Raw genomic sequence first — 72,089 nt, 5'->3', positions numbered from 1 at the left:
AGGATTTGGGTAGAAGTAGCAAAGGGGCTGGTCTGTGTTTGATTTGTTGCCTGGGTTTTGTAATAGGTTGTGTACACTGCTGTAAAGGCATGGAGTACCCTTCTTACAGCGTACACTAAATCCACACAAGCCCAACTGATCCCAGAGAGAGTGAGACCAAATGCATGAATGGAGATGGCACAATGGTTCTATGCCTGTTCCAGGTCCAGACCCATATACATCACTGGGAGAGTAAGAAATTTATGCAAATGAGTTCTCCACCTCCTTCCCTTGCGTGCTGCTCTACGGATCATGGTCCCCCTGCACTGAGCAGAGGCTACAAGAGAAGTTTTGCAGTATGAACTTCCTGTGAATTACCTGCAGGATATAAAAATGAGGTGCATGCTGAATCTTTTGCAATGAGAAACCAAAAAAGGATCTTTTAGTGGAAGTGAGGTTGCTGTGTCTTCAGCTCACTTTCCATCTCCATCTCTTGTTGGTAATGGAGGGTGGTAGTCTATGAACTAATGGCCATCAGCTAAAGTTTCCACCCAAGACTACACAGAGGCACTGGGTGTGCACACTGATTCCCTAATGTCACCATCTTTGTTCTTGCCTAAGAGGAATGAATAGAACTGAGTGAAAATTAGAATTTCCATCCTGTAGGAAATTCCAATATTTCAAGAGGGGTTTTTTTGTGTTTTCCCAGGTTGGGATGAAAAGTTTCAGGTCTGTCCAACAAACTAAAATATTCTCATTTGGGTCTATTTTCCCCAGTGGAAAACTGGAAAAACTTCAGGAAGAATGTGAAGAAAATGTGTTTTCCACCAAAATTATTCCAACAGAAAATTCCAGACCAGCTGTATTACAGAGATCATACAGCTGGGATTTGTGTCTTAGACTGTAGGATAAAATAATCACTGATAGTTTGCAGATGACAGAAATTGGAGTGGTAAATAATGAAGAGGATAGGTCACTGATACAGAGTGATCTGGATGACTTGGTAAATTGAGTACAAGAAAACAATTTGTGTTTTAATATGGCTAAATGTAAATGTATACATCTAGGAACAAAAAATGTATGCCATACATACAGGACAAGGGACTCTATCTGAAGAAGTAATAACTCTGAAAAAGATTTGGGGGTCATGAAAGCCAATCAGCTGAACTGAGGTCCTAGTGTAATTCTGTGGCCAAAAGGGCTAATGTGATCCTTGGATGCATAAACAGGGGAATCTCAAATAGGAGTAGAGACATTATTTTACCTCTATATTGGGCACTGGTGTGACTGTTGCTGGAATACTGTTTCCAGTTCTGGTGTCCTTATTTCAAAAAGAATGATGATAAATTGAAAGGGTTTCAATGAAGAACCACAAGAGTGATTTAAAGGATTGGAAAACCTGCCTTATAAAGATAGACTCAGGGAGCTTGATCTTTTCAGTTTAACATAGAGAAAGTTAAAGGGGTGACTTGATTGGTCTATACGTACCTACATAGGGAACATATTTGATAATGGACTCCTCAATCTAGCAGAAAAAGGTATAACACAACTGACTGGCTAGAAGTTGAAGCTAGACAAATTCAGACTGGAAATAAAGTGTAAATTTTGAACAGTGAGAGTAACTAATCATTGGAACAATTTTCCAAGGGTAATGGTGGATTCCCAGTCACTGGCAATTTTTAAATCAATATTTGATGGGGGGGTCCTTAAAAAAAATCTGGGCTAGGAATTATTTGTGGGGGGTTCTCTGGTCTATGTTATGCAGGAGGTCAGACTAGATTATCTCAATGATCTCTTCTGGCCTTGGAATCTGTGAATAGTACAGGATTTATCAGATGACAAAGTTTCTACCACTGTAGGGCAAACCCTGTAAATCATATTCTGGCTGACTCCTACTGGGGTCACCTAGAGTTTGTATGCAGTGTTGTTGCAGCTGTGTTGGTCCCAGGATATTGGAGAGACAATACATTCTTCCCAATACATACAACTATGCACAAAATACACAAAGGAACCCAGGCAGACCCAATCTGGCCACAGCATTTATTGAACGAATATCAGGATTCCTAGGAACCATCCTCAAACCACTCACTACATAAAGAGCTAGCTTCCTCCAGGACACAACTGACTTCCTCCCCATATTCTGCAACATTAACAACCTCCCTCAGAATACCATCCTTACTATCATGGGGGTCACTTCCCTATATACTAGCATAGTTGCCTGCCTCAAATATTTATAAGACAATGGGCAATCCTCAGATATCCACCCCAAACACATCACCAAACTCATCCATTTCATCTTCATCTAAAGCTATTTTATATTCAGCAACAAACACTTTGGCCAAACCATGGAAACTACCACGGGTACTAGGATGGCTCCCCAATATGCCAACCTTCTCATGGGTCATCTTACAGAAGAATTTCTTGACAAATGCACCACAAAACTAATGATATACCTGAGATATGTCAATGATATTTTCATCCTCTGGACAGACAACTTAAACTCCCTCATAGATTTTTATCACAAGTGCAACACTAACCATCTGTCTATTAAACTCTCTCTGGAACACTCCCACACTGGCATCAACTTCTTGAACACCATGATCAGATTCAATAATGGAAACCTACAGACAACTATATACAAGAAACCCATGGATCACCACACCTACCTTTATAGAGTCACTTACCACCCTAAACACACCAAGAAATCCGTTTATCTATAGCCAGGCACTCAGATACCACAGAATATGTTCCGAGGAGAATATCCAGGATATGCACTTTAACACACCCAAAGCCACCTTCACCAAACAAGGACCACTCCACCAGAGAAGCAGATTGCATCATGGAACAAGCCATCCAAAACCCCCAAGAGAACCTGCTTCAATACAGAAATAAACCCCTCGCTGACGACACACCTCTACTTTTCACCTACCACCCCACACAGGGTAGCATCAAACAAGTACAACTCATACTTGATGGGTACCCCATCCTAAAAGAAACCTTTCCTGAAGGCCCTTTTCTGGCATTCAAACAACCCAACAACCTCTCCAACTTCATCATCAGAAGCAAGCTCCCACAGACCAGGACACGCCAACTCAAAGCAGCACCAAACAGTGCCAGAACAATAGATGCAAACATATCTTCATGACAGACATATATCCACTCAGTACTACGGTAAGCAACACCTCCACAACATAATCAACATGTCTTTCAAGATCCAATGGATCCTACACATGCCTATCATAACATAGTGTACTTTATCCAGTGCAGTAAATGCCACAATAACAACTGTGTGGGTGAAACCAGACAGTCATTACACACTTGAATGAACTCACACAGGAAGATAAAAGACAAAATCACCTCATCATCTGTGGGTGAACACTTTTCACAAAGCGATCACGCTATATCTCACTTATCAGTCCTTATCCTCAAAGGAAACCTGCACAACACTAATAAAAAAAACCGAGCTTGGGAGCTTAAATTCATAACTTTGCTATATACTAAAAATCAGTCTTGTATTTAGGTATGACACTCATCATACCTTTCCCATGCCTGAAGAAAACCTCTATGTAGGCTTGAAAGTTTGTCTCTCTCATCAAGAGAAGCTGATCCAATAAAATATATTCCCTCACATGCCATGTCCCTAAGTTAGGGTTTGGCAATCTCAGTTCAGGAATGATCTAAAGATCCAAGACATTGACCGCATCTATTTACAATAGTCCCGATTCAAAAAAGTCAACATTTACCAATAATTACTACAGTTGTCTGGTGTTCTATGCATAGGGATATACTGAAGTATCTCTGATGCTACTTCCGTATAATGGATGTCCTTAACTATTTACTGAAAGAAAAAGTATTGCAAGTATTAATGATATGGCTCATTATACATAGCGTGGTTACTTGTTTGTTCTGGCATACCTTATTCAATGGTGAAAGTAAACTTTTTAAGGCGGTGATAGTGTTACTGTGGCAAATGCTGGCTTTTCATTGGAAGACATTATGATCTGAATATCAATACAGTGTTGTGTTTGGAAAAATGAATTCAGTCCTATGTATCTTACCTATATTATTATTATTACATTAAAAAGAGAATCTGATACCATCTCTCTTTCACTGTGTAACAGCTCATTCATAGACAGCGTAAACAGGAAAAGATCTGGGCAGATTTTTCATTCAGAGCTTGTTTCTGTATCGTACACAGAGTGTCTTGTTAAAGATTTAAAAGTGACAAAACAACAATAAAGCGAAAAAACAATTGAGTATTCTATATAAGTACTTATACTACCCTCATCACTGTAGGATCAAAATACCTACCAGTAGTGAATTAAGGGATGTTACTAACATCTGTCTTCTCAGGGGGAGAACTGTGTAGTGTAATGTAGTATCTTGGTTTTGGTTGGTTGGTTAATTTCTTGAATGTCCATTCTGCTATATTTGTTAGAGAAGGAAAGGTCGAAAAAAAGTGCACCTTTCACTTGGAGAAGGTAGAGAGGTTTGTGATGGTCAGAAGAAGTTGTTATAAAACATACCAAAAATGCCCCAAATTTAACTGCTGTCTTGAGAATTGTGGAGGGCACCAGAAGAATGGAAAGATAATTTGTTCACTTGCACCTCATCCTCAGGGGCTTCAAGGAAGATAATATTTGAAAAACTGATTTTTACTGCCCCTCCCCTCAAAATTAACTGTATTTAGCCTACACTGGACATCAGAAAATATAAACACACTTAAAACAGGAAATCTAGATTACAAAACTACTACAGGACAGGCCCAACAAAGAAAATAACATAACGCCACTAGCCATCACCTTCAGCCCCCAACTAAAACCTCTCCAACGCATCCTCAAGGATCTACAACCTATCCTGAAGGACGACCCATCACTCTCACAGATCTTGGGAGACAGGCCAGTCCTTGCTTACAAACTGAACCCAACCTGAAGCAAATACTCACCAGCAACCACACAACAAAAACACTAACCCAGGAACCTATCCTTGCAACAAAGCCCATTGCCAACTGTGTCCACATATTTATCACAGCAGCCATACTATCAGAAGCTTGTTCACCTGCACATCTACCAATGTGATATATGCCATCATGTGGCAGCAATGCCCCTCTGCCATGTACATTGGTCAAACTGGACAGTCTCTATGTAAAAGAATAAATGGACACAAATCAAGAATTAGAACATTCAAAAAACAGTCGGAGAACACTTCAATCTCTTTGGTCACTAAATTACAGACCTAAAAGTGGCAATTCTTCAACAACAAAAACTTCAAAAACAGACTCCAACGAGAGATTGCTGAATTGGAATTAATTTGCAAACTGGATACAATTAACTTAGGCTTGAATAGAGACTGGGAGTGGATGGGTCATTACACAAAGTAAAACTATTTCCCCAAGTTTATTCTCCCTCCCCCACGCACCCAACCACTGTTCCTCAGAAGTTCTTGTCAACTACTGGAAACGGCCCACCTTGATTATCACTACAAAAGGTTCCCCCACCCCCTCCCCCGCCCAAAGCTCTCCTGCTGGTAATAGCTCACCTTAAGTGATCACTCTTGTTACAGTGTGTATGGTAACACCCATTGTTTCATGTTCTCTGTGTATATAAAATCTCCCCACTGTATGTATTTTCCACTACATGCATCTGATGAAGTGAGCTGTAGCTCAGAAAAGTTTATGCTCAAATAAATTTGTTAGTCTCTAAGGTGCCACAAATACTCCTTTTCTTTTTGCAGATACAGACTAACATGGCTGCTACTCTGAAAACTAAGCATGCACATCAAATACATTTTTGCACAATATCTCTGATAAATTATTAAGTAAAAGGGATCTGGTTGTTAACAGTGTGCATTATATGGTTTAAATTACACTCCTGTGGCATTACAAGACAGAAGACATGGGTAAATTTTTATCTTCTTATTCCCTGAAGTTCCTTTATTTTTAGGTGTGATGTCTTTATCATTGCAAACTCCCTGAGAGTGTTGGAACTACTATACTGTAAGTCTTCATAATTATCCTTGCCCTGTGAATGCTGAATGGCCAATCACAATGCTCCTCTAGTATAAGCTGGGTTTTTTTGGAGCTGTGTAATGTGGTTAATGTTACTAAGGGAAATGCTGCTAAGGGAACCGGGAGCAGGTGGAAGCACCATCTGTCATCTCTACCTCAACTGGTAATGTACATAAAAGTTTTAAGAACAGCAGCTTAGCCCAGAAGCAATCAAAGTAGCAGAGTAAACTGAACATAAAATCACTGAAATTACTGATACCTAATACTTTTCTCCCTGCTGGTTTCTCCTCCTTTTACATGGCTTCCAAATAAGCATGGAGTTGGAAGGAGGATGCTAGATGGACATGGAAAAAGGAGGCATAAAAAAGCATGTGGATGGATTCTTACTCTATTTCCTCAGCATTTACGGGACAGTTGTGACAAATTTACACATAGCAATGTTGCTAGCTAGCTGCAATTTGCCCAACTAACAGAAATACCAACTTCTTTATTTACCTTCCTTAGTTCCAACTTTATAAACTTTGGGCCAGATTCTCAGCTGGTGTAAATCAGCATTGCTCAATTCAAGTGAATGGAACAATTTACACTACCTGAGAATCTGGCCCTGTGTTTCACTTTTCTTCATCTCATTTCTCTCTTCTTTAAATGTAGATCTTAGCATAATTTTAATGTCAATGTCATACTTCTAGTTAGTGCTATTAGCTGACTGCTTAAAATTTTGGAGCAGTAAGAAAAATTCAAGTACATTTCAAACCTTTTAGAACAACTCATCTCCCTCTTTTTTCAATGATTAAAGTAAAAGAGCATTCTGTATTTTATGCTTGTATCAGTCATCTGTTCCAGACATGGTGATTTATGGAGTTGAGCAAAAAAAGAGGAAAACATTTTTCAAAAAATATTTGTTCAAATTCCAAATGGAATGTATGCTCATGACCTTTTCAAGTTAGTTCTGCCCTAACCTTTGAAATTTTATTTAAACTTTACTAATATGAATACTGATGAAAAGTGAATTAAGCACAAATACTCTCTTACTTGCTAAAAGCAAATATTGAATTGCATATTCAGTAGGTGTGTTATTTGATAGCCATCAAGGTCGAGTGAGTAGGTCCTGGACTAGGAGTCAGGAGACCTGTGATCTAGTCTTGTTTCTGCCACTGACCTTTTCTGCAACGATGGGCAAGTCACTGTACCTCTGAATGCTTCTCTTTCCATTCCCATCCTTTATCATGTCTATATAGATTGCAAGCTCTCTGGAACAGGAACCCATTGTTAACACAAAGGGGCTTCTCTCTGAATTGTGGCCTGCAGATGCTACTATAGTACAAATAAGTATCCCAGTCAAGGAAAAGAAACAATAGCATGATTTATCAACACAGCATGCGTTTTGAAATTCAAATATTCCCCACAGCCCATTTGTAAATGATTCACATAGGGAAATACATATGTTGCATATCTTGCCATGACTGAGTATATCTTGAGTTACGGCTAATGAAACTCGGACTAACTACAAGAGAACCAGATGAAAGTATATTGCAGCTGTGCTATGCATTGTCTGCCAACTGGGTGACATCCATCTACTGCTCACTTTTCACATACCCTGAAGAGGCCTTACATCCTAATCAACTGTCTCTGTCAGATTTCCTGTAGAAATGGTATTAATCTAGAATGCCTACATTAGTCCTCCAAATGGTGAGGCTTAAGAAACAGCAGGGCAAGACATTGCTTGTAGCAGGCCCTTGTCTCGGGAATTTACTATCACTAAATATAATCACTGTGACAGAGTTCCTGCGCTACCTTGGTGGGTCTTGTGCTTATTGGCGGATTTGTTCACCTTGGAGCTTCACGGCAGCCCTCAGCTTGGCCATTTTTCTGAATTCACAGTCCAGGTCGACGACTCCTGTGTCTTACCAGGAGTTGGGAGGTTTGGGGGGAACCCGGGCCCGCCCTCTACTCCGGGTTCCAGCCCAGGGCCCTGTGGAATGCAGCTGTCTAGAGTGCCTCCTGGAACAGCTGTGCGACAGCTACAACTCCCTGGGCTACTTCCCCCTGGCCTCCTCCCAACACCTTCTTTATCCTCACCATAGGACCTTCCTCCTGGTGTCTGATAATGCTTGTACACCTCAGTCCTCCGACAGTCCACGTTCTCACTCTCAGCTCCTTGTGCCTCTTGCTCCCAGCTCCTCACGCACATACCACAAACTGAAGTGAGCTCCTTTTTAAAACCCGGGTGCCCTGATTAGCCTGCCTTAATTGATTCTAGCAGCTTCTTGATCGGCTGCAGGTGTTCTAATCAGCCTGTCTTAATTGTCTCCAGAAGGTTCCTGATTGTTCTGGAACCTTCCCTGTTAGGAAACGGAACGTCTTTTGCTTGCTCCTCAGCTATCTGCTTTCTATTCTTTCCTAAAGCCCCCTGGCCCGGATTTTTCTTACTTTTTGCACCTGCCTTAGTCCCGCCCCGACCGGGCCAGACGCTTTTTTGTTTTTTCTTTTCATTTTTTGTGTTTTTTTTTTCCGTCTACGTCCTTCGCTGGCCATCCCCCCCCACGCCTGCTTTCGGGCGCAGCTCTTTGCCTCAGCTGAGCCCCCGGAGGAGGCGGGGGAAGATTGCTGATTTTGCTGTCCGGAGGGGGGAGTGGAAACCCCCAGACCCAGCCGTTTTGCCAGCAGCTCGGACCTTACAACATTCTTAACATGCCGGAGGCCTTGGAACACAGCCAACACAGCCGGAGACGGAGATTTCAGCAGACAGAAGAAATAATATAAATCATCGTGACAAAGGCCGTAAGATTGAGTAACTTTCTGAATTATACTCTCGTGGGGGGGAGTTTGACTGTGATTACTTGCGTTTGTGGCGGCACAGGGGGCGTGGCGTGGAGACCCCCACCCCCGATCCATCGGTGCCCCTACCCCCCCATCGTTATTACAACTGTCACGGCCCCCCCGCAGTCTGTCTCTGCTGGCAACCTGCCATCTCCCTTCGGATCCAGCTGTTTGCTTTGAACTTTGCCTTCCGGACCGGACCTAACAACCGACCAACCGAGACTCTTTGGACAAACGTGTGTGGGTCTGCACCCCCCCCCCCGGATTGCTTATCCCACAATTTGCCCCTATTACTGGACCCCAATTTTGTTCCCCCCCTCCTCCCAGTCCCCCCCCCTCGGCATTTTTCCCTTCCCGTCCGCAGCCAGCGGAAGGAGGGGCTATTCCGCCTTCTCCCCTCCCCCCTCCTCCTTCCGGTGTCTCCCTGTCTCTCCCTGCTCACAATGGCGGGGAACGAGAGGGGCGAGACTGCTTCAATAAAATTAGTTGTCCCTTCCCCACCACCACCCCTGCCCGACCCCCAAGGTCCCCCCCCTACTACTATTGTTAAGGTACTTGCCACCCCCCCTGCTGGGGCACCGGTAGCAGGAGGCACCAGGGTGATTGCTGCTGCTGCACCCACCCCCCCCCCAGATTCTAGGAACCCCCCCCCGGTTCACCGGAAGGGCCAGGGCGGGTAGAAAGGAAAGGGCCCCGCTAAAACCACTGAGCCCTCCATGGCAGGGGCTGCCCCCACCACTGCGGCCTCGTCATCAACCGTGGCGCCCCTCCCAGCGTTTCCCTCCACCAGCTCTGCGATTGTCCCTCCCCCGGCCCCCAGGACGTATGCCCGGGCGGCAGCGGGCTCCCCGCTGCCTGCCGCCTCGTCATCTCGCCCCCCCTGCCTCCGCCACCATCACCAGCGGCCGAGGCCCTTTCCCCGCCTTGACCAGGAAGCACGGCGTCTGTTGCCTCCTGGTGCCCGCCTCGCCCCACGTGGAGACATACGTGCAGGCGTTGGCGAAGGTGGTAGGACCCACGGCTATTGTGGCGGCCTCCAAGATGTATGGGAAGGTCGTTTTCTTCTTAGCCTCGGAGGATGCTGCCCAGGAGGCGGTGGAGAGGGGCCTGACGGTAGGGGGGGTGTTTGTCCCCCTAGAACCGTTAGAAGACCTGGGCGTTTGCCTCGTCCTTACCTCCGTTCCTCCCTTCTTACCCAATGCTGCCCTGTTACCCGCTCTTTCCACCCTGGGGAAACTTGTTTCTGTCATCAGCCCTCTCCCGTTGGGCTGCAAGGACCCCACCCTCCGTCACATTTTTTCGTTCCGCCGGCAAGTGCAGCTTCTACCACCGGCAGGGGCGCGTGACGGAGAGGCGCTTGAGGGGTCCTTTCTAGTCCCCTACGAGGGAGCCCGCTATCGGGTCTTTTATTCTACCGGAGAGGCCCGGTGCTACCTCTGCCATTCAGCGGGGCGTGTCCGCAGAGACTGCCCTTTGGCTCGGGGGGGAGGGGCACCCGAAACCCCCGAGACCCGGCAGGACATCGGCCCCGTCGCTGCCGACGCCCCTGGCTGCCCAGTACCTGAAACCAACCCTCCTCCTACTCGACCCATCGCTGCTCCCATCCGGGCCCAAGAGATACCTTCCCTACAATGCCCGGGCGAGCAAGGGGTTTCCACCCTTGCTAGTACCAACCCAATAGAGCCCATGGAGGAGGGTGTGGCAAGGATATTATTGGGTATAAGAGAGGGCCCTCCCCAAGGAGAAGCCCCCGCCCCTCATGTTGCCCCACCGCTACCTCCCCGAACCCCTAAACCATCGCCTCTGCCCCCCGACACGACCCCTGCTAACCAGCCCCCAGATGATGCTATGGAGGGCTGGACCCTAGTCCAGGGGAAGCGAGGCAAGCGGAAGGCTCGAGCTCCGCTGCATCCACCCGACGCGGAAGCCCCCCGGAAGACCAGGAAAGGAGACACTGTTATCGAGCCTCCCGCCACGGCCGCGAGCGAGATCCATCCGCCGGTGTCGGGAGGGGAAGACGGACTGGCACTGGAGGGCAGAATCCCCCCTCCACGGGAGACCCTCCCCTCCGAGACTTCTGAGGACACCCCTTCTGCCTGGACGCTATCCGAACCCCCCGCGGACCTCGAGGCGGCCGTTGAGGCGGGCCCTAGAGGAGAGGCCCCCGGGGTGGCAGGAGTTGGCCTCTCCTCCGTGTATGCGGAGATTGAGGCCTTAGATTTGACCCCGGTCACCCAGGGAGGGGATGATTTGCTGCCGGCTGGCCTCGAGCTGGGCAGCCTTACCCCAGCCTCCCTTTCCCCATGCTCCCTCCCCCTATTTGCCTTCCCGGGTGAGCACCCTGCAGAAGGCGGTCCACCACCTGATGCCATGGCCGCAAAGACCACCATGGAGCCAGCACCTAGCATTATTGGGAGCCCCCCACCTTACCCCTTAACCCTTGACTCTGCTGAGGAGGCACTTTCCTTTAGCTGCTCGCCTCCTGCACCCCAGAGCCTTACCCCTGCCCCCACCCCTGCCCCCGCCCAGGGTCCCTCCTCCTGCAATGTTAATGCCGCCCCTGGGGTTATTTCCTTTCCGCCTTTTGCAGACTCCCCCCAGGGAGCAGTCTTTGCACTTTCTAGTCACGACCCATTAGGAGTGGCAATTTTTCCCCTGTCATCCCCCTCCACCCCAAGGCGTGAAATGAATTTAATAACCCCAGCCTGTCAGACGCCCCGTCGGTGGTCCACACCCTGTTTACCTGCCTTAGCGGACCACGAGGCTGTATTAAGTGGCCCATCAGGGAATACCTCGGGAATTGTAACCCCACCCCCCCATGAGCTGCGGCATGCGCTACGGAAGTTCCTAGAGCACTCCCGTGGCGCCCGCGATAGGGCACAGCTGGCTCTTCAGCTATGGGGGGACTTTGATCAACTCCTCCAGGCCACAAGGGCCCTTATAAAGGAGGGCAGGGGGCAAGGAAAGCGCGGTGCTGCGGCCTACGAGCGAGCCCGCAACTTCCGACGCGATCTACTCACCCACGGGATGGGTCATGGGTTGCTGTGCAACCCGCCGGGGGCCCTGAACCCCCCCGCCAATACGAGGCCCCCACCCCCTCAGCCCTCCGCATGACGCCTCTTATTATTGCGACCCTGAATACCAGGGGCTGTAGGATGGCTCTCCACAGGTCCCAGGTGCTCTCTTACCTTCGGGAGGGGAGGTACACTGTAGTTTTCCTGCAGGAGACCCATACGGACCCGGCCGCCGAGGACAGGTGGCGGCTGGAGTGGGGGGACGGGGTATACTTTAGCCACTTTGCGACCTGGCAGGCTGGAGTGGCAACCCTATTCTCCCCCAACCTACGGCCTGAGGTGCTAGGGGTCAATGAGGCCGTGCCAGGCCACGTGCTGCACCTTCGAGTCCGTATGGAGGGGCTCGTGGTTAATCTTGTTAACATTTATGCCCCGCAAATGAGCTCCAGGCGGCCACAATTTTATCAGCAGGTGTCCGACTTTCTCGGCACCCTGGATTCGCACGAGTGCCTGGTCCTGGGAGGGGACTTTAACACCACCCTAGAGGAACGGGACCGCTCAGGGGCCGAACCGAGTCCGGCCGCTGCGAATATTCTCCAAGGGATAGTCGACCATCACTCCCTAGTGGACGTCTGGCGTGACCATCACCCAGATGACACCTCCACGTTCACCTTTGTCCGGGTGGAGGCCCATCGGTCACACCACTCTCGGTTGGACCGTATTTACTTATCCCATTTCCATCTTTCACAGGCCCACTCCTCCGCCATTCGGCCGGCCCCATTCTCCGATCATCATTTAGTCACTGTAACAGTCTCCCTCCGTGCAGAGAGACCGGGGCCGGCCTATTGGCACTTTAATAACAGCCTGTTGGAGGACGAGAGCTTTGTGATGTCCTTCTGGGAGTTTTGGCTGGCCTGGCGAGAGCAGTGGCGTGCCTTTTCCTCGGTGCGGCGATGGTGGGATCTCGGGAAGGTGCGCGCCAAGCTCTTCTGCCGTGACTACACTCGGGGCACCAGCCGACGGCGAAATGCGGCGATAGAGCAGTTGGAATGGGAGGTCTTAGAGATGGAGAGGCGCCTGGCCGCCGATCCCGAGGACCCGTCCCTCTGCGGAGCGTGCCGGGAGAAGCGGGAGGAGCTCCGGGCCCTCGAGGACCACCGGGCCCAAGGTGCCTTCGTTCGATCCCGCATCCGCCTCCTTCGGGAGATGGACCGCGGCTCCCGCTTCTTCTATGCCCTGGAGAAAACAAGGGGGGCCAAGAAACACGTCACCTGCCTTCTTGCGGAAGACGGCACCCCCCTCACGAATCCGGAGGAGATGTGTGGGAGGGCCCGTGACTTCTACACAAGCCTTTTCTCCCCAGACCCGACCGATCCTGACGCTTGCGAGGTGCTCTGGGAAGAACTCCCCACGGTCAGCGTGGGCGACCGAGACCGGCTCGAGCTGCCTCTCACCCTGGCCGAGTTCTCGGAAGCCCTCCGTCGCATGCCCACCAATAAATCTCCGGGCATGGACAGGCTGACCGTGGAGTTTTACCGCGCGTTCTGGGACATTCTCGGCCCAGACCTAGTCACCGTCTGGGCTGAGTCCTTGCAGAGCGGGGTCCTCCCTCTGTCATGCAAGCGAGCGGTGCTCGCTTTGCTGCCGAAGAAGGGGGACCTCCGCGATTTACGAAACTGGCATCCCGTCTCACTCCTTAGCACGGATTACAAAATCGTAGCGAAAGCAATCTCGCTGCGGCTAGGGTCCGTGATGGCGGACGTGGTCCACCCAGACCAGACCTATACTGTCCCGGGTCGCAGCATTTTCGACAACCTCTTTCTAGTCCAAGACCTTTTGGAACTCGGGCGAAGAGATGGTCTATCGTTCGCCCTCCTGTCTCTTGATCAGGAGAAGGCGTTCGATAGAGTAGACCATGGGTACCTCCTGAGCACTCTGCAGGCGTTTGGATTTGGACCTCAGTTTGTGAGTTTTCTTCGGGTGCTGTATGCCTCCGCGGAGTGTTTGGTTAGGCTCAACTGGACCCTGACTGAACCGGTCAGCTTCGGGCGAGGAGTGCGGCAGGGGTGCCCCCTCTCGGGCCAGTTGTATGCTCTGGCGATCGAGCCTTTCCTCTGTCTCCTCCGCAGGAGGATGACAGGGTTGGTGCTGCGGGAGCCGGAGCTGCGGCTGGTCCTGTCGGCGTACGCCGATGACGTACTCCTCGTGGTCCAGGACCCGGGCGACTTGGCGCGAGTGGAGGCATGCCAAGCCATCTATTCGTCAGCCTCCTCCGCACGAGTCAACTGGGTCAAGAGCTCTGGCTTGGCGGTGGGGGACTGGCGGCAGGTGAGCTCCCTCCCACCCGCACTTCAGACCATCCGGTGGAGTGCGGGTCCACTGCTCTATCTCGGCGTTTACCTTTCCACCACGCATCCTTCCCCGCCGGAGAACTGGCAAAATTTAGAGGGCGGGGTGATAGAGTGGATCCGGAGATGGACGAGGCTACTCCGATGTCTCTCCCTCCGAGGGAGAGCACTGGTCCTTAACCAACTAGTCCTGTCCACACTCTGGTACCGGCTCAACACCCTGGCCCCGGCCCCGGGTTTCCTGACCCACCTCCGGAGATTGATTCTAGAGTTCTTCTGGTCAGGAATGCACTGGGCCCCTGTTGGAGTTCTTCATCTACCCCTGAAGGAAGGAGGGCAGGGCCTGAAGTGTCTGTACACTCAGGTCCGCGTTTTCCGCCTCCAGGCCCTGCAGAGGCTCTTTTATAGTGCAAGTAGTTCGGCGTGGAGCATACTGGCGCACGCCTTCCTGCGCCGTTTCCAAGGGCTTCGATATGACCGGCAGCTCTTTTATCTTTCTCCGAGGGGTTTTCCGCGAGACCTCTCCGGGCTGCCGGTCTTCTACCAGGACCTCCTCCGGACCTGGAAATTGTTTCTAACAACCAGGTCCGTGGCGGCCACCGTGGGGGCAGATCTCCTCACGGAGCCCCTGCTACACAACCCCCAGTTCCGTGTGCAGGTGGCGGAGTCCCGCTCGGTGCGCCAGAGGTTGGTCCTGGCGGAAGTTACGAGGGTCGGAGACCTCCTGGACTACGACCGGAGAGACTGGCTGGATCCCCTGATGCTCGCTCGGCGCATGGGGCTCTCCAGCCTCCGTACCCCCCGGCGCGTACTTCAGGAGGTGAAGGCCGCCTTGACCCCCGCTGCTCGGGCTTATGTTAGCCGAGCCTTGTGCGAGGGCGCACCCCGCCCATCCCTTACCCCAGGCCCGCCGGACCTTTCCATCGGGCCCCCACCCCGTAGATCCCAACAAACCCCTCACCCTTTCACTGCAAGCCGGCTGCACGAACTGCAGCCGGTTAGCTTTCAAATTGCTCCACGGAAATACTTATATACACTTACGCTTCACACTCTTCACGCCCACACCCTGGTGTCCCGCCCCGATACAAAGTGGCGGGATCTCCTGCCACCTTTGGAGGGTGAGCAACCTCGGTGGGCCAGCCTGTATTCCACCCTGGTCCCAAGGCCCATCGGGGACATCAGTTGGCGGCTCCTTCACGGAGCTGTGAGCATGGGCGTGTTTTTGACACGGTTTACCCCCATTCCGGACACTTGTCCTTTCTGTAATGTGAGGGAAACCCTGGCGCACGTGTATTTAGAGTGTGCCAGATTGCAGCCCCTTTTCCGGCTCCTCACAAATATTCTATTACGCTTCTGGCTTCATTTTTCCCCCCACCTTTTTATCTATACACTTCCCATCCATGGCCCCACAAAGTCGCGGGATCTTCTGGTCAACCTCCTCCTAGCTTTGGCTAAAACAGCCATTTATAAAACCAGAGAGAGGAGGTTGGCCCATGAAACGTCCTGCGATTGTGGGGCCGTTTTCCGATCCTCAGTACACTCACGTATCCGGGCGGAGTTCCTCTGGGCGGCGTCCACCGACTCCCTTGAAGCCTTCGAGGAGCGGTGGGCGCTGTCTGGGGTTCTCTGCTCGGTGACCCCGTCCGGTTCCCTCCGTCTGACCCTTTGATTGAGGGGAAGAGCGAGAGACGCCAGCCCCAGCCGTTGCCGCTGTGGATACCATCATTCCTGTCATCTAGGAGGGGTCCTATAATACATGGGTGTCTACCCCCCCTCCCTAAACCGCCCACCCCGCAGCCGTGCCCATCTTACCGTGCACTCTCAGGAGAGGGAGGATCGGTGACACTGGGCGCGGCACTGGGTAACTCGAGGGGGTGGAAGACCACGAGTGTCGAGGAAGCCCCCCCGCTCTGGGCCCAGGCTAGCCTGAACACTTCTCCCTCCTGAAAGCTGCTGTGTTATACCTTCTGATTGCGTTGTTTTGTTGCATAGTTGTTTTGTTTTCTTTGGTAATTTTGTAAGCGTTACCAATAAACTTTCTTTCTGTTTCAAAAAAAAACAAACAAAAAACCTTCCCTGTTACCTTACCCAGGAAAAAGGGACCTACTTAGCCTGGGGCTGATATATCTGCCTTCTATTACTCTTCTGTAGTCATCTGGCCCAACCCTGTCACATCACCTAATCCCCTAGCCTGAATACATTTAGAAAGCCGGGTAAGATTTTTTTTCTAGGCTCTATGGTAACACTTCTCTCCATTTCTCTATTATTTCATTCACTGGCCAGTTCTTCCTCCTCTGAGTCGTGGGTTATTAGCTTCTGAAATGTTAGTGCCTTACTATAAGTGACACAGTGTGTGTCCACATACTACACTTGTGTGTGTCATATATGAACACTTGTAATAATGAGCATATAACTTGTGGATAATTGGGCAGTTTCAATAATCATAAAACACTTGCCAAATCATTATTTTAGGATTTCAGAGGAGGTAAGTGGTCATTTGATGCAATCTTACCATCTAAAAGACTTTTGTAGTAGCAACTGCTGAAGATTTGGGGAAAGAAGTGGGAAGGGGTGTTAAGTCAATAGATCTCAGAAGATGTTCAAAATAAGGTTATGTGTTATAGTCCAATACTAACCCCCCTCTGGTTCATTTTTTTCACTACTGGTACAACATGTTTATCAGCAAAAGAGCATTAGAAACTGTGTAGTGCACAGAATTTTGTGCAATCATTTGAAAACTAAGCAAGATTTCTCTACCTGCTGGGTTTAATTTCAGAATCAAGTACTATCATTATGAACATAGACACCTGTTTGTTCTGTCATTTTTGAATCACATCATACCAATTTTTTCAAAAATTACAAACACCTCCTGGAGGAACAATCCCTTCATTTACCCCTTCCTCTGTGTCAATTGATGTGTCTGACATATGACCCATGCAAAGGACATTTCTGGACTTTTTTGTTTTTGTTTGTTTTTTAAGACCCATTGGGTATGCCTGTCCATATCACTCCAGAAAGTTAGGTTATATTACTCAGCAAGGATAAATAGCCAAGAAGAGAGTAAATACTGGAAAAAATATACTTCATAGCAAACCTTTTTATTTATTCATTTGCTTTTCAGTGGAAATCTGGAGGAGCAATAGTCTGCACAGGAAATACTTGGTTACAAATGGTCAGACTTCTCTGGAGCGTTTAATATACTTAGTCTGTCGGAGTATAAAGATACATATGGGGCAAATTCTGGTGAGGCTGTGTGTAGATGTATGCTCTAAAATCCATGAGTAGGAGGGGATGCAATGGGTGAGATTTGTCTGCTCTGGCTACCTTCCACCTCAGTGGGTCTATATCATTATGGGTCCTCCATCACTTGCGCAATAGAGGGTTACTCTGGTAGGACTTGGTAGGCAGCCCATATGGAAAATGTATTCATAGCCATATTTCACTGTTGGAACCCATTCTCCTTTCTTAGCTAAGATTTGTTGTGCTGAAGGTCTGATTGAACTGGGGGAGGAGGATTGAGCATGGCCCAAGACACAGCCCTCTTTTGGGCTGACATTAGTGATACAAAGACAGTTATTAATAATAGAATTGTAGGACTGGAAGGGACCTTGAGAGGTCATCTAGTCCAGTCCCTGCACTCATGGCAGGACTAAGTATTATCCAGACCATCCCTGACAGGTGTTTGTCTAACGTGCTCTTAAAAACCTCTAGTGACAGAGATTCCACAAATTCCTAGGCAATTTATTCCAGTGCTTAACCACCCTGACAGTTAGGAAGTTTTTCCTGATGTCCAACCTAACACGCCCATCCTGCAATTTAAGTCCATTGCTTCTTGTTCTATCCTCAGAGATTAAGAAGAACAACTTTTCTCCCTCCCCCTTTATAACAACCTTTTATGTACTTAAAAACTGTTATGTCCCCTCTCAGTCTTCTCTTCTACAGCCAATTTTTAAGTCTTCCCTCATAGGTCATGTTCTCCAGACCTTTGATCACTTTGGTTGCTTTTCTCTGGATTTTCTCCAATTTGTCCTCCTCTTTCCTGAAATGCAGCACCCAGAACTAGACACAATACTTCAGTTAAAGCCTAATCAGAACGGAAAAACTACTTCTCGTGTCTTGCTTAAAACATTCCTGCTAATGCATCCCAGAATGATGTTTGCCTTTTTTTTTCCCAACGGTGTTACATTGTTGACTCATAGTTAGCCTGTGATCCACTTTGACCCTCCAATCCTTTTCTGCGGTACTTCTTCCTAAGCAGTCATTTTCAATTTTGTATGTGTGCAACTGATTGTTCCTTCCGAAGTGGAGTACTTTGTATTTGTCCTTATTGAATTTCATCTTATATACTTCAGTCTATTTCTCCAGTTTGTCTAGATCATTTTGAATTTTAATCCTATCCTCCAAAGCATTTGCAACCCCTCCCAGCTTGGTATCATCTGCAAATTTTATAAGTGTACTCCCTATGTTTTTTTTCCATTATGTAAATCATTGATGAAGGTATTGAACAGAACCAGACCCAGAACTGATCCCTGCGGGACCCCACTTGATATGCCCTTCAAGTTTAACTGTGAACCACTGATAACTACTCTCTGGGAATGGTTTTCCAACCGGTTATGCATCCACATTACAGTAGCTCCATCTAGGTTGTATTTCCCTAGCTTGTTTATGAGAGAGTCATGCGAGATAGAATCAAAATCCTTACTAAAGTCAAGATATACCACATCTACTTCTTTCCCACCCCCCACCTACAAGGCTTGTTACCCTGTCAAAGAAAGATGCTAGGTTGGTTTGACATGATTTTTTCTTAACAAACACATGCTGACTGTTACTTATCACCTTCTTATTCTCCTAGGTCTTTGCAAATTGATTGCTTAATTATTTTCTCCATTATCTTTCTGGATACTGAAGTTAAGATGGCTGGTCTATAATTTCCCAGGTTGTCCTAATTTTCCTTTTTATAGATTGGCACTATCTTTGCACTTTTCCAGTCCTGTGGAATCTCTCCCATCTTCTGTGACTCTTCAAAGATAATCGCTAATGGCTCAGATATCTCCTCAGTCACCTCCTTGAATATTCTAGGATGCATTTCATCAGGCCCTGGCAACTTGAAGACATCTAACTTGTCTAAGTTAGTGTATATCTGCTTCTTGGAAGGATTTCAATGATTTGTGTCATGCAGCCAGAATTTGGTAATAGAGTTGGATTATGACTTGAATTTGCAGCTGGTGCCAGGGTGAAGAAAGCCTAGTGCTGTAGCAGGAGCCAAAAGGACAATCTTGGCTGACTTGGTGGGAAATCTGCAAACTTTGTGCAGAGTTCACTCACCCCAAATCCCTCCATTTCAGCAGTTGTGCAGTGAATGATGGCTTTTCCCTTATTCCACAGCACCCAGTTTAGAAAAGTAATTAAACTGCCTTTATTCACTTAGTCCAAACCCTGAGTTCTGCAGTCACATTGTGGCTGGCCTCCACTCCTGTGCACCAGTGGGGATGGAGGCTCCTTGTCCCTTCTCTTCCCCACTGTCTTGTGCACCAATGGTGCCAGACACACCATTAAATACCATTTAATGGTGCACACAGTTTAAACTATGAACTTGGGTTACATCTTTTTTTAAAGTCTAGAACTGTTAAGGCCCCCAAACAATTACCAGATGTCCTATATCACCCAATTTACTCATCTAACTGCTAAAAGAAAAGGAGGACTTGTGGCACCTTAGAGACTAACCAATTTATTAGAGCATAAGCTTTCGTGAGCTACAGCTCACTTCCTCAGATGCATATCGTGGAAACTGCAGCAGGCTTTATATATACACAGAGAATATGAAACAATACCTATTCCCACCCCACTGTCCTGCTGGTAATAGCTTATCTAAAGTGATTTCCAGCACAAATCCAGGTTTTCTCACCCTCCACCCCCCCACACAAATTCACTCTCCTGCTGGTGATAGCCCATCCAAAGTGACAACTCTTTACACAATGTGCATGACAATCAAGCTGGGCTATTTCCTGCACAAATCCAGGTTCTCACATCCCCCCCACCCCCATACACACACAAACTCACTCTCCTGCTGGTAATAGCTCATCCAAACTGACCACTCTTCAAGTTAAAATCCAAGTTAAACCAGAACATCTGGGGGGGGGGTAGGAAAAAACAAGAGGAAACAGGCTACCTTGCATAATGACTTAGCCACTCCAAGTCTCTATTTAAGCCTAAATTAATAGTATCCAATTTGCAAATGAATTCCAATTCAGCAGTTTCTCGCTGGAGTCTGGATTTGAAGTTATTTTGTTTTAAGATAGCGACCTTCATGTCTGTGATCGCGTGACCAGAGAGATTGAAGTGTTCTCCGACTGGTTTATGAATGTTATAATTCTTGACATCTGATTTGTGTCCATTTATTCTTTTACGTAGAGACTGTCCAGTTTGACCAATGTACATGGCAGAGGGGCATTGCTGGCACATGATGGCATATATCACATTGGTGGATGTGCAGGTGAACGAGCCTCTGATAGTGTGGCTGATGTTATTAGGCCCTGTGATGGTGTCCCCTGAATAGATATGTGGGCACAGTTGGCAACGGGCTTTGTTGCAAGGATAAGTTCCTGGGTTAGTGGTTCTGTTGTGTGGTGACTCTCCAGACTACGTGCACAGTCTGAGTCTGGTCCAAAGCCCATTGAAGTCCCTGGTAGTGTTTTTGATGATGTCAGTGAAGTTTGGATCTAGCCGTAAATGTCTATGCATAAAACTCTGTTGCAGTTAAATTGGAATGACATATTCATCAGGAGAACAAGAGACTAAGATCATTGAGCAAATTATTTGCTGTGAATTATTTATCCTGCTGTGTTCTTTATCCAGTGATTGACAGAAAATACCTGACCCAGAGTTGCTGTTATAAACTATGAATATGAAAATATAATTAAGTAATTACTTTTGTGTTTAGTTATTATGGGCAGGAATATGGTGTTCTGTTCACAATGGTGGTCTTTTCTGAGCAAAGACTGCTAAAGAAACCTAAAGGGAAGCATCAATGCATTTAAAATTATTTCTTTTTTTGGATTTTGTGTTTGTTTAGTATAATACTAACATATAAATTGTAATCATACACGGAATACCTTATAGCTGCTATTGGGCAGATGACCCCAAATAAAGTTGGAATAGGTTCTTCCATGCCTATGGAAACATTCTACTGTCTTAATATATTCACAAAAGTTGTTGATCTGTTTCTTATTTCTGAATCTATTCCAGATTTTCCAGTCAGTAATCATATGAAGTGTCATTGTAGTAATACAAACAACCCTATGCCATCACATTTTCACTATATGGTTCCCTAACACAAATTCCTCTGTGATTCTGTAAGGCGATTTCTCCTCCTACTGTGAAATTGGACATCAGGACTACTTCTACATTTGATGCTTAAAAACCAGTGCAGAAATCTTTGACACCGTGAACTGTCTGCATGTAGGTACATACGCCCCTCTCAAACCAGACATGTCAGAAAACATCTCGTTAGCATGTTAATTTCTTCTTAATCCTAAATGGCCACATTATTTTAGCAGAATACTGTTGTATCCAATAATAAACTCACTAAAATAAATACAATTTACAGTGGCTAATCAAGGCTGTGGCACTAGGTTATCAGGGTGGTCAAGTCTATCTGCTCCTAATGAATAGATCAATGAGAAATACTGAAGTTTTGCCACAGCCCTACCAAGAAAAAACAGCTGCTCACCCACACGACTTCCAAGAACCTACAAGTTCTAACTAGGTTTTGTTATAATGAAAACCCAAAAGTCCTGGAACTGCAAATCCATCAGCCACTGGAAGGCTTATGGTGTATTTTTCACTTTGATGGGGAAATTGTCTTGTGTGCTTTCAACTCAAAAGTACATGGTCATATTGACTTAAGTCTCTGTATAGGCAATCATATTCATCTTCAAGTTCCTATATGTTGATGATAGTTTATATCTATAGACTAGAAGATGATAAAGAAGTATGATCTAAACTAACCTAGAACAACTTAAAGCTAAAGATAAGTAGCATTCTGACATCACAGTGCTGTAAAGACATATGTCTTGACTTTATACATATAACATCTTTATATATATATATATATATATGTAGAAATAAATTGAAGTCTGTCCTGTCCTATTTGTCTGTCGATGTTTCTATAGCTCTTGCAAATGTCTGTGGATTATAAAAACAAATGGGAAATACAGCTCTTTATAAAGACAGAAGAAATACTTAGTTTTGTAATATTCTCTTACTGTTATCTGTCCACCAAGCATTTTCAATTCAGCACCTTGCAAACGGTGGGGGGAATAAGTATCACTTTTGCTGTGACCTGCATGTATTGAATAAAGCATCATATTATTCGTAACACATTTTACTTACTCATAGCTCTGCACTAATTCAGAAATCATTTACAGCTCATATTTCATCTTATTGTTTCCATAAGTATTTCTCACAGCAACTCACAAATCTAGATTTATCCTATAAACTCAAACTTCTGCACAACAAGCTCAGCATATCTATTCATTTTTTTGCATTCAGAAAGTGGTGAATAATAGAGCAAAGAGTGACAAAATACTCATGTGAAAATGCAATTATATTCAAAACATATTCTCCCCCCCTCCTCCAGCAATTCTAATAATTCTTTTCATAAAATTACTAGGAAACTGTGGGGACAATACAAGCCAGTTTGTACAGACCTTTGAATTGGGGAAGGAGGTGCATTAAAATTAGATCCAGACTGAACAAGAACAGGTCATCGGAGTTAGCATTTTGATGCAAATAGAAAACGAAAGATTTCCTGCAATAATGAAAGAGGCTCAAAGGAGTTCAGCATGACTGTCTATGAGAATTCCATTCCACCCTGTACAGTACACACCAACTATCTCTTCTCAGGCTCTGTCCAAACTCATTAGAAAGGTAATTGCAACTGTCTGCTCAAATACTACATAGCAGCAATTGCACTTTTTCCTCCTGTCTTTCCTTTCCCATTTGCAGATAATCTCTGCACTGTGTCTGCAGATGATAAGAGGCAAAGTAGGCAAATGCTGTATTCCATCTAGCCACCAGTCTATTCAGTTCTGAGCCTAGAGACTGGCAAGCAATGTATTTAAAACAGACTGTAAAGAAGTATTGGTGTTCTTAGTGGGAGTTTAGTCACGTGAACTCCAAAATCCAGTAAAGCCAGGGTTACTTTCCACTGTGAAAGGGGGACAGCTGTAAAAATGTCTAGACATTGTAAGCATTTAATAAGCCACTTATGCTTCACTGTGAGAAGAACCCGTAGAGACAAAAATATATATTCAATATGGAATATTTTGATTAAATAGTCTTCACTGTACACATGCACAGAATTGAGCTAATTAAATACCACTCAACACATTGTATCAAATTGGCAGAATTTAAAAATACATTAAACATAGTGGGCCAAAATCGTCCCTTCTGTAATGCCATTAAAATTAATGGGGGTATGGTAAAGATGAGCTTAGTCTATTACATTAATGTTTTAAGTGCTATATTGTTTTAAATATGCAGCTACACATTCATTGTAATGTATTCTACAATGGGCCCTTTTGGGGCATATGCAAAAATAAGTCATAGAGCAAAGAGATAAAGATCAATGTCTGAAACATTCAATCCTCTCAGCCCTACCACACTACTTCTATGCCTTCATCCAGTACATCTCAGTCCAAAAAATAATCCTGAGAGAAAAGATCAGCTTTGTAGCATGACCTGCAGGTCAACAATGGTGAGGCAAGATCATCAGTTCCTGTAAATCAGTGAAACAAATTTGATGTCCATGCTTATTTACATCAGTGGAGGATCTATCTTCTACTCATGGTTTAGTGGAGCACAAGGGCTGAAGTCCCTTCCATGGAAGCCCTGCCTCCAGACCCTGCCTGGTTAAAGCAGCAAACAGTTAGGTCGAGTGCCTCAGCTGATTGCCTACGGGGGGAGGCAGTCTGAAGTACCCAGGACCTGAACCATGTTTAGAGCTTCAGAGGCTGAACACAACACCTTAAACTGTACCTGCAAATGAATTGGAAGCCAGTGAAGCTCATGGTGCATATATTTAATGCTCCCTAAGAGAAGTACCAAGAAGCAAGAGAGCCGTTGCATGTTGTATTAACCGTATTTTTCAGGTGACCCCATGTGGAGGACGCTGCAACAATCCATTCTGGTGACAAAAGCAAAAATAGCTGGGGGTGAAGTCTTACATCCAAAATAAAAGCTCCCAATATGGAGGTCATTCAAAAATGTTTGAAGTGATTTAGGGATCCAAAAGCAAGCCCACTAGCTTGTGAACCTGAATAACCGAAGGTGGGAATAAACCCTATTGATAAAACCAATGTCATCTGCATTATTCCTTCTTATCCCCCAGCCAAGTTACGTTATCTTGGACTTCTCTGGGTTTAGTCTCAGCCATCTTGCTGTCATCCAAGTCATGCTCCTGGATGGGCAATCTGACCTGAGTGCTGTGCAATGGAGAAACACAGCAAGGAAAGTGAAACTCAGCATCTGTTTTTTTTATTAGAATTTTATGGGCTATGAAGGAGTCCGCAACTATTGAAAGAGTGTGGTTCAAAAGCACAGTTGTGCCTCGGTTTACTCGAAATTCTGAAACAGAAAACTTTCATGTGGTTTTCTGGCTTTGTTGCAAACATTTTTGCAGTTCTGTGTATCAGTTTTCCTTGGCAGAGAACCTGTGGTCTCCCGCCCCAAAATCCCAATCCTTATGAGACAGCATCTACCATTCTGCAATATTCAGGTTATAAACAGTTTGTCAAAATAATCATTTGAGCAACTGCAGAAGTTATTAATACTTAAATACAGAAGTGGATTACTTAGGTGTGTATTTTTTTTATCCTAAAGGATAGAGTTCATGTGGGCAGGGGGGAGTTATAAGCTTTATTTCACCTTCTTTGGTTGCATCTAAAACCAGACTTGCATGATGAAGAATTTGGGTGTCAACTCAATCGAGACAAAGAGGCTGTGGGCATGACTAGAATTTCATGGAAGGCTAGTGTTCTAGTTGTGCCACAAGATTGAAGGTTTTAATGCAGTTTAAACACCACAGAACGAACAGCCCAGGAACAGTGTTCCTTTATTCTCAGGCCTTATCAGACAGCACCTCGTTAGAACTGATTTGCACTTACATTATGTCTATCACTATCCGTGCCAAGGAAGTTATCAGTGAAACTGCATCATTAAATTATTTAATGCAAATGACAATGTCCTGAAAACATTTTGGTGATGTGCATGATTTTTGGAGCTAGTCTAAACTGGTAATGATTCTTAATTCATTTATCTCACTATCGTATTTCTCATTTTCTGATAAAGTATATAAAAAGCAAAGTCTGTAAAAAAGCAAATTTTAAGTGCAAAACTGTGATAGATGGATATTTATTATTTTAAGTGTGTACTTGGTTTTTTCTTTCTTCTTTTGAGGTGTGGTTTCTAATTGCACTGAAAAGCAATGAAAGATGTCGGCATGGGGTTGCATGCTTTTTGTCTCACTGTCTTACATCAGATTTATTCAATATGACAAACAAAAGGACTCTTTCCCCTCCCCCAACTACCAACACTGTGAAGTCAGCCTGAGATTAGAAAGGGAAGATGGGTTCTCTCCAACTTGCATCCTCACTGATGAGGGAATATTACTTATCTGTAGTTCTATTTCTCTGAAGATCTCATCACATGTCAGTCTCACTCTGGGGTCTTCTCATTCATCCATAAGACAGGGCTAAAGTCTTCTAGCTTTAATATTTTAACCCTCCCAGATATCAGTGGGGATGGAGGAATGAGTTGATGTATTTCCCTAGGATTCAATTATCACAAACCTTGGTGTTAATTTATCAAATATTTACATGTATTGGCTTTTGTTGGCATCGCTTGCTTGTTCTCATAGGCTTCAGGAGCTAAATGGGAGGTTCTGGGCACCATGGGTAGAGACGGTTAGTGAGGAGCAGTGTCTGCAAAGAGAGGAGAGATCTTGCACACTAGCAGCCATTATGGCTGCATTGGCCTCAATTCAGGAAAGCAATTCAGGATGGTCCTTAAGTGTGTGATTAAGTGCAGTCCTGAAATGGTGAACTAGATGGATACAGATCTTATAGCTAGGGGATTCCCATCTTGTTTCACCCTTGGAATCTGAGACTCAAGAATAAGAACATTGTCCCCATAGTATCCTTAAAGTAAAAAAAAAAAAAAGCTTCTGCTAAGGGAATATAGCTAACAACTCAGTTGATGCATAACCTAGTACAGAATCCAGCTCCCTCTCTCTTAGCTGTGTTTGGTTCTTAAGGACTATCGGGTATAAATTAGTAAACACTCAGACCTGTCACTCAGGTCAGCAGCAAGTCTGAACACAACCAGGGAGAGGATCTTTTGAAGATAGTGCTGCTTTTTCAGAGCCAGCTTTGTAATCACAGTCTCACTTTATGCATGTTTCACTATACCCTGGTTGATAAAACATTTCCTTGGTTTTGTGTTCTAAACAGAATTTAAACATTTGATTCCACGTATCTTAAAGTTCAGCGGCATTTGGATCCAGAATTTGGTTCACAGCCATTTTCTCTAGTTCATAGTATTGTTATGGCAAAAGGTGCTAATGGTATGACCGCTGTATGTTATCCATGTATAACCACCCAGGATGAAACGGCCAAAGAGTTAAAGATGCCACGCAGTAGAATCATAGAATATTAGGGTTGGAAGAGACCTCAAGAGGTCATCTAGTCCAACCCCCTGCTCAAAGCAGGACCAATACCAACTAAATCATCAGTTACTGCAATCGGTAATTGCACCCAGATTTATTATGCATACAGTGTGAATTAAAGCACTTTCCTTTGTCTTGCACTTGACTCACTGAGGCTTCTTTTGTGTTGCAGAGTACATGCCCAGGCCATGTGATCTTGGGGTGCTGACTTGGACTCAGGATTTCTGTGGACTGGGTCAGGAAAAGGGCACTGCGAAGCAGGGAGACTAGTTAGAGTGGGACTGAGGTGCAAGACAGTTGTTTCTGGGGATATCAGAGGTGCCTTACTTGATTTTTTGCAAAAGGAGTGCCTGCATGCTGTTTGTTAAGGAAGTTATATGTGTGAACTCTTGGTAAGTAAACAAAGTACACTAAGAAAATGCATCGCTCCATGTCACCAATGTCTGCTCCAAACACAAAAGTGGCCTGCAAGGCCGCAAGTTCTGCTCCTGCTTGGCAACGTGATAACAGGATACCCTGGGTCACAATGGTTCTTTGGGATACAGGCTATTTGTTCCTATGATGCTTGTTAACTCCTCAGGTGACTCCTGCAGCATTCCCACAAAAGCTGCAGCACAGAGTCAACTCTAGATTTATATGAAGAAATAAGAATATACTCAGCTCCTCAGATTGAAGAAGATTATATCATAATGCAAGACTGACAGAAAGAAATATAAACTGGAGATGGTAATATGGGATGGAAGAAAATGCATCCAAACAAGATTAGATAGTTTTACCTTTATTACATTAAAAAGTTAGAAATCTCATTAGTTTCTGTATTGTAAACAGTGCTAAATATGATACCCAAAGATTTAACCTGAAAAAAAAAAGATTCCAGTGAACACTTTAGTATAATGTTAATATACACTATTTTTAAATAGTGCTAAACCGGGTGCATATTTCAATCCTATTATGAATTTACAAAGATCTCAGCCTATCCTTTAGCTAAAGGTCACATCTGTTGTAGAGCAACAAACCCAGGGCCAGATCCATTTACTTCAATGGGTTTTGTATCAAGCCCTAAGGTCTGTTGTATTAATTTAGATGGAATATGGGAGCTCAAAGATGTTAACATAACCCAGTCACTGTCCAATATTAAACGGTGTTAAACATGCTCTGGGATTCAGTATACAGAGACCTCAGTCTGTCAAACACCAGAAATCCTTTACCCTTTTATTAAACATAAAGAAAAACAGTTAAAGGATTTGAAATGTATTGAATAAGGTTTCATTTTAATAGCATCCTTTGTTCTATTTCCCTTTAGCTGGAAATAGTTTTTAGATGGAAACACCCTCTTGTTTGACAGTGTGTTAGATGGTATCAAAGATGGTAATAACTGTTCTTCGAGTGATGTTCCCCATATATATTCCAAACATGGGTGCGCATGCGCATCATCTACCGGAGCCAGAAGTTTTCAGTAGCAGTGTCTGTTGACGCACACATGCATGATACATTGCCTCGTGCTTCAGGTGAGGTTGTAAGAGGCTGTGAGGAGCAATGCTCCTTCAGTTCCCTCTTCCCACCACATGGTTGGCGTTGAAATCTTCTTTACTCCGTGCTCGTAGTCTGACTACGACAACGCTTTGTCCATTGTATATAGTAAGCTACTTTATTTTTCTTAATTGTGTAGCTAGTTCACAGTTGGTTAGAGTAGTCGGTCCTGCCTGCTTGGGGTCTGCCACGACTTTGTCGGAGGACTATGCCCGCGTTCCAGGGTTCAAATCCCGTGCATCCTGCCCTCACTAGTTCTCAGTGAGCGACGGGCACAGCTGCTGCTTGTCCTGCTTGGGGGAGGTGCCTCTCACTGCACAATATGAGATCTTCAAGTCCTTTCCCCCACGGATCTGCGAGGCTCATCTTTTATGACTCCAGAATTTCCTCACGGAGGAGGCTCTCCAGCTGCATGTGGAGTCTGATCCTGGACCAACGGTACTGATGGTGCCCCACCCACCACCTCCCGCCCAGATCTGATGGTACCACTGGCATGGGACAAGTCCAAGCAAGAGGGTTGTAAGCGCTCTCGTGGGCATTGCAGCATTTCACCTCAACCAGTCCATCTATCTCCCAGTCTTCCATCATAAGATGCACGCTACTCTGGCAGACAGGACACGGCACTTACTGGACATCTGCGATGCACTTGCATCCTACCCTGACAGAACCCGCACTTTTCGTGCCTCTCCACGCCTTTTGATCGCCATTGCGGAGAGGTCTTGGGGCCAAGCCTTCTCTTCACAGCACATATCAACCTGAGTCTCTATATGCATCACAGAGTGCTATGAGAAATCTAACACCCTGCCGCCTGGCAGGATTATGGCCCACTCCATGCAGGCACACTGCCACCTCTGCCTCCTTGGTGGACATTCCCTGGCATGACATATGCCAGGCAGCAACCTGGTACTCCATGCATACCTTCACCGCTCACTATGCCATCACTCAGGGAGTGGCAGAAGACACGGTCATGGGCTGTGCAGTCCTGCAGATGGCAATACCTCTTGCATCCTTGCACCTGCCTCCAAACTGATCGCTGCGTGATATTCACCTGTGTTTGGAATACATATAGGGACCACCACTCAAAGAAGAACAGGAGGCTACTTACCTGTAACTGGAGGTTCTTCAAAATGTGTGGTCTTTATCTGTATTCCAATACCAGCCCACTGTCCCGTCTGCTGCAGACTGTGCTACTCAGTGGTGAGAGGAGGAGGAGGAGGAGGAGGAGCGTTACCCCGCACTGAAGGAGCGTTACCCCGCACAGCCTCTTATACCCTCACTTGGAGCACAGGGCAACATACGACATATGTGTGGCTCAATAGATACATCTCGAAGAACCTGCAGTTACGGGTAAGTAACGTGCTCTTCTTTTGGAGAAAAGAGAAGAATTTAGTTGAGATGTTGTCACGGGGTCCCCCAGTGCCAGCTGCACTGTGGGACCACTGAGCCCTCCAAACCCAACAACCTGGGGTGCCTCTCACATAGTGATGCTGATGTCAAGCTACAAGCCTCTGATAGGCACTGCACTTACAGACATCCACATACCCAACCGTTACATGAATGATCTCCCAGCCATTCATGAACCATCAATAGGGAGCCTTCAGCCAGTTTCCTGCAACTCCCCAATCTTGCACCCCAGAACCATACTGTCTTGCATTGGTCAGAAGTGTAAACACATTACCGACTTTGCCACTCACTCAATCTGGAATGGGCATACGCTAGCCTTCGTTGTATGAGCTGAGATTTCCCAATCAATGTTTTAGGTAAAATATAAAGCAGATTTATTAACTACAGAAAGATAGATTTTAAGGGGTTATAAGTGGTAGACATAAAGGTCAGAGCTAGTTACCTTACGAAAATAAAAAGTAAATACCCATTCTAAATCCTAAATGTTAGTCTAAGCCAGAGTTGAATCAAACAGCTTTTTTCCACCTGTCAGATACTACAAGCATGTTACAGTTTCTCTGTACACAGGCTGGGACTACCTTCTAGCCTGGGACCAAACTTCCCCAGTTCAAAGGTCTTTGTCTTCCAGATGTGCTTCCAGATGTTGAAAGATTGGGCCGGGAGAGACCAAGTGGTGGTATTGCTCTCTCTTTTATACTTTCTTCCATCTTTGCTGTGACATGGCTTAGCCCACTCCCACGGTGTATGTGTCTTCTCACAGAAGTCTCTGGGATAGTGGATTGTGTGTTGAGGAGCCATTAACACCTTCTGGCTATGGGTGGCTACTCCTTTGTTGTAACTGAAAGGCTGATTATGGGTGTCCCCAGCCTCATAACATGTTCCCGGAAGATAGAGACCAGTACTTCATAACTTCACATATAATGATAGCACATACAATTCAACAGGATAATATTCAGCAGATCAAGACTTTTAAAATGATATCTCACAAGGCATACTTTGTACAAAATGAATCATCTTTGTATGACAGTGGTGAATATGGGGGTTCCAAGATGCTATTTTGAGGTACAGAGCATCACAGAGGGCTGCATTTGTTGTTGTTAAGTCTGATCTCTTTCATCCCAGTTAGGATTGGGGTTCAGCAGGAGCCAGAAGGGGTGCCAATGCTAGCTATGTCCCTCTCTGACCCATTGTGGTCAGAACATCTCTCAGGATCAGAATGGCAAAGGCCAGGGTCCCAGGAGACAGTGGAGGTGGCATCTATGATGGTGAAGCTCACTCCAGTAGCCAGTTTTTCTCCTTAGTCTTTCTTTAAGGACCCACAAAGGGAATAGTGTCAGAATAGCTCGTCTCTTCATTATTTTGTCCACCATTTAGGCATAGGGATTGTCTACACTGGCACTTTCCAGCACTACAACTTTCTCGCTCCGGGGTGTAAACTCCCCGCCCCCCCCATCCCCCCAAGCACTGTAAAGTGTCAGTGTTGACAATGCACCAGGACTTGTCCATTTCCAACACACCTATTTTGAATCATAGATTTCTGGTTCCACTCTTTTCTTGTTTACCAAGCACGGTCTTACCACAGTCCTTGAGTGTTATCAATGGATATTTTTGTTTGGACTAAATCAGTCGTTCTGTCTCCCTTTCATACCTTTCACGTCAACCTTTGTTGTTATTGGTCACTGTGACATCTTGTGAACTTTCATGTACTTTTGACAATTGAGCTCACTATTAGGGTACATTTGTAGGCCCAGTTCTAACAACGGGGCTCAATAATGCAATGTATAGTGCTGTGTATTCTGGCCCTAATCCAGCAAAGCACTGAAGTACAGGCCTACATTTAAACATGTGACCAGTCTCAATTACTCAAGTTAAGATATTTTAAGTGTTTTGCAGGGGCTGGGCTCTGCACCTTGTAGTAATGAGTCCATGACCTATCATATTCTGACCAAACACTGTTTGGTACTTCAAAGTGTTATTTTATTATAGAAAGGCCAACATAACTTCAGGAAACATATTGATATTTTGCCAGAGATTATTAAATGAAAAAGGGTTTGAATTCACAGCGCTTATTGAAGTAAAACTCTCATAGGGGTCAAATTCAATTTGCCAATGCATGGTTTGTATAGTTGGCCCCTCAGCATATTGTTTTCCTGGAAAGCTTTACTTTCAGTACTTAACAGGTATTTTAATTATTCATTTTTCTTTAGAAAATTGACCATTGCAAGAGGAAAATAACTTATTCCTCATATCCTGAATTAACATTTTCCTTTAGGACTTCTAAAGTATTGGGTATTGTGTATATTAATATGCCCACTAGTCTCACAGAGATTCAGATCAGTCATGACTGTGGAATTACTGGGGATAAATATTGGTATGACCCTTGTTCCTAAAGATCTGTGACTAGAGGTAGAGTACAGCTTCAATTATTCCTGAGCCATTCAGAACATCTCTAGAGAAATACTAGAGGAACAAAGTTCCACTGTCTATACATCTACTATTTGAAGAAGGATTTGTTATTAGGTGTATATTGTAGCAGACACTGGAAATAAACTCAAATGAACAAAATATCATAAACCCTGACATGTAAAGGTGGCATAATAAAAATATATATATATTTTACTCTCCTTTTTTATTTTTCTACAAAATTGTAAGCAATCAAGATTTATTTAGTACATTTTAAGGTTTCACCCTTGAGCAATTGCATTAGAGTGGTATATTTTTATATGGCATGGTGCAAAGTGCAAAGGATGGGGCTCCCAGTACACTGGCACAGAGGAAATGAAACATATCCGGTAAGGATGTGATGGCACCCTTTGAAACTATGGATCTGCTGACGTGGATTATTACTTCTTGTGAATGCAATGAGAAAAAGTAAAACCTTGCACACCAGCCACTAGATTTTACAGCAACCCAATTACTCTAGCAACAATGCCTTGCTCCTCCTGTCCACTAAGGGAAGAGAAGCAAAATTACATGACCAATCACAACTAACCAAAGCAGTTTCAATGTCAAGTATTGAACTCTTATTCATGATCAATGCACATAGCTAGCCAAATAGTAAAACATATCAACTGGCAATTATTCTGGTGAATATAGGTGATGAGTTCAGTTCACCATGAATCACAGAGTTAGATTTTATCATTTAGACAGCTACCAGGTACTTGTGACAAGTATCAGAGGGGTAGCCGTGTTAGTCTGGATCTGTGAAAGCGGCAAAGAGTCCTGTGACACCTTATAGACTAACAGACTCACTGGAGCATAAGCTTTCATGGGTGAATATCCACTTCGTCGGATGAAAACGTATGCTCCAATACGTCTGTTAGTCTACAAGGTGCCACAGGACTCTTTGCCACTTTCACAGGTACTTGTGAAAATGTTCGCAAATCTCCATGAGATTTAGCATCCCAAAAATTATTGAATATATTCAAAGGATAAATTAATTCAAGAAATTATTATTTGCTTGGGGATTTCCACAAGCTTAAAGGTTTGGGGATATGATGTTAGATACGTCCAGGAGCTAGTAGGATGCATAAAATGCACCAACCGTAGGAGTAGCCCCAGGAGGCATTGTGGCATACATACCTCTGAGTCATAGTTCCTCTCCTGCAAGATGGGGTGTGTGTGTGTTAGATTTGTTGTAATTTACTACTGGCCCAAATAACAGAAGACTTTTACCTTCCTTGCCCTGGTTTAGCTACTCTGGCCAGTAAGTACTGAGAGTGGAGTGTGGGCTCTGCACATTCATTCCTCTTTCCTACTCATCTACTCTAGGAAGGAAGGAAGCCAGGAAGGTACCCCACTTATATCTACACTCATAGAGAACTCCTGGCTCCACTAATGTCACTGGGAGTTTTGCCATTTACTTTGGCAGAGCCAGGATTTAACCCCTAGAAAGTAGGTAAAATAGCCCACATAAAAATGTAATGAGGGATTCTAACTCCCTTTGGCTGGAAGACAAACTGAGTCAAGAATCGAGCCCTGAAAGAGGGTAAATTAGCTGAATACATTATTCACGCATTGTGAAACACAATGAACTGACATGCTAGGCAGAGGCTTTGGGAGAAAATACAATTACAGTGAAATGTGGTTTGGGTTTTAAAAAGTGCCTTTGCAAGAAAAAAGGTTATATGCCCAAAACTAAATTGTGACTGTTCAAACAAAAAGTGGGTATTTTTCCAGTTCCCTCTCATTTTTACATGCTCAGAAAAATCTGTACAATTATGTGCACTGAATTCACAACTAAATTGCCCATCTCCCGTATGTAAGTCTTACAAATGTAGTGGTGCCTCATCAGACAGATGCTGCTCTAACAATGCAGTACACTATTAAGACTAAACTCTGTAAATGAAAAGTGATAAAACCGTGGAGGCATTACTGGACTATCAAAACAACATACTCTTTGCAAATACACACGTGGCTGTAAAAAAGGGATTTAAAACAATGGGGGACTAAATAGAAAGTCAGGGACATTTTGGCATCGTTATTGATTTGGGACTAGATGTGTGTGGAGTTTGAGAGAAAACTCCAGTTTGCTGTTATAGTCTGTCAGTCTCAGGGGTTTCCAAAACTGTTAAAAGAAAATCTGTTAAAATTGTGAGGAAGAGAGACTAGAGTAAGACCAAATGAGCTTGGGCAGAGCTTTCAAGTGTTTTTTATCTGACAAGTCCCAAGTGTGACCTGGCATGTACTGTATAAACTTTCTCTTTTGGATAAATGGAACTCTACAAAAGAAGAGATGGGACCAGATGTTTGCTGTTCATAACTGTTACCATCTCTGTTGAACAGTTACATTGCCACACTTTCAAGTGTTTTTATTTTGGCAGATTACATCCTACACTATATAAGCCCTGGCATAGGCTACTGCGATGACTGCCAAGATTTAACAAATGGCAATGCAGGGACACTCATCATTGCAATATAGTCATCTACCAATCTCAGGAAGGGCATCCAGTGTTAAAGTGTGAACATGGAATAGTATAATGCTAAAATGCTAAATAATAAAAAAAGCCTTACACTCAGTTTTTCTTTGTTATATTGCATACATATCTCTTTTCAATGTCTTATTAATACTACACATTATTACATTTCCAAAGGCAATATATTAAAAGCGCCAAGACATCTAGGAAATGAATTATATCATTACAAAAGCCAAAGGAAATGTAAATTGTCTGAAGAGGAATAATTGGAATTATTTTTCTTTCTGCTTCACAAGAGATTCTTTATTTTTATTACTCAGGCTACATTTCAAGGATAGGTTTCAGAGTAGCAGCCGTGTTAGTCTGTATCCGCAAAAAGAACAGGAGTACTTGTGGCACCTTAGAGACTAACCAATTTATTTGAGCATAAGCTTTTGTGGGCTACAGCGGATGCATAGAATGGAACATATAGTAAGAAGATCTATATTATACATACAGAGAAGGTGGAAGTTGCCATACAAACTGTAAGAGGCTAATTACTTAAGATGAGCTATTATCAGCAGGAGAAAAAAACTTTTGTAGTGATAATCAAGATGGCCCATCTAGATTGTTGACAAGAAGGTGTGAGGATACTTAACACAGGGAAATAGATTCAATATGTGTAGTGACCAAGCCACTCCCAGTCTCTATTCAAACCCAAGTTAATGGTATCTAGTTTGCATACTAATTCAAGCTCAGCAGTTTCTCATTGGAGTCTGTTTTTGAAGCTTTTTTGTTGCAAAATTGCCACCCTTAAGTCTTTTACTGAGTGGACAGAGAGGTTGAAGTGTTCTTCTACTGCTTTTTGAATGTTATGATTCCTGATGTCAGATTTGTGTCCATTTATTCTTTTGCATAGACAGGCCCAACAAAGAATATAACAGAACACCACTAGCTGTCACCTTCAGCCCCCAACTAAAACCTCTCCAGCGCATCATCAAAGATCTACAGCCTATCTTGAAAAATGATCCCTCACTCTCACAGATCTTGGGAGACAGGCCAGTCCTCGCTTACAGACAGCCCCCCAACCTGAAGCAAATACTCTCTAGCAATCACAAACCACACAACAAAAACACTAACCCAGGAACCTATCCTTGCAACAAAGTCTGATGCCAACTCTGTCCACATATTTATTCAAGTGACACCAATATAGGACCTAATCACATTAGCCATGCCATCAGGGGCTCGTCCACCTGCACATCTACCAATATGATATATGCCATCATGTGCCAGCAATGTCCCTCTGCCATGTACATTGGCCAAACCGGACAGTCTCTACGCAAAAGAATAAATGGACACAAATCTGACATCAGGAATCATAACATTCAAAAACCAGTGGGAGAACAATTCAACCTCTGGCCACTCAGTAAAAGACTTAAGGGTGGCAATTTTGCAACAGAAAAGCTTCAAAAACAGACTCCAACAAGAAATTGCTGAGCTTGAATTAATATGCAAACTAGACACCATTAACTTGGGTTTGAATAGAGACTGGGAGTGGCTGGGTCATTACACATATTGAATCTATTTCCCTGTATTAAGTATCCTCACACCTTCTTGTCAACTGTCTAGATGGCCCATCTTGATTGTCACTACAAAAGTTTTTTTCTCCTGCTGATAAAAGCTTATCTTAAGTAATTAGCCTCTTACAGTTTGTATGGCAACTTCCACCTTCTCTGTATGTATATATAGATCTTCTTACTATATGTTCCATTCTATGCATCCGCTGTAGCCCACGAAAGCTTTTGCTCAAATAGATTGGTTAGACTCTAAGGTACCACAAGTACTCTTGTTCTTATTTCAAGGATAAGCATTCTTAACATTTGCTTTAAAGCAGTACTCTGATAGCACTTGTGGTAAATGAACAAATTCAATAAGTTGAAATATGCTGTGCCTGAAATGCTCTTATATGTCCAAAGCTTGGTAGTCTCAGTTATAATCTGTTGGATCAGATAAATTTAAATCATATTGTATATAGATAACATCCCCAATCTAGTCATACTGAGATGCCAAGATTTTTTTTTTTAAAATTAGTTCTTAAGGTATAAATGTAAGAATCCACCTTTAAGTACCTATTTTTGAAAATCATAGGTAAAGGGCCAGGTGTAATATAATTTATATTGATATTGTGCATTTTTAACAGCTGCTTCTTAAAAGCAATTTTATGCTTAGCATTTTGTTGAATTTGCAGGCAGCATCATAGACCAGACTGGTAGCACCATCTATTAAGATTGCCCAACATTTCCTATCTTCAGAGCTTGTTTTCAAATGCTTATAACTTTTCCAAACTCTAACTGCAGGGGCTGAAATTTTCCAGGCTGTGTGTCTGCCCCAGGCTGATTTTAAGTTCGGCTATAACAGTTCAACCATTTCTGAGAACAAGACTAGGGGAAAATGTTGCTTTGCCCATGTTACATCCTGGTGACTTTTTCTTTGAGAAGCTTTGGCATCACCCTGTTTTGAATCAGAGACTTGAAATTTGCCAGAGAGGGTGGCCTTTTGTCAAGGATGTGCCATTTTCTATCCCCTTGAATAAGTATAAAATTAGCCAAGTTATAAGCCTTTGAAAAAAATGGAGTTTGCACCTACTCAGTACACTTCCGAGATATTAACATTTGCTGTTGATTCCATGCACACTGAGCATGCTCCACCCTGGGGCTGAACAAGACTTTCCCTGTAGTGGCTGCTGTGGACTATGCTGGGTCTGGGTACTGGAACTGAGAAGAGATTATCTCCCTTGTGATCTCAATGACCACCTCGCTGGGCCCAGCCAACATAGAGGAGGAAACTGCATAATTCAAATGCAGATGGAAAAAGAGCCAGACCAAGGGCATGGAAGTAGATTGGGACAAGTAGTAGAATCATAGAATATCAGGGTTGGAAGGGACCCCAGAAGGTCATCTAGTCCAACCCCCTGCTCGAAGCAGGACCAATTCCCAGTTAAATCATCCCAGCCAGGGCTTTGTCAAGCCTGACCTTAAAAACCTCTAAGGAAGGAGATTCTACCACCTCCCCAGGTAACGCATTCCAGTGTTTCACCACCCTCATAGTGAAAAAGTTTTTCCTAATATCCAATCTAAACCTCCCCCACTGCAACTTGAGACCATTACTCCTCGTTCTGTCATCTGCTACCATTGAGAACAGTCTAGAGCCATCCTCTTTGGAACCCCCTTTCAGGTAGTTGAAAGCAGTTATCAAATCCCCCCTCATTCTTCTCTTCTGCAGACTAAACAATCCCAGCTCCCTCAGCCTCTCCTCATAAGTCATGTGTTCTAGACCCCTAATCATTTTTGTTGCCCTTCGCTGGACTCTCTCCAATTTATCCACATCCTTCTTGTAGTGTGGGGCCCAAAACTGGACACAGTACTCCAGATGAGGCCTCACCAATGTCAAATAGAGGGGAACGATCACGTCCCTCGATCTGCTCGCTATGCCCCTACTTATACATCCCAAAATGCCATTGGCCTTCTTGGCAACAAGGGCACACTGCTGACTCATATCCAGCTTCTCATCCACTGTCACCCCTAGGTCCTTTTCCGCAGAACTGCTGCCTAGCCATTCGGCCCCTAGTCTGTAGCGGTGCATTGGATTCTTCCGTCCTAAGTGCAGGACCCTGCACTTATCCTTATTGAACCTCATCAGATTTCTTTTGGCCCAATCCTCCAATTTGTCTAGGTCCTTCTGTATCCTATCCCTCCCCTCCAGTGTATTTACCACTCCTCCCAGTTTAGTATCATCCACAAATTTGCTGAGAGTGTAATCTACACCATCCTCCAGGTCATTTATGAAGATATTGAATAAAACCGGCCCCAGGACCGACCCCTGGTGCACTCCACTTGACACCGGCTGCCAACTAGACATGGAGCCATTGATCACTACCCGTTGAGCCCGACAATCTAGCCAGCTTTCTACCCATCTTATAGTGCATTCATCCAGCCCATACTTCCTTAACTTGCTGACAAGAATACTGTGGGAGATTTCCTTTTTTAAAGATTGGCACTACATTAGCCTTTTTCCAGTTATCCAGGACTTCCCCCGTTCGCCACGAGTTTTCAAAGATAATGGCCAATGGCTCTGCAATCACAGCCGCCAATTCCTTCAGCACTCTCGGATGCAACTCGTCCGGCCCCATGGACTTGTGCACGTCCAGCTTTTCTAAATAGTCCCTAACCACCTCCATCTCCACAGAGGGCTGGCCATCTCTTCCCCATTTTGTGATGCCCAGCGCAGCAGTCTGGGAGCTGACCTTGTTAGTGAAGACAGAGGCAAAAAAAGCATTGAGTACATTAGCTTTTCCCACATCCTCTGTCACTAGGTTGCCTCCCTCATTCAGTAAGGGGCCCACACTTTCCTTGGCTTTCTTCTTGTTGCCAACATACCTGAAGAAACCCTTCTTGTTACTCTTGACATCTCTTGCTAGCTGCAGCTCCAGGTGCGATTTGGCCCTCCTGATATCATTCCTACATGCCCGAGCAATATTTTTATACTCTTCCCTGGTCATATGTCCAAACTTCCACTTCTTGTAGGCTTCTTTTTTACGTTTAAGATCCGCTAGGATTTCACCATTAAGCCAAGCTGGTCGCCTGCCATATTTACTATTCTTTGGACTCATCGGGATGGTTTGTCCCTGTAACCTCAACAGGGATTCCTTGAAATACAGCCAGCTCTCCTGGACTCCTTTCCCCTTCATGTTAGTCCCCCAGGGGATCCTGGCCATCCGTTCCCTGAGGGAGTCGAAGTCTGCTTTCCTGAAGTCCAGGGTCCGTATCCTGCTGCTTACCTTTAGTCTGGTGGGGAAGAAGGGGGACTGGTTCTGGAGGCTGGTGATTGAGGGTGGAGAGAGAGAAGAAAACTGGGACTTGGAGATCGAGTGGGTGCAGATACTGGGCCTAAGTGGGCAAAGAGACTGGAATAAGGAGGGAAATGGAAGAGGGAGACCAACTGGGACCAAACAGGTAGTGGGGAGACTGTGAGCCGATGAGGGTCCAAGTTAGAGAGAGTGGGGCTGGCCCCCTTGTGAGTATGCAGTATGATGCAGTCTTTAATTACATGATCACATGCTACTTTTTTTCCACAGGACCCCTGCCTCATTTGGTGCACAGAACAGACCTGAGGAAAATAGTATGTAGTTATGTATTTAAGAAGTGGATCATAATGCATACACACAACGACAGTAAATTAAGGTTGCATATGAAACTTTACTTCTGATATTTACTAACTTTTGACCATTTGACTTTGCAACCTTCATAATACTATTGTGAACGGCATGTATAAATTTTGCAAAGATTTGTGTATGAGTGCTTTCCAAGTATAACCTAAACATCTTAAGATGCGATCAGGATTAAATCTGATGCTGTTTAAAATCCACTTCACTGACAGGGGAACAGTTTCACCCTTCTGTCCTGTTGTTCAGTTGGTTTTGATTTTTCTTTTACTGGCTCCTCCTAGTCTAGTCTAATCTAGTCTCTCACATTGTTCTTGTATCGTGCTCATCGCTGCAGTAGCTGAGCACCTGAGAAAGGAGGAACACCAAGTAGCCTTGATTCTGATGTGCACATTGGGTTTCCAAGAGATTTTTAGTCTCCCATAGAGTTACTCAATGCCAGGCATTCAGTGATAAGTACTCCATATATGGTGGTCAATGTGGTTTGATTATTTAGCTAGGCAAATCTGGGGTGGAATCTTGGTGCTGTTAAAGTCAATGGGAGATTTACCATTTGAATTCAATGGGCCAATATTATACCCTGGGCACCAGTGGAACAGTATATTGCATATTAATATGACAGACCATATTATACAATAGATCAACAGAAGTCAGGAGATTGTTACTGGGAATAAAAGGGACAACCAGGTTGGCTCAAGAAATGTTTGGATTTTGGGGAGGGTTCGAGAAGAAAGAAGGAAAAGCATCTCCTAATAGTGTGTGACATACATTCTATAATTTTCTACTCCCTTACACATATTTAGTTTATAGTTCTTTTGCTTTTCAGTGGCACTATTCAAAATAAGGAGGTAGAATAGGTTAATAAAGGGTTAAGAGCAATTTTCAAAACAATGGGCCCTCAAAAATTACCAGATAGAGGTAACAGTTGATTAATTAGCTTCTGTAACTGCCTGTTCAGCCATTTCTAACTCAGGAAAATTGTAAACATTCATTTAAAAATGATTACAGATTTAAAAAAAAATCCTAAAAGCACTTTTCAATCATTTCTTTATCTCGATTGTGGACTATGTATCTCAGATAATCCCACAGCTGCTATTTGCTTTTAGGAAAATAACAAACTGCATTCTGATTCCATTCTGTTCATAATGATATGTCTTACATATTGTGTGTTAATAATGATACAATATGCAAAATACTTTCAAGTCAATGTCCAGAATTATGTGCTGAATATATGTAATGCTTTGTGATCATCCTCCCAACAGTCAACAGAATACAGTGTTGAGATGAAGACTGTTGTTTGGTTAAGCTCGGAGAGGGGCTGGAGTTTGTAATCAAACAATGTGTTTTCTTAGTTTAATATGAAAGTCTAGATCAAGGGAAGAGTGGTTTGGACTTCGCAAGATCCAGTGTAACGGTGGTATACATTGGCTCATTGTCCTAAAAAAAGCTTTTGTTTACAAGGCTTTGAATATAGAACTGGTCAGAAAAAAATCTTTAAAAAAAACCCTTTTTTTAATTGGAAAAATTGCTACATTATTTATCCATTTTTGCCCAACTCTGTTGAGCAATAATGAGTTTTGACTTATTTACAGGACACTGGGATAGCTGGAATACATATTTAAAGTGCCTAAAAATGTATATGAAATTGTAACAATTAGTGTTTATATAACTTCAAAAGATTTTACAAAGTAAATGCGCGAGGTAGGCAAATAATTATGCCAATTTTACAGATTTGGGGTGGGGGGGAACAAGGATAAATGATTTGCTCTGGTCCATAGAAGGAGTAACTGTTAGATCTTGAACTAGAACTTAATGCTTTCCAAAATACATTAGAATTACAAGACTCATGTGGAGCCCTGGGGATAAAACCCCAGTAAAGTCAATGGGACTCTGTGTGGACTCGGGTGCACCCAGACAGCTCCTATGGCAGAATCTATTCTGAGGCCAGTAGGTCCTTTCTGAGGATGTAACCTTGTTAAGCATTATGGTTATTGTGAGGGACTACTAGAAGGCTAACTTTCAAGCTGTGCATTGTAAGCATTCAGTCAGATGCATCTATGTGCATAAGTTGTGTTTCTTAACAGACAGAGATATTTTCATGAATACAACTTAAATGCTGAATGGAAGTGAGGATCAGGGGTGTGGCAGGACCAGTCATCTGTGCAAAATATTGTTAGATTAAAAAATAAAATAGGAGGGTTTTTTGTTTTTCACACTTAAAAACCAATCCAGTGCCCCCAGGCTCATTAATACATAATGTGAACCAGCTCTTTTTCTTCTTTCATTGAAGAAAATCATGACCGGTGTAACCAAAAAACAAATTAGTAGCAGGCCAACTTTACTGTTATGGATGCTGAGATTAAAATCTTAATTAGCTGAAAATGGTGGTGGGGGAGGGGGGTTTAAATCTTCACACACCCCTTTTGATGCCAGCTACTAATTATTGTTTAGTCCAGCCTGTTCCTCTGAAGTATTTGCTCTTCTGAAAGACTGTTTTTTAACAAATAATTTACTTCTATTCCTAATCAATAGCCTAAAAATTATTTCTTAGTAATCAGCCCTTTATTACAGTACATATGATGAAATCTTATGAGATCACTGAGACTTTGACTGATTTGGCAGTTATTTCATTGTTCATTATTTATTTGGACTGTGAGAATAAAGGTGCAGTTTCTCTCCCGTGACAGAGCTCTGTTTGGTGTGAGATTTGTGGATATGGATGGTAATTATTCTCTGTTGGAGTCATGCTATCAGTACTTTCTATGGCCACAGCCAGCTTTCTCCATGACAGAAGGGCTCTGTGGAATAGATAATAGAGCCAGGAACTGTAGGACCTTTCCCTGGGAATCTCTGTGTGGTTGATGATACAAATCCCCCAACCGTTCATCCTGCACAGTCCTTTCCCACCCCGTAGAACCTGATATGCTGGAGATCCCTTCTCAGATTCTCTGAATGAAGGGGAATGTGCAGGCGAAAAGAGATTTCTAGGTGGGTAGGAGTCTCTGCGTCTAGCTTTGGTCGCAGAATCTGGCCCATAGTGCTTTTCAGTTAGTCATAACAAAATGCACGTGTAAATACATGGCTGAAGTAAGTTTGTTTATTTAAGGATTTGTAAATGTAATATACTGGGTTGGCATCGGGGCCCCTCACACGGATTAAAAAAATACAAAAAGCACAGAAATTAAAATATTCTCTCATCCAGCTTCATTGGCAATCCCTCGACAGATAAGTCTTGCTCTGGTTCCCAACGCTCACCAAATCCAGTCTCTGACAGACTTCCAAACGCAGCAGGTGCCGTCTGTGGTGCCCCTCTGCTGATAATGCTTTGCCACCGGTCGCAGAGATCTCAAATCCAAGAATCTGATGGGAAAAGTGTGGGAATGGAGCTAGATAACTCCTGTGTTTCTGTTTTCTGAGCTCTGCACCATTGTGTTTACCTCAGTCTGGGGTCTGTTTGAAGGAACAGTTGCTGTTTTGTGTTATAGAACAGCCACACATGCTCTGCTATGCTCTCTTGTGGAGGTGACTTTTCTCCTTTCTTATTTTGTTCCTTTCCCTTAGTCTAAAACACATCCGTTATGCTTGATGGCCCTTCAAGTACTGAAGAAACAAAAGACAGCCACCCAAAGGATCACAAATAACATAACAGAATATAGGTAGAGAGATGATCCCTCAGGTAATTCAAACACCGCTTAGGGGTTTATAGATCGTAACCAGAACCAATATGTAGGTCCAAAAGGATAACCAGAACAAGGCCAATTTAGCCTAACAACTTAGGCCCCGATTCAAGAAAGCATTCCTACTGACAGCACTTACACTTTTAAGCCAATCGCACTTAAGCGCGTGCTCCTAAGTGCTGCTCTGAACAGCATGTTCTCCTCTCAGTTAGACTGCTAGGGTTTGATTCCCCCTCTCACTAATCATATTCCCCAGGAGGAGTTACTCTTGAAGCTCAGAGGCGTAAGTGAAAAGAAAGACAGGTTCCTAATATTTAATGGTTCCCGGTGAGCTACATGGTACTTTTTGTGCTCTGAGGTGTTATCTATGGAAAATGTTAGAATGTATATGTAGAGAGAGGTGAATAACAGATTGTGTTGGTTTACTGTCACTTCTTATATACATTAAAAAGGCATGTTTCAGGTCAACCTGAAAACAAATGTATTTGAATTTTTGGCTCATTACAAAGACAAAACAAATTAGTTTTGGGTCAGCCAAAACAAAACATTTCATTTTGATTCTGAGCCTTTTTAATGTTTTAAAAATAAAATCAAAGGACATTTCAAAATGAGTAGTAATTTCTCATACAAAATTGAAATGTTTCATTTTCACACAAAATGAAACATTGAAAGATTTGGGGATTTTTTTTTATTGAAATAATTTGGTGAAAACCACACAAATTTGTGGAACTTTTCAGTTTTACTGTATCTGCATTTTTTGCTTGAAAAAAAGTTAGTCAAAAAATTTTACCCAGCTCTATTCCACAAGTGCAGTTGTGAGCCCACAGAGCAAGCAACTCAGGCATATCTAATGTTCTTTTAGTGCACTGTTATGCGGATGAATTGTGTGGGATTGAGAGCCCAGGAGACTGCTGTGCTATTTATCTATAGATTAAGTGTATCATAGGCAAAGCAAGCTTCTCCATTTTGTTCAACCTTGATCTGGGGTAAGAAGTAACTCTAGGGAGTTAGTACAGTGGGGTCATTCTCCTCCTAGCTGTAATTGCCCCTTGGACTCGACTAATGCTACCTACAAGGGTGTCTGTCCAGTAGCAACTCACTTTTTATGGCTCCAATCAACTGCTACTTAAAATGCAATCTTAATTTGTTCTTTAATGTGTGTTTAAAATTACTACTGGGCAGCTCCAATTGGTTGCATAGCAGATATATTTTAGACTAATACTATCACTCTTGCAGAACTGCATGTTGCTTTTTAATATGGATGGGTATATCGAAAGTAGATATCTTAGGCAAAGGATTGTGCTTAGCGTATCTCCATTTTAAAATGGACATCAGTGTCAGGAGTGTTTAGATACCTTATTGTACCTTTATAAATACATGGGGCTGTATTACAGTTTTTAAGACACTGCCTGAGTATGGGAGGAATTGTGATCCTAGTCCAGTGTAAAATATACAGGCCTAATTTTCTTCTCCCATGCCTCCATTTCATGCATATGTAACTATTGACTTCAAAGGAGTAATTTGTGATTTACACCATGTAACTGAGAAGAGAATCAGGTCATGTTTCTGTGCTTATTTAATATATTTAGGGCCAGATCCTCAACCAGTATAGTTCAGTGTAGCTCCATAGACTTTGGTTGAGCTTCACCAGTTAACACCGGCTGATAAGCTAGCCCTTAAAGCTTTATTTACTGAGGGTTTGGCATTAGATTTACATTGAATAAAGCTTGTAGATTTTCAATTTCATGCGGTTTCTGCTGATGTTATGCACCACACCGGCCAGGATGCCTAGGGGGAATAAAAAAAAGAATAGAGGAGCTGACTCAAAAGCCTTGCATGAAATGACTGAAGGATTAAACTCACTGTCTAAAATTAAATATTTTTATTGTGTGATCCAGCCCATAGAATCCATCTGCCAAAGAACAAATTGGAGAATGTATTAGGCCAATATAATAGTAACACAGGTATCATCTAGGTGAGGAGATGTTTTTAAATTATTTAAGGCATTCCTATTTAGAGGGAAAAGCTTTGCAAAAGAACATTAATAGGATAGACTGCGGGGAGGGGGAAATGATGAGATTATGGAAGATTGGGAACACAGTGACTTTAACCGAAAGTGGAGGTCGAAGGGAATTAATCTACTGAAAGCTGTGATGCAATTTTATGTAAAATGGGGCATGTTAGAAGCATCTTTTGACTCCTCATTCAAGGCTACATTCATCCAAAATATCTTGAGTTCAGTGATACAAAGAGTTTTAGTAGTTACAATATAGTTTATTTTCTCCACCCCAACCCCCTAGTCTCATTCTATCCACTTTGGCAGGAGAGGGAGAATCAAACTTTTAGTAGACACAGGAGAGAGGAGAATAACAATGTTATGTGGTAATGCAGGACTTTGCCCAGTTGAGAATATGTTCCAGGGAAATTTCTCCAAATAAGCTGTGGGTAGTGGTTAAAGTTACAGGAATGAGAGCTCACCCATGCTGGTGGCTGCATGCCGTCATGGGGTTGACACCAAGTGGCAAAATGACACTTCATTCTTTAGTGTCATCCAATGCAGCCCAGGGAAGGGAGTGGGAACAAGGAAATAAATGTAGCTGAAAGGATTCCACATGTCCAAGCAGGCCCATAACTAGCCAAACAGGAGTGTGGAGCTGTGTAGGGGAACGTTGCTTTGTGCTCTCACTCATACTCCTCACCTTTATCTCACACCACACCACAGTGGTATAGTAAATGGCAGGGCCATTCTGTCTCCTTAGATTCTGGCAGGTCTATTTTCCACAGGGTGGGAGGGAGAGCCGGGACGGTGCAAACTCTCCCTCGGGAGAGGAGACAGCAGGAGAGGGAGAGAGCGCCTAGTAGGAGAAAGTAGGTAGATCAAGGACTCCTGGCTTGCACAGTTCTTTCCCCACCAGGTGTCAGTGCTGCTCCGCCTACTGATTGGGAGGCTTGGAGCCTCATAAACTTCTTAGCCAAGCAACAGGTTCAAAATCTGCTCCTGCCTGGTGAGTCCTCATTCCACAAGTCCGCAAAGAGACGGGAGGAGAGAGAGTTCAGTCACACCCAGGCAGAGAGGAATTGGAACTCAACCTCTCCTGTTAAGAGGAAGGGAAGGTGCACTCCCATATGTTCCTCCATTCTTTAATTCTTGCTCCGCATCTTTAGTTTGCATTGATGTCACTCTAGAACTGTCATCCTGGAACAAAACCAACAACAAGGAAAAAAAAAAAACATGATCAAAGAGCTCGTTAGTTCATGATTAAGAAAGTTATCAGATGAGGGATTTTTGCCTGTAGGAAAATAACAGACATTACTATAATCAATAGAGGTGTTGGAAAAAGAAGCAGCAACTGGGATTCATGAGGCAATTTAGGACCAACTGGTAGATTGACTGGGTTACATTAAAGATTATATTTTTGAAGCAATTACACTGCACTTCTGGCAAAATCTACTCTTCTAATAGACTAATGAATGTACATTGGCAATATTACAACCTTCTTAAGTGTTGAACTTCTTTGTAAATAGTTTAGGGTTGCCAATTTTGGTTGGATGTATTTTTTGAGGTTTTATCACATGACATAATCTTTAATTAAAGATTAATCTTTAATCCTGGAGATGCAAGGAAAATCCTGGAGGATTGGCAACCCTAAAACAGGCATTTCCAGTTTAAAAAAAGAAGAGGGGAGGAGGAAGATGAAAAGAATCAGAGTTTGCAGCTAAGGTATTTATATATATAGATGTGTTTGTGAGAGAAATCCACAGTGGTGTGGTTTAAGAAGTTGGAGGTTTCAAAAACACTCTGTGTTGTTGACCTACCTCTGCTCCCACTGGCGTGAGCAGTAAATTTAGTATTGATTTCAATGGGAGAAGAATTAAGCTAACATTGAGTGCATTGAAACCCCTCCCCTAAGTTTTTTTTTTGTCATGAGTTAGAAATGGGTGCCTTACTCATCAGTGGCAAAGTTCTGACTGAGTGATTGGGCCTAATTTACTATTATTATTAATCCTAATGTAGAATATTCAGAGGGACAAACAAAAGTTAAATGTGAGCTAAAATAGTTTTATTTCTCTACAGAAAATTGCCACTAATTAAAATACATTATCTTGGGGGCCTTTCCATGGCTAAAAGTGAGTGCTGGAAATCTGCACTCACCAGTGGGATAAAGCTTCTATCTCTAGCTCCGCATAGTTGGAATATGTTACCACATGTCATTTACATTGATAACATTGTTAAGTATAGAAAAGCTGTCATTGACCCCACTGGGGTAATTTGGGGGGAAGAAAATTCTCCTGGAGTGTTGATTTAATGGCAACTACTTGAAGCTGAGGAAAGAGTTTGGAACATTAGGGAAAAAGTCCCAAGGGAGATGGATTGGTGGGAGAGAGGTGGGAGGTGAGGTAGTTAAACACACAGGGTACATTCACAATACATAGCTCTGCATAGCACTTGGTTCTCCTTTTTATCACATGGCTTCATCGCCACATAGCATATACTTGTTAACTCAGTGTCATGAGGTATTATACCTGAGGTGACGCAGCCATTATAAAAATAGTGAAGGTGAAGGATGAGGCTCACTATACTTTATGGTGTTCTGTGCCTCTCAGGGTAAGAGAACAGTACAGCAAATGATACCTGCTTGTTTTTGAAAGTTTCATTGATTAGTTAAAAGTGAAAACGCCTTGCTCCATTTATAATCATCAGTTCAATAAAATAGTTAATTTCATTTTACTTTTTTGAAGACCCTAATACAATAAATGTGATATCTAGCTGTAAGACAAGTAATCTCTTCTGTCTAAATAGAGTCACAGATGCATAGAAATGACTTGCTAATATTTAAAGTAATATTTAAAGAAACATCACACTTTGCAATGACTGCTGTTGATGGGGATGGAAAGTTTCACTTTTTTCTAATCGCTGTCAACAGTGCCCATATAACCTGCTATACATTTTATTCTTTTCATATGATCAGTATTCTCTCTCCCTCTCAGAAAGTGTTTCCAACAAAGTTTTTATCAAAACCAATTCATCTCTATTGAATGGTTCACTTTCTATTAAACAGCATATTTCGACAAAATTTCATTTAAATGAAAATGTTCTGACTTACTCTATTTACAGCTTTCTATCTTGTCACTGATTACCACTGTCCATGTCAGTGAATGAGATCTAAGGATAACTAGAACAGGTTTCAGACTGGATTGGCAGAGGTAGATCCTTTCATTGACAGTTAGTTGACTTTTCCACCATGTGTTATCACAAGTCCAGGCTGAGACTCTTTGCTGTTTCACTTCTACTAGAGTAATTCATCCCTTCTCTAATATTGACCAATGCTATATTAGGTTGTTCCTTTAATAAGATTTTCTTTCTCTTTCTCTCATATCGATGCTCTATATGCACATGTCCCACCACTAACCCTTTGATTAACTTGCCTTGGAAGAAAGGATTAGCAGTTAGCAACAAATGTGAGCAAGGAAAGCTGAGCCAGACATATGGCATTAGGTTAGTTCAATCTGTGGGGGTAAACCACATCAAACTGTTTCATGGATTCCAGCCTTGTCACTCTCTTTTTAATGATCATATCAGCTCAGTCACCAAGGCTGACATATACCATCTCCAGACTATTGCTAAATTGCTTTACTATCCCTTTCCCAGGAGGTTGTTGAATTGCTTATCCGCACCTTTGTCACAATTAGTGTGCATTATTATAATTCTCCCTCCATTTGGAAGACATCCAGCAACAGTCTATTAATCAGTTACAATGGATTCAGAATGCTCCTGGTGGGACTTTTAAACTCCCACTAAAATATATTATAATATTTTACCTGTGCTGATGATGTTACCTTGTCTCCACAGTAAAATATTGGTTTGGTTTCAAAATTCTGCTACATTTAAGGCATTTTATGGGCCCTCTATGCACCTTATCTCACCAAACTTGATTAAACATGACAAATCTGCACTGCTGTGGGGCTGGCTTGTCATCTTCAGCTAAAGTTTCATCACAAGGTAGAGGGATCTTAGACTTTAAACAAATTACAGACTTCGGTGGCTGGAATTCCATGCACATAATTAGTTCCCCACTTCTTCATCCATTTGACATATTTAAAATTAAAAGTCTTATCTTTCTAAATTAGTATTTCATTAGCAATGACATTTTTGGAGTTTTACTGCTTCTTACCAAATAACTTGAGAAATGTACAAAGGATGCTATTGAGTTCCCTTATACGGTGTGGGATTAAGTTGTTTCATTCCTACTATTAGTCTAAAATCAGTGACATTCAGGGCTGCAGATTGTAGAGTTCTTGTGCCATGAAATGAAATCACAGAGAGCCACAAAATATTGGCAACCTGATGTTCTGCCCTCAGAATGTGGTGCTGATTTTGTGACATGACCACATGTCATCGCAATACATGTCCTGATGCATGGTATTTGGGACTTGTTGGTGCTACTGAAATAGAGGTGATGATGCCATGATGTAAACATCAACCCAATTGTCAAGATGCTGCACTCTGACTTTGGTGCTTTGATTCCATTTGTCCTTTTTCTGCCTGACCTTCTCTCCCTCCCCGTCCTTTCTGGGTGCATAGTGCTCATGTAGAGCTTGACAGAGCTTATTCAGCCTCTCCCCATCCCTCTGTCTCCTAGGAGAAGCAAGAAAGGACCCTGCTAACCCCATCTGTTGACTTAGCACCCCAATGTGGTTCCTTGCAGCTGTCAGGCATCATGTAGTGTGCTGTTGTGATCAGTGCTCTGATCACACTGCCTAAGACTAGGAAGAGCTCAGAGGATGCTGAAGAACCACATGGGGCTTGAATTTCCTCTCTCGCTAGTTTCATATCAGGGTAACTCCACAGACTGCAACAGAGTCTCTCCTGATTTACCCCTGTGGAAGTAAGTATAGCATCAGGAATCTGTAAGATTTGAACACATGGTCTCAAATTGCTGCAAGCATCTATGGAGGCATGGGTTGAGTATTGCTATCCTAAATAGAATATGTAGAAGAATTGCCTGTAAGTCAGGCTTCTCCATCTTTCCAAAAGGCTGTGGTACTGTGTTTGATGCCTTTTAAAAGGGAGAATTGTACAGAGTGTGTAATTATATACACTTCCATAGTTTTTAGAAAGTTACTGTCATCACTGTAAAAGTGGTCATAGCACTTGACTGTGTCTTTTCTGAGGTCAGCTAACTTTCTTAAGTATCAGAGGGGTAGCCATGTTAGTCTGTATCCACAAAAACAATGAGGAGTCCGATGGCACCTTAAAGACTAACAGATTTATTTGGGCATAAGCTTTTGTGGGTAGAAACCACTTCTTCAGGTACATGGAGTGAAAATTACAGATACAAGCATAAATATACTGGCACATGAAGAGAAGGGAGTTACCTGACAAGTGGAGAACCAGTGATAACTTTCTTAGTAACTCTGCCTTCCTGATGGGTTACTAAGAGTCATTATGGGCCTAATGATTAGAAAGGGCAGTATTAGAGCACATCTACACTGCCCCACAGTTTGCACTACGGGGGTGTGAATAATAGTGCACACTGAAGTGCTGCACTGTAATGACTCTGTGGATGCTGAGGCATGATGTTAAAGGTTCCTGCTTTGAGTTAATATAGTCCTGTTTGAAGAGGACTAAGTCAATATGAATGAAGAACCTTTGAGTGGATGTCCACAGCATCCACATGGGGGAATGATAGCATAGCTTTTTGGTGCACAGGGCTATCCACATCGCCATAATCCAAACTGTGGGGCAGTGGACACATGGCCTTAAATGCTACTTATGGAAATGGGTTCATTTCCAGCTTGCTTTCATATTTTTCTTAAATCCCTATTTTTTCCCCAGCTGTCCCAGACTGGAGTTATTCTGAGAATAATTCCCAGAATTTTCTGGGGATCAAAATGCTTCCTGACTGCTGAGAGGCTGTTGAGAACACACCAGCCACTGGTCAGCTGGAGTGGAGTGGGGAGACTTGCTGTGCTGCTGTGAGCTTAAATACTGCTATTAGCATGTAGTAAAATAGCTGCCACCCAATGTTTATGGTCACTGTCCTAGTTCAGCTTAGGTCTGCAGGAGCAATTCATTATTTATTCATGCAGCGGATATTATTAAAACCATGAAAAAGGTATTGGTGGACTATTTAAAATGAAAACCAAAAACTGCACTAATAAGCAGAGGGCAGGGGAAGAGACATGTTTCTCCTTAACCTTGAATAAGCCCCTTTTTGCTCGAAGTTCTTACAGTGCCAGGAATATCACTGCCTTACCATGCAATGATAGACATGCTGGCAGAGATTTTTGTCAAAGATTTTTGTCTCTCTTCAGACAGAGGTGCTGTTGATATTTCAACATTTAAAAATGATGGAGGTGGGTGTTTGAGCTGCTACAGAGCCAAGTTTTCGAAAGTGGGCACCTAAGCTAGCATGCCAAAGCCTGCATCTGGGTACTTCCAATTGCTATGTAGATGCATAAAATGAGTATATGATTACCTAAGTAATAGCTGTTTGAGCACTCTAATGTGAAACTGAGACCTCTAAGTTAGGTAGTCCTGTCTGAAAGTTGGCCCCCAATAATAATTAGAAGTAAAATGATCAAAACTCCCTGAGTGGGAACTAGTGGTAGAAACTTTCCTCTTGAAGATCAACTTAAACTGCTGTTAGCAATCGGGTGAACAGCTTATCTGCCTAAGCCACTTGGCTGGGTACTTTTTTCAAGACCTGTGCAGGTCACTACCCTACAGAGATTGACAGAAAGGAACAGGAGGAGCAGAGAAGGATGGAACACATAGTGTAACCAGCAGATCCTTCCTTGGCTCGTTAGTCCAGGATTCATGTGATGATGCTCCAAAATCTCAGAAAGAGCCAATTTCGTCTAACACTGCACCAGGAACTTTATTAGAAAAAAAAGGAAACAGCATTATTCCTAAAGCTAATCTGTATCTCCTTCTGCCTCAGTGTAGAGATTCTGCCTAATATCTTTCTCGGCACTACAGATTTAAAGACACAATATACATATTTTCATATAGGCCAAGAATTAGGGAGCAGAGTATGTAAAGATTTTCCTTCAGAAAAAGCTGCTTCAAGAGAATCAAAACGTTGTGCAATTCTGTTGAAAGGTTTAACAGGCACCTGGCAGGCTGGCCAGCCTGGGCTCTCCAACTCTGTGGGCAGCTCCTTCCCAGGACCGGCCAACCTCTGAGGCTTCCAGCTTCCTGTGGAGTCAGGTAGCACAGGGAGGTATCAAGGCAAAAATCAGGCAAGAAAGAGCAAGAAAAAAAAAATGCCATGGTAGTGCTCCTGGAATAGAATTTTTCAAGTTTTTTCATCCCATGAAAAATGTCTAAGTTTTGATTTATTTATTTTTTTGGTTGTTAGCCAGGAAGGAAATTCCATTTTCTGGACAACTGTTTTGAGGAGAGCCTCTGTGATGACACTAGGTAACACAGGATGTTCAGTCTAGTTGAGGGAACATCAAAGTTTCTTCTAGTGGCAAATGCTTAGTAGCCTCAGTAAGAGTCCACATTATAGTCATTACAATAGAGCCCCTTCTTTTCCCTACAAAGAGGGGCACTACAGAATAGTGGAGCATCCCAGCACAGAGAAGGAGAGGGGAATGAAGAAGTATATTTTAAAAATTACAAATTGAAGGATATTTTCTTTTTATGCAAACATTTGATACCATGTATTTCAATAAGAACATATTAACTGTGTGTGTTTGTTTTGTATTTGGTAAAGAGGTGTTAGAAATCCCAGTGCTGGATGTTATTTTCATAGGTTAAACCAATCAGCTCCCACTTTTCATTCTTGCCATTTTATAAAATAGTAGAATGCCCAACTTTGTCAGCGTTCCCTACCTGTGGATCAGATCTTCACCTGGCATTAACTGACATAGGGTCAGATCCATTGAGACTTCAGTGGAACTATGTGTCACTGTATGTTATTGCAGAAGCAGAGATTTGACATGGATGCCTGACATTTCCAGTTTCCCACCTATTTTCTGGGTGGACATTTGCTGTTTGTAGCTATCTAATTTATTATATAATGAAGCTTATATAATGTACACAGGGAGGAGAGATAGAAGATGATATTGAGTTTCACCCACTTATCCAGATTTGTTTCATATGATTCAGTCACTACCAAAACTATTTGAACTGATCTCTGTTTAGTTTTGAATCATTTGTTTGTAAAGAGAAGCAATGAGAAACCATTCCCTTCAGAAATACTATAGGTGTGCATGGTACTATAGTACATTTTCAGTAAAGAGAAAAGGGTTAGTGCTTTTGTATTTGAGATGCCATACTTTGCCCAATTGGATACAGACTTAGTTTGTCACAAAGGTAATATAATTTTGGGCAAACGAGAACGTTAGTCATTATTTTGACAGTATAACCCATCCCTCCCCAACACACAAATAACTATTTTTTCATTACGTGGTTGATCAGGAACTGCTTGTATGAGTTAGTGTATGACTGTAGGTTACACTCTTGTCTGTTTTAAGGAGAAAAACACTTTCCTATGTAACCCTTCTGCCAGGTGAAGCCAGCAGCAACAAGGACTGCGTTCAATATCTAGGGGTTCCTTTCCATCGATACAACACAGAACCAGCCCGAGTCTCCACCCAGTAACCTGGGAGAACTGCACACCACACCTGGGTGCCTCTGAGAGTCCCCTCTCACAAGCACAGAGTCTGAGTGTAGAAAAGAAACTTTTAATGAAAGGATAGAAGTCATCTGACATTAATTAGGGAAAATACCACAAGCGGGATTCATAATCATAAAACTATGAGCAGGACGCCCACCCCAGAGTGGGTGGGGAAGTACCTTCTGCCTCATGTTCTTGCGTTCTACAACCAAAAGTTCATTTTCTGTGCCCCTCCTATGCTCTCTCACCATACTCCACTCACAGTGGTTGTCCTTGACCATAGAGGACCCAGGGTTCAGAGGTGCATCTGTGTGAGTTCACCTCCCACCTGGGGAAGAAGGCACCTAGCTTGCTTCACCATCTGAGCACTTGCTTTGGCTGGCCGCCGTGCCGGCCACTGCTCCTCTCCACTGGCCGCCCCACCAGCTGCTGCTCCTCTCCACTGGCCGCCCCACCAGCTGCTGCTCCTCTCCACTGGCCCTCATTCACCAGCCAACTTTTCACCTGCCTCTCTGCTGTGACCTCTGCACATCAGTCTCTTAGTAATTTTCAGCTCTTTGCAGGCCGGGCAGAAACACTGCCCCACCACAACTGATTTCAGATCTGATTGAGCATTTAAAGTAACAAAGAGACTCCTAATTAAGCTGATTTAGCTCTTTCTTTGAACAGTGGGAAGGATCCTTGGGGAGGGTTCACAACTTGTGATTGGGATACTTGTCCCTCTTACTTTCACAGGGCTCTGGCATTCAAGCTCCTGGCTTAAAAGGTCCTTTCATCTGAGGGTGACCCCCTCATTTGGGACAGGTTAAGCACAGTCCTGCTTCCCTGTATTCATACAATAATGACAACAATATTGGTAACAACATTTCCCTACCCCTGCATTCAGTACTAAAGTGATTTGTAACCCAACATCAGCGATAACACTGCTCTGTCTGCTGGATATCTAAGCAGAGTGGGTGTGTTCATGTAAATCCAGTTTGCTCTTGAAGTCTCTCCTGCTCCCAGTGAGCTGTCAGGGAAGAATTCACTTAGACCCTGCTCACACTTTGGAGCAAAACAGCTTAGTTCTTTTTCATGTCCTGTAACTACACTATATGCTAATGGAACCACTCTTTCAATGAGAATTCCTTTTCTTGAGGAACAAAGGGTATGCCTACACTGCAATGACAGGTGTGGTTGCAGCATGTGTAGACATACCTGAGGTCATTTTAATTTAGCTAGCTCGGATACCAGACCAGCCAAGCTGTGGCACCATGGGCTTCGGGGCACACTAACCACCCAAGTAATTTTCCCAGAGTTCTAGGTGGTTTGTACATCCCATGGTGGTGTGGCTTCACTTCTCTGGTATCAGAACTAGCTACGTTAAAACTGGCTCACTTATGTATACATGAGCTGCAATGGTATCCCCTCATTGAACTGTAGACATACCCCAAAAGATCACCCAGGATGTATGACCATACAGGCATCCCTCAGGAAAACTGGTATTTCAAACCACAGCTTCCACACAATTGCTCAGGATCTGGACCAGTATGTTTTATATCATGTCAGGTTATGAAACAAAGGTTAGGTGCAGCTCTACACACCTTTCTCTTACCTTTGGTGACTGGAGCTCAGATCTGGTTTGGATCACAAGTGGAATCTTGAGATTGTGATTCTTGGCATAGCTACTAGTAACTATCCTCAAAGGAAGGTCTTGTGGTTGGATTAAGTCCTTGACCTAGAATTTGGAATGTGTGGGTCCAATTCCCAACTCTGCCATAGATAGCTTGAGTGTCTTTCAAGAAAGTCACTTAAGCTGTTAATGTATCAATTCCCCATCTGTAAATTGGGGACAATAATGCTTCCCTACTTCACAGGGGTCTTTAGAGGATAAAGTCAGCAATGCCTGAAAGACATTCAGATATTACAGTGACGAGGATCATAGAAGTACCTAGATGGATAAAGGTTGTTTTAAGAATGAGCTTACACGTTTTGCCCATCACACCACACTTGTGTGTCAATCTGTTCTGAAGAGATGTCAGGTACGTAATATAAAGAAATATGTATTGCAGATCGAAATTGCAGTGTATTAGCAAGGATGCAGGGAGCTTGCCCAGTCCTTCCCCAAATCATGCCTAGCTCCAAGAAATGTTTTAACTGGTGATCAGTCTATCCAGTATCTTTAAGGAAACAAACAACTATGACTAACATTTTTATTGCATTTTTCATGTATCCTGCCATTGTGATGCAATATTTATAATGCTTGTTTTACAAATGCATCCTATGTCTCTGCATGCAATGAACTTCAACTAGTTTTTCATACTTCATCTCCTTTTTATACCTAAAGGGAAAAAATTGCAGTGTCTTCAATCCAAAAATTCGGAAAGAGGCTAAAACAATTTTAAGCTGCATATGTCTGCCTTCATGTTTGTGGGCTTTTTTAATGTTGACAACAGAGACAACGCCATTTAATATTCATACCAGGCTTTTAGCTATTTAAAGACAGGTATGTCATACACTTAAGCTAATCCACCATCTGCTTCTTGAAAGTGACTGGGTATAAAGGTAAAGTTACCTGGCTGATTTAAAATGCTCTCCAAACTCTCCAGAGAAATGTATCTTTAAGGTAAAAATGTCTGTATAAAATGCTTAATGCTGTAAACAGTAAAAGCAGGGGCAGGTATAATTATATTCAGTATATAGCTATTAATAATTATATGGACATTCATATTATTAAACAAGGGCCTGGGGGGGCATTGTAGTAAATGTGGGTATTTACATATTAACTTAGAGAAAAGAGTGTGATGTGCGTAATTCGGGGCTTACTCGACAATTGGGTCGAGGGGAACAAGTACTGCAGTAAAGAAGTCTGTTTACACAAGCCGCTTCTGGGTCCTAATGCTCCTTTTTTCCATCTCTAACAATATTATTTTATTTGCTGATATTATCTATTATATAATTTAAATCACTGGCAGAACTCCTACTGCCTTCAATAGGAACAGAATTAGCACATACACTTTATGTTGCAAAAATTTCTCACCTATGTGTTTCAACTGTTATGATCAGAAAAGTAACTGTAAAAATGACACATTGTTTATGCTCCATATTTACTCCTATAAGTGTCTCTGAAACTCTCTGAAACTCTCTGAAATGCAAGGGGTTGTGGTTTCTTTCTCTCAAGCTTCAGAAGACTAAACTCAGAAACTTTGTTTAAGGACTTTGAGCTGTGGAGTCCGGAACAACGATCCTAAGGTAAAGGTCTTTGAACTGTTTTTACAAATCCTCTGTCCGTGAGACTTTATTAATGGAAACACACATATTTTGATTACTTTGTTTTGCCCTCTGATGGCCCAGGTCCTTTACAGGTAACAATTTGATAACCCAATTATGAGAAAACAAAGCAAAGCTCACCTCCAGTGCTACACCTTGCCATGTGTAATTGTCTAGGCTACCTCTGTGCTCCCTTTGTGGATAGTGTTATGGTCATGGCATACACACTGAAAGGTTAGGCAAAATCATAAATACTGTTGCTGGAAGGTTGCAATGGAACACATCTTTATTTCTTAGAATTCAGAATACTACACAAGAACTCAAACAGCAAAACACAAAGCAGGCTACTTCCTAAACTAGAGAGAGACAAATGACCCCACCTTACTCTAGGATGGCTACTCATGTGCTTTCCTTACAGAGCCTGGGACCAGGAAACCCATGAGTCTTTACAATTATAGCTCTACCATTCCAATACAAAAAGAACAGGAGTACTTGTGGCACCTTAGAGACTAACAAATTAGAGCATAAGCTTTCGTGGCCTACAGCCCACTTCATCAGATGCATAGAATGGAAGATATAGTAAGAAGATATGTTCTCTCACACACACACACAGAGAAGGTGGAAGTTGCCATACAAACTGTAGGAGGCTAATTAATTAAGATGAGCTATTATCAGCAGGAGAAAAAAAACTTTTGTAGTGATAATCAAGATGGCCTATTTAGACAGTTGACAAGAAGGTGTGAGGATACTTAACATGGGGAAATAGATTCAATATGTGTAATGACCCAGCCACTCCCAGTCTCTATTCAAACCCATGTTAATGGTATCTAGTTTGCTTTGTTGCAAGGATAGGTTCCTGGGTTAGTGTTTTTGTTGTGTGGTGTGTGGTTGCTGGAGAGTATTTGCTTCAGGTTGGGGGGCTGTCTGTAAGTGAGGACTGGTCTGTCTCCCAAGACCTGTGAGAGTGAGGGATCATTTTTCAGGATAGGTTGTAGATCTTTGATGATGCGTTGGAGAGGTTTTAGTTGGGGGCTGAAGGTGATGGCTAGTGGCGTTCTGTTATTTTCTTTGTTGGACCTGTCCTGTAGTAGGTGACTTCTGGGTACTCTTCTGGCTCTGTCAATCTGTTTTTTCACTTCAGTAGGTGGGTATTGTAGTTTTAAGAATGCTTGATAGAGATCTTGTAGGTGTTTGTCTCTGTCTGAGGGATTGGAGGAAATGCGGTTGTATCTTAGAGCTTGGCTGTAGACAATGGATCAGTGGTGTCCTGGATGGAAGCTGGAGGCATGTAGGTAAGTAAAGCGGTCAGTAGGTTTCTGGTATAGGGTGGTGTTTATGTGACCATTGCTTATTAGCACAGTAGTGTCGAGGAAATGGACCACTTGTCCATCATAGGGCCTAATCACATCAGCCACACTATCAGAGGCTCGTTCACCTGCACATCTACCAATGTGATATATGCCATCATGTGCCAGCAGTGCCCCTCTGCCATGTACATTGGCCAAACCGGACAGTCTCTATGCAAAAGAATAAATGGACACAAATCTGACATCAGGAATCATAACATTCAAAAACCAGTGGGAGAACACTTCAACCTCTCTGGCCACTCAGTAAAAGACATAAGGGTGGCAATTTTGCAATAGAAAAGCTTCAAAAACAGACTCCAACGAGAAACTGCTGAGCTTGAATTAATATGCAAAATTAATGTGAGTTTGAATACAGACTGGGAGTGTCTGGGTCATTACACATATTGAATCTATTTCCCTGTGTTAAGTATCCTCACACCTTCTTGTCAACTGTCTAAATGGGCCATCTTGATTATCACTACAAAAGTTTTTTTCTCCTACTGATAATAGCTCATCTTAATTAATTACCCTCTTACAGTTTGTATGGCAACTTCCACCGTGTGTGTGTGTGTATATATATATATATAATCTTCTTACTATATGTTCCATTCTATGCATCCGATGAAGTGGGCTGTAGCCCATGAAAGCTTATGCTCTAATAAATGTGTTCGTCTTTAAGATGCCACAGGTACTCCTGTTCTTTTTGCAGAGACAGACTAACATGGCTGCTATTCTAAAACCTGTCATTTCAATACAATTTTCCATAAGCTACAGGTGGAAGTGGGGGAGTGATTTTACCGTTGTTTATAGCATTGGTGAGACTGCTATTGGAATACTGCATCCAGTTGTGGTGTCCATGTTTTAAGAAGGAAGCTGGGGGAGGGGAATGGAAAGGGTCCAGACAAGAATGACCAATATTTATTAGAGGACTGCAGAAAGCCTTACAGTGAGAGACCTAAAGAGCTCAATCTGGTGAGCATCTCAAAAAGATTGAGAGATGACTTAATTACTGCGTCCAAGTACCTTCACAGGGAGAAAATAGCAGATGCTAAAGGACTTTTTAAGCTAGCAGAAAAAGGCATACCAAGACTCAATGGCTGGAACCTCAAGCCAGACAAATTCAAATTGGAAATCAGGCAGAATTTTTTTAATGGTGAGAGTGATTATACCAGTGAAATAGACCACCCACGGAAGTGATGAATTCTCCATTTCTTGATGTCTTCAAATCAACACTGGGTGCCTTTCCCGAAGATGCGATTTAGACAGACACAAGGTATTGGGCTCAATACAGGATGGGTGGAACTTAACTTTCTGTGATACACAGGAGGTCAGATTAGATGATCTAATAGTTCCTTCTGGACAAAAGCTCTACAAATTTATGAGTGACTTGCAATTGTATTGTTTGGTATCATCTGTGGCATATGTACAATCTGTAGCATTGGTAAGACCCAAGGACCAGTGTGATAGTCTATTGAACTCTCTGGTATCTGCATCTTAGATCTTGAGCATAAACTTGAAAAGAAAACATTAATGATAAAAAAGGATACACTGGTGTGGCAGAAGCATGATATTTATAGGGTTAATTTCATAACTGGGAGATGAGCATTTATTGTGTTTGCCATGAAAATGCATCATGAGGTCCAATGACTATGCTACTAAAATAATTATATTTGAAATCTAATCTCTATACAAGTGTTAAGTGGTTAGAGCAAATGCTCACTGAGAAGGAAGACAGGGACTAAAGAAGGTTCTTAAAGAAACCCGTTGACTGACCGATGATGAAGGTGGATCAGTAAGCTGTAATGCTTGCCTCTAGAAGGGGAGAGAGGCTGCACTGAGCATCACGGCAAACCCTAACTGCCTAGAAGTACAGGACCCCCCGAGGCACAATACATATATATAAATTAAACTAGTTTTATGATGCTGTAGATTTCAAAAAGTTAGTTATCCTGTACCATGCTTGCTATTAGGAAGAAGTGTGTGCGGGGAGGGTTGCGGGGTGGTGGTGGTGGTGGTTGATTTGGAGTTATGGAGTGGCCCCAATCAGCAAAGCACTGCAGGCCATGCTTAACTTTAATGTGGATATTTATATCCTCAAAGCCAAAGGGAATACTCCTGTGCTTAAAGTTAAGCATGTGCCTTAGTGCTTTGCCAAATCAGGGTCAAAGTAGCTACACTTACAAGCTGTAGCACTTATCAGTCCTGACACATCTGAGAAGATTACAGCAGCTATTAAAGCATCTGCACCCAGTGACACCTGCAGCCACACACATGTTAAGCTTGGTGCGTCCCTTGGCAGCAGCGAGGGCGCAGCCTGACAGCAGCGGTGAGGAGAAGCAGCACTGGGTGTCCCACTGCCCTCTGTCATGACAGGGCCAATATTGAATGACTGGTGTTGCAACCTGGTGCATGTGGGTCACAGCGCCACTCAGTTTTGGCCCTGCCGGCTGTCCATCATGATGGGGTGGGTGTCCAAAACTGAGTGAGTGGAATTGTGAGCTGGTGCACAGGGATCGCAATGCTGCTCAGGGTTCCTCTGGCATCATGACGGGGGCCACAGGGCCCAACTAGAGTGGTGCTGTGACCCACATGTGCCAGGTGGCAATGCCACTCACTCAGTTTTGGCCTTGCCATCCCACATCATGTTAGTGCTGCTTCTCCTCACCACTGCTGGGGGCTGGCTCCTGCACTGGGCTCACCTGCAGACCTGCCCAGCCTAGCTCTGTTCCAGCAGCCCATGTCCCCTCTCAGGACTGGGGGGTGATGCTGCTCCTATGTAGACTGGGTTGGAAGGCATGGAGCCTAGCATGGACTCAGCAAGGGAAATGCTGGAGCCAGCAGCTGCAAAGGGGATGGCTCTACAGGGATAGATGGTGTGTGCTATGGAAAAACTTCTGGAGGTGCAACTGTTTGCTCCCCCATCTGATTCTCTTGTGTTGTGGCCCCAAGCAGCACACAATTTCACTCATGCTAATATACATTAATATATGCTAATTGCTTCTATGAGCCCAATTCTGCTTATTATGAAATATACCTGGCAAAAGCTACATGGGTGTAGCTGCCTGGCTAACTCTAATAGTGTCTCAAAGGTCGGTCCTCCCACTTTTGTTGCTTCTGCTCAGAGCCAACATGTCTGTTCATTGGTAGCTACTCTCCAAGTGTCTGCTTGCTCTCCCTTCCCTTGTCTTCCCCATCCCTCTTTCCTCACACCCTTTCGACAATGCCCACCTGCCACCCTTTCCCACATGTTCCTTGCTCCAGCTTCTTCCTCTTTATAACCATCATGCCAAAACCTGCCTGCCTCAGGTTAAGAGCAACCTAGGCAGTTCCAAGCTAGGCAGTGCACACCTATCCACTGGGGCCACCTGCCCTGCCTTTCCCACTTCTGTCCACCCATCCTCTAGCATGCACACACTTTGAAACATGCTCTGTCCCCCGTTTGAAAATGTTACATACTGTATATGTACCTCCTCCTTGCACCCAAGAGTGATTGCTAGGTCTGGTTGAAGATTTTTCTAACAAATCTGTTTTTGATGGAAATCTGAGTGTTCAAATTTTTTGGAACATTTTTTTGTTTCCTGCAGAAAATTCTTGAATTTTGGGGGGAAGGGAGAGGGGGGCGAAACGAAACACTCCTAACTCAAATATTTTGATTTGAAGATGCTGCCACAGTGTGTCATAGAAGTGGTAACTTGGGAGCCTTGTGCCCTAATTCTCTTCTATGGGTCCTGCTCCCTGAGACTAGATCTCTCCTGATGCATAGTGGCCAGGGACTCCAATGATGCGCAGCCTCCTCTCTCCAAGAGGAAAGGCCATAGGGTATCGAGAGCCTGCCCTACAGAAGAGAATGGCAGCATGAGGCGTCTGAAGTACAGCTCTCAGGAGCCACTGTGACAGCATTTCCACACGGAAGTATTTTAGGGGTTTTTACATTTCCCCCCCCACCTGGTGGAGGGGGACTCGGGCTGTGGGGGGGAGTAGGAAATAACCCTATTTTGGGACCAGCTCAAATGACTGCGCACATGAGGTCTTCTCCCCCATGCAAGCTTTAGAAAATTTGTCCCTAAGATTTCCACCTAAAAAGGATGGTTCCATTCCCTAACCTCCTAAAATCATTGGTGGTTGGCTGAGACTAAAATGCCTTTTTCTCCTGTCTTGTGTTAAGGTAAGTTAGAATTGTAAAACCTTCATCTTTTTCGTTGGGATATCCTGCTTCATTTTCAGCTCTGTGGGGAACATCGCCTCCTTCAGGCTACAGTGCCTAGCTGCTATCGTTACTCTAAGTTGTCCTAATTATGGTTGGGGAGTTTAAATTTAGTCATCACTCTAAAATGAGAATGAAATTGCAATATTATCAAGCAAAGGCATGGCAGGTGGAAAACACATCTTTTGTTCCACAGCTGAAATAAGTCCCACTACAGCTGCCTGCTGGCATTCAGAATGGCACTGGCTCCAGGCTCAGAGAATCCTGTGTGCCAAGAAAGGCAATTTCACACAGAGCCGGCCTTTTTGTGCACACACCTTGGATGGCTTTTTCTAAGCCTAATCTTTTAATTAAACTCTGCATGACAATGAGGTAACTATTTGCTAGGCTGTAATGCCAGTGCTGTTTGATGTTGTGTCTGATACAAGCTTGCCTTGGACTCTCAGCTGTCAGAGTCCCTTGCAGTCTTCTCTGGTGCAAGTGGGAAGAAAAAAAAAAAAGCTGCTAAAATGCACTATCCTTGAGGGGGAAAGGGGTTTAAAAGGTCATTAATGTTTCTGTTATGCTTGTCCCTCTTATACTGAGACATCTCTGAAATACCAGAAATAACTAGACTCACATTATGCTGGCAATTTTATTCACCCATCAGAAGTATACATTCAGCCAGCTTTTCTTATGCATTTTTTTTAACTCTGTCAACCTCAGCCCATATAAATGCTTTTTAATTTTAATAAATCAAGCCTGGAATCTGCATCCGATTCACTGAAAAATGCACATTTTCCCTCTACCAACTGTACATATTCTGTGACTGCTACTTACTCTGGTGATGGGCACTCTAGAATCAGCTAAGTAGACTTATTAGAATTAGATTTTATAGCCCCTCCTACCTCTTATCCATATTCTTGTTTAGCGAGAGAAACTAGAATTTACATTGAGTCCACAAGACATCTAAACACCACCCTGCTTGGAACTCTCAGATTCTTACTTCTAAAAAAGGCACGTTCCAAGTGGTCATGTCAGTTCTAGGAAGACCAGGAATTGAGGGCCTGTCAGTGGAGTAAGCAGCTGGAACTGGCAAGTCTGAGTTTGCATACAAATGTGTTAATCAGAAAGCATATTCTCAGTTTTTTTGAAAGCAGACAGGATGGCGTTCCTTTTGCTGTTTCTATGATCAATGCCTATAAATGCCATTAGAGATAATCTTACCCTTTTATATTTTTTTGTTCTTTGAGACACAGACATGTGTTTCCAGTAAGGAAATTAGGTGACAGAATAGGAAAGGTAGATGGGAAAACAAGGAGGAAAATATTTTACACTCAAAAAGAATTGTAGATAGATTTATATCACCATCAGCATAGCCTTGCGCAGCACAGACCTAGACCCATGAAGTATCATCTTCCCTGCATGGATATCCTCTACTAAGAAATGAGTTTGTGTAGGAAGATCCTTTTTGCAGGACAGCTGAAATTGTAAGGCTCCTTCCTGCGTGCCGTTTCAATGAACTAGAAAATATATATCTGATGATTTATTGAATTGCAAGCTGTTTGGGACATGGACTGTCTTTCAATACACGTTTAAGGCGCAGACTCCCTTCCACTATGTGCCGAGACAAGACTGTGACCCCATTGTGCTCACAGCTCCAGGCACTACTGTACTACAAAAAATAGAGGCAATCCCTGCACCGGGAGCTTGCAGCCTAAAGAGAGACTGAAAAAGGTGGCAGTATTGTCCCCATTTTATAGATGGAGAACTGAGGCACAGGGAGAGTGAAGTCACTATCCAAGGTCACACAGGGAGTTGATGGTGGTGCACAGAACTGAACCTAGAACTCCTGTGTCCCAATCCAATACTGCAATCCATTTCTTTCTGCCTGTTTGAGCAATTTAAGCCATACATTTTGACGTTCATCCCATGGGAACAAAGCTAAATAGTGCTAGTGTTTTGTACCATATTTAAAGTTTTTTACACTTGAGGTTACTCCATTTAACAATTATGTATTTGTGAAAGTTCTATTCTGTTTCAGAATAATCAGCTGAAATGAACAGCATTAATTTCCAAGACTTGAGTAATTACAAGCAGCTAATGAATGGTTTATTAATGGGTGAATCATACCTGTTGTGTTAATGCCCTAACAAACTGCTTATTTGCTGCAGTAATTATGTTCTTGCTCATTAACTTCTAGATTATGGTGGTTACAAACAACCATTTATTTACTAATATGCATACTTTTTGAAAAGGTGAGTTTCTTTTATTTGGCTGACGTGAGATGCAAATTGCTGAGGATCACACAACATGGTTTCAGCTACAATAAATTCTCAAGTAAGTAGCCCCCGTTTAATATTTTTTTTCTAACTGAAAGTGGCTTCTACATACATTGTCTTTTGACAAGCTAAAGAATAGCAATATTCCCTTTTCTAACCCCTGACAGATTTCCTTTGCCACAATCCTGAAAACCTGATGAAGAATTCCAGATGTTGGCTTGACAATTCAATTAAAGGTTATCTTTATTAAAATCTGTACACTAGATTGTGACCCCTGTAATCATGTTGGAGAATAGTTACTCCCATGTACAGTTTTATTGGAGTCAATGGGAAAGTCACTGTTCACTAGAACCTGTAACCTTTTCCCTACAAAGACCATGAAAACAAATCTTTGGAAGGCTTCGAAGAGATTTTTAACTGCTGATCTCCTCTGCTACTCTAGATCCTCTGCTACTCTAGATCCCATTTTCAAAAGTGACTTAGGGACAGATTTACGAAGGCATTTAGTTGCCTTGTGGGACTTATATAAATGCCTCAGCAGGTTAGGGACCTAACATCTCTGACTTTTGATGGGATTTAGGCCCATAACTGCTCAGGCATTTCTGTAAATCCTAGTAGCCACCTAAATACCTTTATAAATCTATTCCTAGGCACTGAGTAGCCTAAGGGCAAGCCTACACTAGAAAATATTGCCAGCATAGCTATGTCAGTTAGGGAGTTTTGTTTGTTTTTGTTTCCACCATAGATATGCCTGTAAAAGCCCAAGTTTTGAAGCATTTATACTAATATAGCACATATCAGTTGGGGGAACCCGCATTAGCTAGATCAGTATTAAAATGTTTATGCTGGTATAACTGCATCTACACTTTGAAGGTTTGGCCGGTTTGACCGTATTAGATCCACAAAGACCCAGTCTATACGAGAAGATTTAAATCCCCTTGAAAGTCATTGAGATTTAGGCTAGTAAGTGCCTGCTTTGAAATCTGAGTCTTAGGTTCCTAAGTTAGTTAGGCACATCTGAAAATTGTACCCCTAATGTGGAATTAAAAATGTTTGTTAGATCAGGCAAGGCAAGAATAATTTAGCATGTCATGCTCAGCAGTGTAGGTGTATGAGAGAGATTCGTTGGACCCAGGTAAGGGGACTGAACTTATCATCCACTCCTCTGCCAATAATGAAAGGACTGATCATTCCTCCTGGAAATCCAGATAAGGGAAGACCTCTTGCAACAGAGTGAGTTCCCAACACCGTTGTAAATACTCAACACAGGAGAAGTGTTGCACCCCCACACTGAGGCTCCTGGAGATTGGTAAGAATTGCTCATTCTTTTCTGGATAGACATGTTAGGAAAATGTTTACAGATGCTATCAGCGTGAAGTTGGATATGTTGACAATAAATCAATGACTCTTTCTGACAGGACCTGTGGAGTGGGGAGAGAATGCCTGGAGTAAATCTTTTTTCCTTGATCAAAGACAGATAAGTATGAGCTGACTTTTATTAAAAAAGGTCAATGACACTGAAATTTGGCATAGAAAGATTATCAGCACAGTAGCGAAGGACAGACTGGAGTGGTTGGGTGTGTTCTGGCCACCTCACAGTGAAATGAAGAGGGGGAAAATAGTTACACAAGTTATATCCAGCACACTGGCCCATACCCAGGATTAAAATATTGGGAATGATTCTAAGCTCCATGTTTTACATCTCTTTAGTTCCACTGATAGGATGATGGTGAGGTCCAGGCTGAGGACGTCCCAGTATGTGTGGTAGAACTCCACGGTAAGCCCGTTGATGACCAGGGATTTGTTGATGGGCATCAGATGCAGGGCTTCGGAGAACTCTGCCAGAGTGAGAGGCTTCTCCAGCTGCCGGCTTGACCATCGGGAGCCTGGCCCATAGCATGCAGTGGGAATCGACATCAGTCAGATCGGGGTGTGGGGGAGAGGCTGCTGTAGAAGGCTCTGGCCCTGCCCCGCATCTCCACTGGATCCGTGAGGGTGGTGCTGTCCCCTGTCAGGAGGCAGGTGATGTGTTTCTCGCCCCCACCCCCACCCCAAAACCAGTTTCTCCTGGGCATAGAAGATGCAGGAGTCACGATCCATCTCCCAAAGGAGGCGAATGTGGGATTGAACAGACGTACCTGAGCTCGTTGGTTGTCGAGGGCCTGGAATTCCTCCCACTTTTCCTGGCACGCTCCGCAGAGGGATGGATCCCAGGGCTGGGGGCCAGATGCCTCTCCAGCTCCAAGACCTCCCGCTCCAGCTGCTCTATTCCCACATTCCTCTGCTGGCTCCCCCCATCTCCCAGGCATGGTCACAGCAGAAGAGCCGGGCATGGAACTTCCCCACATCCCACCACCTCTGCAATGAAGGAAAAGCATGTCTCTGTCCGCACCAAGCCAGCCAGAACACCCAGAGGGATGCCATGAAGCCCACGTTATCCAGCAAGCTATTATTGAAATTCCAATAGGCCAGCCCCGGCCACTCCAAGGTGAGAGAGGCAATCACGGCCACCAAATGATGGTCCGTGAATGGGGCTGGCTGCATGTCCGAGAAGTGGGCCCCCAAGAGGTGGAACCGAGGCAGAGAGTTGCGGTCGAACAGGGAGTGGTGCGACTGAGCCAAAGGTGAAGGTGGAATTGTCACACCAGACGTCCACCAGGAAGTGATGGTCTGTGATCTCCCTGAGGATATCCATAGTGGCTGGTCTATGCATGGGACCCTAAGTGGTCCCATGCATCTAGGGTATGTTAAAATCCCTTCCCCAGACCAGGCACTCACAAGGATCCAAGGAGGAAGGCTGACGCCCACTGAAAGAATCATATCCACTCCGCGCAAGGCCCAGGTGTAGCTGCATGTTAACATTTATAGCAAGTGGAGTTTTAAAAAGCAGAATCTCTTTTATTTTACTTTGCTCCTGGAGCTTTTAGTTTTGACTCCTTAAAGCAGGAGGAGGCTGCCAGTGATAAATCTGTACCATGCAGAATCAACCGTTTTAACAGAAAGGGATCGGTGAAAAGCAGCACAGATGTGGACTCGTACTAGGGCAAAGCTGTGGCTAGCAGTCTTATTTTGTTTAACTGATCAGATGGCACTGCCAAAGTTATGAAACATTACATGCCTCCTCTCCACACATCAATATTTAAGTGAACATATTTTTTTTCTTCACCTAGGAATAAATTTAAAGGTGATAAAGGCTTTAGGATCTCAGCATCTCCTCTATATTAATGGAATCCCCAAAATGTATTTAACGGGATGTTTAGTGGCTTACTCAAGGACAACATAGGGGACAGAGATTTATATATCTTAGGTACGTCTGTGGCCCCCTTATCCAAATCATTAACACATTTGTCCTCACGCTGCCCTGTGGGGTTGGGAAGTACTCCTACCACTGGGGAACTGAGGCACAGAGGCTAAATGACATGGCCAAAGTCAAACAGGATGTCTGTGGTGGGCAGGGACTTGAACCCCAGTCACCAGCCAGTGCTCAAACCACTGGACCATCCTACTTCTACAGATATGTTGGGTCTGATTTCTTCTTTGACTCATGTTTGGTGCAAATCAGGCTGGGGTATCTTCACTGAAGGTAATGGAGTTTAATATTGTTGTAAAAGTGGTTTAAATAAAAGGAGACTCCAACCTGTAAAGCAGAGGCCACAGCACTGCTTCACTCTTCATGTGTCTTGACCGTCTGAAATCTCATTCGCATCTTGACACCACTACATAACTGCCCCTGAAAAGGCACCACAGCTTCCTACTGGTCAGCCTGTCTGGGAGAGGCAGATCTCAGAGTTTTGACTGGAAATACCTGCCGGAATGTTCCCTTGAAATGTGTGTCAATTACTTATGATAAATAATCTATTCCGTCTTGTATTTAGCTGTGACGCTGAGTAAGTTTCCCAGACCTGAAGGAGAGCGCAATGTGGGTTCAAAATTCTGTCTCTCTCACAAAAAACGATATTTCCTAACCCACCTTCTCTCTCTCTCTCTTATCCTGGGACTGACATGGCTACAGCAACACTGCGCGCAGGAAACTCAGCATATAATTGTCACAATAACTTCTGCTCCCATATATTGTGGAGAGTTAGTGAGTGGACACCAACTCTGGGCTGTTCAGTGTGTAAGAGAGCATTATAATTCATAGGTGCAGTACAAACCTGTCAGTTTTTTTCCGTTAAGTTTTGACTGCTATGAATCTGATGTCTGTACAGAGATGTGCAGATGAATGTCAGTTCTGATGACCTTTTATGGTGTTGCTTGCATGCCCTTTACTTCATAAACTAATTGGTCTTGTTGTCTCTGATTTTATTTGGTAAAGAATAATTGTCTGGTGCTGTGTTGTAAGAGTTCTCACGCTTGCAGAGTCGTTGTAGTATTATAAATAAAGCTGCCTATTGGAGTCTTTGTCTCTGCTTCTTGTTAATTCTACATTTAGAAATAAAAGTTAGGAAAAGTATACATAAGGCTTACAGAGTTGGGGATATTAACTTTTGCATAGCTGTTTCAGGATGTGACATGGATATTCATAAAAAACGTAAGTCAATGTTCAGATTCAAGTGCTCAGCTTTACTCAACAAATTTTTGCACTTAGCTATTGTCTGCACAACTTGTTTTTGTGCATGCTAATCAGCTACTTAAATTGCACAACTAAGTGTGCATACACGCTTACTTTGTGAGCATAAATACAAAAGTATGCAGTGGGTGCATAAGCAAATGTTATAGCTGCATCCTGTACTTTTGCAAAAAAAGGTTTTATGCAAAACTGTATTGTGTACAATGTCTACGGGCAGTGGTAAATCACAGCACATATAGGAAGACCGAAAGATACCAACTATTTAAAGAAAAAGCTTAAAAAATAAGACTTTTGTCCACTGCGCCCCTTCTCCACATTAAAAAGTACATATTAACAGAAGAATCCCACAGCTAAATTTGTGGGAATTTTTTTTTTTGTTTGGGTTTTAATTATATGTAGGCTTTCTTGTCACAGCTGTAGGTTTTTTTTTTCTCTGTGAATTTGCAATTAAAATGCTTGTTGCAAAACTACAGTGAGAAACTCAGGTTTTTCATGAACAATTAAATTATAGGCCTGTATTCTTTTCAGTGGGCTGAAAGAATACAGGCCTATAGGAAACAGGCAGAAGTTTTTCCTAATTGAAGGTGAAATTGTATTTTATTGTCTATAGATTATTGTTTGTTCAGAAAATGAAAATCCCCTCCAATTTTTTATTTATTTTTTTTTTTTTTTTAAAAAGCATTTCCCTGACCATGAAGCTCAGATGGACTTACCTGTGAACTAGGAAGACTATGTCAGCCACATGGAATAGTGATTTTGCTCTTGCTGAAGAGCTAGAAGCAGTAATAGCTAGATGAAATCACTGTGCATCAGCCCCATTCACTGATCTTTTATTACAACAGAATTGGGGTGAGGTTACATTACGGGGAGAGAGAGCCATCAGTTCAGATGTAATACAACCACAGTTGAGAGATTTGATCATGGAAGTATTTTATATCTAAAGCATAGTTATGATACAGCAGGTTCTATGAACTTTGGACAAGGCAGCTACATATCAAATGCTCTAATTGCATTGCCCAGCCAACTCAGGGAAGTTACAGCAGTAGGTTGCACAAACAGAGAAATTTGCTCCCTTTTACATAAGTAGTGGAACAATGAACCACACATAGGAAATAAGTTTGTAACATCTGTTATAGAGGCCCTAGTAGAAGCATTTTCCTATGAGCTACTTTCTGGTCCCTACTAACTTTCTATTAGGCAGGTTTGCCCTCTTCTGGGAATTTCCCCCCAGAGTGCTTTTTTAGGGCTGGCCTTTTAAATTTGATAGAGCTGCACACCTAAAGTGACCATTTTACAGATAGCAGCTGCTTGCTACATTTTTCTAAGGTAAGAACTCCCAGCTCCTGTCCCGGCTTCCCTTCCTTATTCCAGAAAAAGACGGTATATTCCAACAATTCCTAAAAATGATTTTAACAGTTTAATATTTAAGATAGCTAATGATTTGAAATGATCCCCTTTGGATTACAGTAGAAAATCTTTTACTAGTTCACACCTTTTTTCCCCCTAATCACCCCCCACATCTTTCCCTTTTCTCTTAGCAAAGAGAAGTACCAAAGTGCAGCTGGAGCTTCCACGAGAGACTAAAAAGCATACTGAAGTTAATTTAACAGCATATGGTCAAATATTATCCTATATGATTGATTAAAACTCCACTGCTATTGTCAAAATGAACAAATTGCACCTTCTGATGCATAGTCCTTGCTTATGGATGTTTGCTTACTTGCCCATTCACAATAGTCAGTAGCTGACAACAGATCTGTAACTAGTGAAATTCTGCTATGCTTTTAATTGGATCTCTCTCTCTCTAGTACTTACATGGCTTCATTACTGTAATATGAGTGGCTGACAACCTAGGATTTATTTATCCTCACAAAGGGCAGCACTATTATCCCATTTTACAGATGGAGATCTGAGGCACAGAGAGCCTTTTTAAATATTGGCACCATATTAGCTTTCTTCTGCAACATGCTAAGTGTTCCAATACTTACTGAAAATCAACAATTTTGGATGCAAGTCATCTGGACTTGCTGATTTTAAAAATATTTAACTTTACGAGCTGCTTTTTAACATATTAGTGAAACGGAAAGAGTGTCATCATCATCTGATGAGACTACATCATTTGTTTTTCCAAATACAGTAAAGAAATATTAATTGAACATTTCTGCCTTCTCTACATTATTGATTATTCTACCCTTTCCATCTAGTAATG

Source organism: Lepidochelys kempii, chromosome 5 (genome assembly GCF_965140265.1).
Source record: "Lepidochelys kempii isolate rLepKem1 chromosome 5, rLepKem1.hap2, whole genome shotgun sequence".
NCBI classification, from domain to species: domain Eukaryota; kingdom Metazoa; phylum Chordata; order Testudines; family Cheloniidae; genus Lepidochelys; species Lepidochelys kempii.
This window is presented reverse-complemented; position numbering follows the sequence as displayed.